This window comes from Cibotium barometz, chromosome 1, assembly GCF_041138505.1.
Source record: "Cibotium barometz isolate CiBa-2024 chromosome 1, ASM4113850v1, whole genome shotgun sequence".
Lineage (NCBI taxonomy): Eukaryota > Viridiplantae > Streptophyta > Polypodiopsida > Cyatheales > Cibotiaceae > Cibotium > Cibotium barometz.
Window position 1 is genome coordinate 29481855 of NC_141046.1, and position 72089 is coordinate 29553943.

At 40.2% G+C, this 72089-nt stretch overlaps 1 protein-coding gene across 3 annotated transcripts; it reads right to left on the reverse strand.

The window, feature by feature from the left end:
* Positions 1-4482: 4482 nt before the first annotated feature.
* LOC147641841 (glycolate oxidase 1-like) lies at positions 4483-39354 on the reverse strand. 3 transcript variants are annotated; one of them, XM_086800185.1, is made up of 12 exons: positions 39073-39354; positions 38537-38774; positions 38295-38419; positions 38168-38214; positions 14041-14118; positions 13825-13949; positions 13670-13736; positions 5656-5718; positions 5502-5571; positions 5322-5422; positions 5013-5117; positions 4483-4884 (listed from the first exon to the last, which is right to left on the reverse strand). In XM_086800185.1, exons 2-12 carry the CDS (start codon positions 38677-38679, stop codon positions 4699-4701), a joined length of 1110 nt encoding a protein of 369 aa, XP_086656311.1. In that variant the 5' UTR covers positions 38680-38774; positions 39073-39354; the 3' UTR covers positions 4483-4698. The 3 variants fall into 3 exon arrangements, with proteins under 3 accessions (XP_086656311.1, XP_086656320.1, XP_086656328.1); XM_086800194.1 differs by having other exon boundaries at positions 39100-39134; XM_086800202.1 differs by lacking the exon at positions 39073-39354 and having other exon boundaries at positions 38537-39039.
* Positions 39355-72089: the final 32735 nt, after the last annotated feature.

The following is a 72089-nucleotide window of genomic DNA, read 5'->3' on the forward strand; positions in this document are numbered from 1 at the left end:
AGGCTCTGATACCATAAAGAGAATGTGGGGGAGAGGGAGAGCTTCAAACCCTAGCAAGCCAACACACACACAAGATAGAGCAAGACACAAGAGAGAGATGAATGGTTGAATTTTCTTCTATCTTTCTTCTTCTCTACTCAACCAACATAACATAAAAAGATGAGAGTACACACTATATGGGTTAGTACTCAACTACTACAACATACAAGGGTCGATCCATAATGTGAACCCGACTAAATGAGCTGGCACTATAACTATGCCAGTCTCTAGTAATCCAAGATGGCTGTCACATAGCGTGTCATCCCACTGGCCGCATATCACCCATAATCTCACCAACCATGCCAGTGGTGTAGATGCGGAAGCTATCACCCAGGCGGGTCATCAATGTCTGCCGTAGCACTAGTTGAGCTCGATATCTTAACAAAGATGCTTCCAAGATGGATCATTCGAAGTAGTGTTGAACCCAAAGCAACATCCATCATTCAATTTTGTATATACTATCCATATATACATAGGTGCACTCAAAAAGATTGGAGAGAGATAGGCATATAACTGTCCATATATACATAGGTGCACTCTTGTGATTTCTTTGGTTGAAAAAGATGGGAGAAGAATCCAAAATGTGGTTTATGTAGGTCCTTCATATAATATCCTAATCTGTCTAAGACCCCTACACATTACTGAATGACGTTTATGAGACGTGCTAAAAGTAGACATAGGACACACGCAACAACTCACAAGAGCCTACAATGCTTGCATGCGAGAAACATAGACCACGAACAATATAGAAACAGAGCATTATCCATGCACTAATCAACACCAAAGTGTAGAATCAGGCAAGGTCACATGCACAACACACAGCTCCCTATTCAATAGCAGAGAATCACTCTCTCTCTCTCTCTCTCTCTCTCTCTCTCTCTCTTGGATGCATACATATAGGTTATAATTTCCATTAGTTGCATTTTGCATGTATGAAGCACGTCCTCTGCCTTCCTTACTTTTTCTCCTTATCCTACCCACTTTTATCCCTACCCTATCATGTCCTTATCCTACCCACTTTTATCCCTACCCTATCATGGTCCTTCATATTGTTCAAGCATCATTTTTCTTCCCTCCTCCTTCCATCCTTTTTCTCCTACCTCTTTAAAACCCTCCCCTACCATCCTCCTCCGTCCAACTTTATTTTCATCATGATTTACTTTGTGATAGCTAAATTTGCCTCTAATCAATACCTTCTAGAGTTGACCTTGCAAATATTGCATATATTTTCTTTTCAGCAAACATACTTCATTCCACCGTATTTGCACGTTTAAATTTCTCTTGAATGTTTAAATTTGCATGGTGAAAGGCTTGGTGTTGCAAGTGAAGGTTTTTTATTTTCAATTAGGAATTTCTGATTTTTGTTGTGAAGTATTAAAATCTTGCATGTATAGACTCCGTCAATTGGCAATCTCCATCAGCTGTCTAGTTGTGACTCGCTAATCTACGTCTCATATACCCTTTGGATGTGCATGCTGACTGGTCTTAACTATTGCTTCGGAACTTGCCACCATAACCCTTTCATGTATCTATTGGGAGTCCTAATTCCTAACACGTATTAATTAATGCCCAATAATGACAAGTATTAATTAATGCCCATAAAGGCACATGATTACTAAGGTTCAACCTTTGGAGCTCTCAACCAGCGCTCGCCGCTCACATAACCCCCGATTCGTAGTGTAATTTTCTTGACTAAAATTTAGAAATCCCAGTTGAAATTCAACATTGCGTTTAATTTTAAAGGTTAAAATTTACAGATTTCAGCCATATATTCCAACATTTGTACAATTTCTAATGATTTTCAAGTCCGAATTCCGGTTAAGCCTATGCATTGCCTTTAATTTTAAGGGTTGAAAAAAACTTTTTTTTCGAGCAACACTCTCGACTTGCAAAAAAAGTATCCTGCAAACCAAGAAGGAAACTCGAAGAGTTGTCTCAAAGCCATGCTCCTTGTACGAGCATGTTTGTACTAAACAAAAACGGAGAGAGAGAGATACAAGCCCTTGCTTGCCCATGGCAAGAGAGAGAGAGAGAGAGAGAGAGAGAGAGGCGCTCGAAATGCTCTGTAGCTGATCCTACATAGAGACCTCGAAGATGTCACGATCAAAAAGAGAGGCATAGAGGTGTCTTGGAGAGAGAGAGAGAGAGAGAGAGAGATGTCTACAGAATTACGAGAGAGGGTCTTTGCATGCAAAGCTCGCAACATCTGCCACAATCAAAAAACGACGTGCATAAAGGAAGGGCTCACAACTGCCATGATCAAAAGAATACACACATTTTCTATGAAAACAAGACAAAGGAGCTCTTCTACAATTGTTGCGTGTGCAGGGGCTCTATGGACGGCACCAAATAAAGCAAGGTCATTTTTGCTAGGGCATGTGCAGGAGGGATGGATGCATGGACACTTCTTGCACTACCAAAAAAGGAAGATACACTAGGGCATGTGTAGGAGGGATGGATGCATGGACACTTCTTGCACTACCAAAAAAGGAAGATACACTAGATTTGATACTAATTTTTTTTAATCAAAAACCGTATCAAATAAATATTTTACACGGAATATATATTCACCTCTAAATAATTTATTTGAGGCAAATCCAATTTCAACGTTGCAGGAGCATACTTTTGCTGATCATGTTTGCACACCTATTTCACAGAGAGGCCACTCAGTGGAAAGAAGTGCAGAGAATGTTCACGAAAATTCTTTCTATGAAATATACTAATATCTGTGATGATTACAATGGACCACCTCAAGTTGGTCGAAAGCTAGTATATAGAAAGCTACAGTAAACTCAAATATATACAGAAGGGCGCCCATGCATGGCCTTATAACCCACTAATAATTGTATTTCAGAGATTGCCTGATCGGAGGCACTACTACCCTCACAATGATGACCTCCACACAAAGCTCATAGCAAAAGAGACAGTGGGACAGTGGGCATGGTGGAGTGAGCTAAGTCATGCATCTTGATGAATATGCCTCACAAGCACCAACAGCACTAGACAAGAAAGATGTGAAGAACGACCATATGTAGTCACTGTGTACACCACCCTTGCCACCTTCCCTCAACACCTAAAACATGAACTTATGGACAACATACAATAATACTCAGATTAAATATAAAAAGGGATCTTGCCATTGCTGTCATGGAACAGTTGGATTTACACATTGGGCTTAATGGCCATTGTTCACTAATGCTGGTAGAGAGCATAAGAATGCATCTTGCCATTGTACTCCACCAAAATCACCTAGTGGAAGTGGTGAGCACCTTCAAATGTCTTGGGTGTGAAAATACCGATGCAGCAATTTGTGAGGTATATCATGCATTTGAGAGGTATATCATGCATTTGAGAGCACAAAAGCTGGCCTCATGCATTTGTGAGGTATATCATGCATTTGAGAGCACAAAAGCTGGCCTCTCAAGAGATACCTTTCTCATGCGTTGGTCATAACTGTAGTACTTTATGAAGTGGAAGGCTGGAGGGGAAAACCTCTCAGCATCTATTTTGAAAAGATTTTAGAAGAAATAGACCTCTTTAAAGACAAAACTCCCTATCAGTCCTGCCAATTGTTCCAGGAGACTATTCAGTCCTCCCCATTGAGCCGAGGAACCTAGCACAAACCTCACCTCACCATCAAATTCAAGATGACATATCAGAATCTCAGTATTACATTCTCTAATCGATACCAGTAGTCCCCTGGACCAACACATGTCAAGAAGGATCTGACAACAAACCTCAAGAATTACAGATTCCTTTGTTGAAAAAATACAGCCTCTCCTGCTATACATGGCAAACCATCTCGGCCAAAAAATAGCAGACCACATTTTTCTTGTTTCAGACACCAATAAGAATTTGTTGTCCAAGAGACAACTCCCCTATGCCCACATCAGGGTAATCCTAATTATTGTCATCAGCTATGAGTGGATAGTTCTCTCCTCCACCTTGAGACTTCATGACCAGCCCATACTGACCAAAGCATTGGGGACAGTAAGTACTCGTCATCTGTGGCCAAAGATGAGCCTAAGGAAAGGGAGGCACATTTAGGAAGGGCACAGATGATGTCCCATGGTTCCCCTGGCTAGTCTCTTTGTGGAGCCGTCAACTGCCAAGTCAAGATTTGAGTGTATCCCTTCCACCTCGTAACCAATGAGCACTTCCTTACAGGCATCACTGAATGAGCATGTGCCACTCTAGCATCTGAGATTCTGTATGAAGATGTGCGAGTTTGTAGGCTCAAATGTGTGAAGTGCAAGAAAGGGTCTTTACAGACAAATCCCCTGCACACAGAAATGGGAGAACTCGCCCACCTCTCTCTCACAGGCAAGTGATCTCCCCCGTCCCCTGGGTGGGGAACCTCTGTAAAGACTCTTACGATATGCTCACATGCTGTGAGATGCCATGTAAAAGATCTACTCATGGTTGTAACGAGACAATGGGAAATGACTAAGAAGTGTCAATATCATTATGAAGGCTTGGCCTTACTGTTATGACATTTTTATGAATTCCAATAAAACAACTTCAGAAGTTCAACATATCCTTACCTCAAACCCCACATAGATTCAGACTCTCCTCCCACTCTTAGCTACAATCAGCTGTCAAGACCTTGCTGAAAGTGATTAACCCACCTTGGTTCACAATATGAATCCACCTGCAGAATTACAGCCTTGATGCAGATCGTATTAAGTCGTATTCAGTTTTCACATGTGACCGGGTGATCTCCTTCACAGATGTGCACCCAGCCAATGCCATGGCTAGCTCCAATTCATCTCGAAGCATATCCAGCATCTTCTTTACACCTGCCTCCCCATCCACTGCTAATGAAAACACAACAGGCCTTCCAACCTGCAAGAGAAAAGTGCCATACAAAACGTTTATGATCCTGGGGAAAACAGCCTCAGGCCTTCCGTTTTTGAAGAATGAGAGCTAAAAGATAGAAAAGCTCAAGCTCCAACTGGAGAGAAGGTCCTTACAAAGACACCAGAAGCTCCCAAGGCTAAGGCCTTGAGCACATCTGTGCCTCTTCTTATGCCACCATCAAGAAATACAGGAACCCTGCCTTGAGCAGCTGCCACTACCTGAGACACATTCGGAAGCACAGGGTGTAAAAAGAAGCCTAAGAAGGGCAAAGTCAGGATCTTTACAGAAATCTCTCCTGCCCAAAGAGATGGGTGGGGGGAGGATGGAGGCGACCCTTTCATTGTTTGCTCGGGAGTCATGCCTGTAAAGACCCTTATCACACACAAACCCAAACAACATACTTCAGTTCATATGGATCATACCTCTTCCAGCGCATTTATGGTAGCTGGAACATAGTCCAACTGTCGTGCCCCATGGTTGGAAACTATGATCCCAGCAGCACCACATTGTAGAGCCAGTCTAGCTGCGACGTTTATACAGCATCAATCAAAACAGATGCTTTCAACAGATCTCTGAAAGCAGTATAAAGCCAATACACTTACTGTCTTCTGCCGTTAAGACACCCTTCACCAGAATAGGCAGCTTCGTGATTGTCTGCAACCACTTAACATCCTGCAAGGAACATAATACCATAAACTAATGTCTTCCAACTTTATAAGGCATCATCTTAAACCTTTGTTCAAAAAGCATTCCTACCTTCCAACTTAGGGACCTGTCAATTTGACCACCAACGTATGATGCGAGACCTGAATCAGAAGTCTGTTGGACATACAAGAATTCCAATTAGATACACCTTTATGACACATCATGAAGATCTCCATCTCCGATATTCAAGAACCATGGACTAAACTGCTTATTTTGGGGAAGAAAAAAATTATCCTATTAAAGGATGCACTCCCCATGTCACACACATCAGCTCCAGACGGACCCAGACACGTGTCATCACTACGGGGCTACCCAAGGTGGCAGAGAGAGTCGAGAAACCATTTGTGAGTGCTATTGACTTGAGTGATCTCACAAAGATATGGTCGTCTGCAAGTCTTCTGGTGTTGGGAACAGAGAGAAGTTCAGCGGAGATTCACAAACACAAGCACAAACTAATAATCCTAACACTAATCTTGTATTATGTGCAATGAATGAAGTACAACTGCATGTTTTGAGTACAAAGGGTGGTCAATTCCCAACTGATCTCAGATTCTCAGCTAAAGTTGTTGCTATCTTAAAGCAAATGCTAGCTGCCAAATCCATCCCTTACTCCCCAATAGCCTGTAAGTACTCACTCAAAAGCCTTGACTGCAGAAATATTTGAGAGTTAAAATGAGGGCTGTAATGCCTATTTATAGACAGATTCATATACCTAGATGAATCCAAGAACATGCCCAAATTCACCTTTTAGGAACGTGCATGTTATATACTCATGGTAGTCAACCCACAAGACTATATAACTATCAACTCCATTATGCATAGTATGGACTAGATATTACGACATCTCCACTAACGTCATCAGTGCCCAATAGTGGGTGTAGAACTTTGTATCAAGATATGCTCTCACACACACACACACACACACACATAAGAGCATATATTTTCACACAAAGCCCTTCGTACTGAGTTTCTGTCAAACCTCCGGAAATGCAGGGCAGACTTAGCCATAATGAAGCCTAGCACCAAGGGAAGTAGCAAATAGAAAGAATTAGTACAGCAAATAAGCAGTTGATAGGGCAAATGCACCGCTAAAGATAGAAAGAATAAGCACACTATCAACTAGCCGCAACTCGGATGAAAACTTCACAATGTGAAATCTTCGAGTCAGCCAGCCTTTTGCAAGCCCTACAAAAGAGTCATAAGTCACTACGCATCTTCACACTGGGCCAAAAATGTACCCAATCCTTGACCCCTAGGCCAGGCTGGTCTGCACATGTGTAGGCCAGGCTGGTCTGCACATGTGTAGGCTGCCCAAAACTGATCCAAAACAGCCTGTGCCCATAGCTGCTGCCCACACGAGTCTTGGCTGCTGTCCACCTTGTACTTGCACGTGAGTCACATTCTTCCGAACTAAAATTATAGCTGTCCTTGGCCATATGGTGGCCAAAAAAGTGCTAATTTCAGTCCAATCTTCCCCCAAAAAAAAACTAGAAGACCAGCTATCCTCGCCTCATTATCACCGATGAAAGTTTTGGCAAAGCCACTAGTCTCACACCTCCTCCTGAAGTGTGGCCCCTTGAGAGAATTTTCCTGCCAAGAACCCTCTTGTTTCTCCCTGAAAGCACTTAAGCACTTCCATCAGCTGCTCTGGATTACCAAAACTCGTTGTGCAGTGTCCAAATCAAGCTGGCCAATGAAAATATCTTTTAAGGTAATGCCTACTTTGCAAAACTGACAATTCCAACCTGTATCCAATGCTCAGATCAACATCTCCAAACTCCAAGCTGGGCTTTGCGACTCCGTCCTCACTATAGACACCTTCATATGAGCATACTCAAGAAAGGGGCTGAATATTGTAGATCCAAATATATAGTGCATAGCATTGCTTTGCAAGTTAGCGTCAGAGGATTCCTTCTAGGCACTGAGCCTGGGAAGAATTTCTTTATGTTTCACATTTTTGGTTGTACACCTCGTAGGGGTGGAGATTGGATGCTCAATTCACGTTTCATCTTTACTGAGGCAAAGTATAGGGCACCTTCCTCTTCACTTATAGCTGCCATTATCAGAGCTTGGAGTAGCGTGAGACCATTTTTGAGACGGAGGCTTCCTAGATCAGAGGATGAGGCTAATAGACAACCCTTTATGTAAGACCTCATTAGAGATGAGGTTGGGCGACCTTTGGGTGTGTATGGATACATGTTGTGGCCTAGCTAGGAGAGATGTGCATTGACAATTATTGTCACGTGCACACGTTAATCCAGTGCCATGTAGACGTGACTATTCCTTACAGCCGCCTTAAGGGCAAAGTTAGAGGTCGTATATGGGCAGTTTGGAGCCAATTTGCTGGCCCTATAGGTGCCCGGAGGTGCCCAGGACATGTACCAATGGTTGGGACATATTATGGACACAATATGAAGACATTTTTGATGACTTTTTATGGCTTGAAAAGTGAAAACCGACTTGATTATGACTTGCTATCACTTTCCTATATAAAGGCAAGTCATGGATCATTCATAATCATTCAGAGACAGAGATTACAGAGCCAAGACTAAGGACATGTAGTCTAACACTTTGGATCAGCCAAGTACATCTCCAAATCAGTGTTTTCCATTAACGCACAGTGGAGAACAATAAGCATAAGTTCATTCATAGCATTCATAGTCTAGATCTACATTGGATCTATGACAATCATTGTAATTACTCATTCATTCAGTAATATATAGTAGGAGTAGGTTAGGTAAAGAGTCTCTCTCTTCTCCTTCTCTCTACTCTATGCCATGAGCATGTGATTAGCGTTAATCTTTATTGCTTTGCATTAATTGTCATTTAAGCACGCTTCCGCATAGTAGTAATTATACATTGGTATCAGAGCATCTAAGTCTATCCTAGATAGGAGTTCTGTATGCTGAATTAGGGTTTCTAAAATTAGGGTTTGCATGCAAAATTAGGGTTTGCGTTTTTGCGGTAAATCAACGTTTTTGCATCAGTTTTTTGCCCAAATTCAGCATAGCATAGTGCTAGAAAGTCTAGATTTCAGCCTAGTATGATTCTAGGGAGTCTAGCATGCATATAGAAGCCTAGAATTAGGGTTTTGGACTAATTTCTGCATAAAAACAACAAGCAGCTCTTTATGGATTCCTATCAATACGACGACCTTAGCAAAGTGAGTATGGAGTATCTTCAGTCTGAGATGGAGTATTGCAAGAATGAAATTTCTTGTTTGCACGAAGTGGGAAAGAAGTACAGAATTGAATTCAAAGATCATTATTTGGAGAAACAGTGATAGAATGCCAACAGGAGATTCAAGCAAGAAAGGCAGCAAGTACCGTGGTGAGTCCACCCATGGAGAAAGCTCAAATAGAGGAAGCAAGTGTGGTGAAGTACAAGGACCAGAGACAAAGGGATACCATAGAGACACAAGACACAGTGTAGGATCCACAGGTCGAGGTCAACCAAGAACCACAATTGTCTAGTTATGCAGAGCCACCAACAGTCCCTGAGCCAATCTTCGAGGTCATCACAATCTCCAAAGTTCCAACATTTCTCTCTAAGTCAAAATCAATTTCCGCAAATCCAGTACCAGAAGTCATCACAGTTTCCCAGTCTCAAGCATGTCTCTCCAAATCCATTAAGGAGAAGGATGAGATTTCAGCAGTTCTCTCCGAATGCATTGAGAAAGAGGAGGAAGTTCCAGCAATTCTCTCCAAATCCATTGAAGTTAAGTGTTTCAGTAGTTCCAGAGGAGGTAAGTCTCTCCAAATCCTATTCGGAGGAGGATGAGGTCAACCCCACAGTTTCCATGGACTCTACTGTGCTAGCAGAGCATCCTAAATTGAGGGGCCAGTTCCAGCGCCAGCAATTTCCATGGAGTCTACCGTGCCAGCAGAGCATCCTAAGTTAGAGGGGCCGGTTCCAGTGCCTGCAATTTCCACGGAGGCAATGGCAAAGACATCCAAGAAGCAAGCAGATTCGGTAGCCGTGCTACGTAAGTCAGTTTCGAAGATTGTGTGGGTGCCTCCACAACAATAAAGTTCCCGCATTTTCGAGGACCCATATAGGAGTAGAGCAAAGGCGCATCATGTGCCCCAGTGCTGCAAGTTCAGCAGGAAGAAATGTCATGTGCACACGTCAATCCGGTGCCATGTAGACATGACTATTCCTTACAGCCGCCTTAAGGGCAAAGTTAGAGGTCGTATATGGGCAGTTTGGAGCCAATTTCGTGGTCCTATAGGTGCCCGGACGTGCCCAGGACATCACCAATGGTTAGGACATATTATGGACACAATATGAAGACATTTTTATGACATTTTTGATGACTTTTTATGGCCTGAAAAGTGAAAACCGACCTGATTACGACTTGCTATCACTTTCCTATATAAAGGCAAGTCATGGATCATTCATAATCATTCAAAGACAGAGATTGCAGAGCCAAGACCAAGGACATGCAATCTACCAGTTTGGATCAGCCAAGTACATCTCCAAATCAACGTTTTCCATTAACGCACAGTGGAGAACAGTAAGCATAAGTTCATTCATAGTATTCATAGTCTAGATCTACATTGGATCTATGACAATCATTGTAATTACTCATTCATTCAGTAATATATAGTAGGAGTAGGTTAGGTAAAGAGTCTCTCTCTTCTCCTTCTCTCTACTCTATGTCATGAGCATGTGATTAGCGTTAATCTTTATTGCTTTGCGTTAATCATCATTTAAGCACGCTTCCGCATAGTAGTAATTATACATTGGTATCAGAGCATCTAAGTCTATCCTAGGTAGGAGTTGTGTATGCTGAATTAGGGTTTCTAAGGTTAGGGTTTGCGTTTTTGTGGTAAATCAACGTTTTTGTATCAATTTTTTGCCCAATTTCAACATAGCATAGTGCTAGAAAGTCTAGATTTCAGCCTAGTATGATTCTAGGGAGTATAGCATGCATGTAGAAGCCTAGAATTAGGGTTTTTGGGCTGATTTCTACATAAAAACAACAAGCAGCTCTTCATGGATTCCTATCAATACGACGACCTTAGCAAAGTGAGTATAGAGTATCTTCAGTCTAAGGTGGAGTATTGCAAGAATGAAATTTCTTGTTTGCACGAAGTGGGAAAGAAGTACGGAATTGAATTCAAAGATCGTTATTTGGAGAAACAATTGATAGAATGCCAACAAGAGATTCAAGCAAGAAAGGCAGCAAGTACCACGGTGAGTCCACCCATAGAGGAAGCACGTGTGGTGACGTACAAGGACCGAAGACAAAGGGATACCATAGAGACACAAGACACAGTGTTGGATCCACAGGTCGAGGTCAACCAAGAACCACAATTATCTAGTTATGCAGAGCCACCAACAGTCCCTGAGCCAATCTTCGAGGTCATCACAATCTCCAAAGTTCCAACATTTCTCTCTAAGTCAAAATCAATTTCCGCAAATCCAGTACCAGAAGTCATCACAGTTTCCCAGTCTCAAGCATGTCTCTCCAAATCCATTAAGGAAAAGAATGAGATTTCAGCAGTTCTCTCCGAATGCATTGAGAAAGAGGAGGAAGTTCCAGCAATTCTCTCCAAATCCATTGAGGAGAAGGATGAGTTAAGTGTTTCAGTAGTTCCAGAGGAGGTAAGTCTCTCCAAATCCTATTCGGAGGAGAATGAGGTCAATCCCACAGTTTCCATGGAGTCTACCGTGCCAGCAGAGCATCCTAAGTTAGAGGGGCCAGTTCCAACGCCTGTAGTTTCCATGGAGTCTACCGTGCCAGCAGAGCATCCTAAGTTAGAGGGGCCAGTTCCAGCGCCTGCAGTTTCCACGGAGGCAATGGCAAAGACATCCAAGAAGCAAGCAGATTCGGTAGCTGTGCTGCCTAAGTCAGTTTCGAAGATTGTGTGGGTGCCTCCACAACAATAAAGTTCCCGCATTTTCGAGGACCCATACAAGAGTAGAGCAAAGGCGCATCATGTGCCCCAGTGCTGCAAGTTCAACAGGAAGAAATGTCATGTGCACACGTCAATCCGGTGCCATGTAGACATGACTATTCCTTACAGCCGCCTTAAGGGCAAAGTTAGAGGTCGTATATGGGCAGTTTGGAGCCAATTTGCTGGCCCTATAGGTGCCCGGAGGTGCCCAGGACATGTACCAATGGTTGGGACATATTATGGACACAATATGAAGACATTTTATGACATTTTTTATAACTTTTTATGGCCTGAAAAGTGAAAACCGACCTGATTATGACTGGCTATCACTTTCCTATATAAAGGCAAGTCATGGATCATTCATAATCATTCAAAGACAGAGATTGCAGAGCCAAGACCAAGGACATGCAGTCTAACAGTTTGGATCAGCCAAGTACATCTCCAAATCAGCGTTTTCCATTAACGCACAGTGGAGAACAGTAAGCATAAGTTCATTCATGGCATTCATAGTCTAGATCTACATTGGATCTATGACAATCATTGTAATTACTCATTCATTCAGTAATATATAGTAGGAGTAGGTTAGGTAAAGAGTCTCTCTCTTCTCCTTCTCTCTACTCTATGTCATGAACATGTGATTAGCATTAATCTTTATTGCTTTTTGTTAATCATCATTTAAGCACGCTTCCGCATAGTAGTCATATTACAATTATTGCTTGGATAACTTTTAAAAGTCTCCCAATGGATCAGAGACTAGCATCTACCTCAGAGGGAGTCTTCAACAGATCGATCAAATTGATGCAACTATACCTCATGAGTCACATTTCACAATCAACATCATCCTAGGTGGTTGGGAGTGCAAGAATGCTATTCCACGTGCTGTTAGCCTTGCTGGATCAGGATTTTTTTATTCTATCCAGCCACGATGGAGATAGTTGAAATGCGACAAGCACGTGATTATTCCTGGCATTGCCTTTCATCCAGTGAGATTAGTTAGTTGCTCAGGAAAGCACTTGCATGTTGACCCTCCGCCTAATATTGTGACCCATCGGTCTTGGTGCTTATAGTTGTATGGTGGATGTCCTATCAGATATCTTCATCAGGATCCTGGTGAGTGGGAGTCGATTGATGCAGCCAATCCTTCGAGGTGTCAGCCTTTTTTCAGCTCCACTGTCCGTAATGCCGAGTCCTTAAACTTGGGCAGGGACAGATTCAAACGACTCCTACACTCACGCCGCAATTGGAGAGCTATGACATCACCCCACTAATTCAAAAGAGATTTTGGCATAGACTTTGGCACTTGTACAGTAGGAGCTAGATCTCCCAACTTTTTTTTGGTTATTCTTACATGGTGGGCAATAAATCAGAGAAGGGCTATTTTGGAGTAGACTCCACGTGCCCCGGATGCCCGGTAGCTTATGTGACAGTGCGACATTGCATATGGGGGTGTAGAGCTGCTCAGGGGATTTAGGGCTCTATAGCTCAGCTTATGTGCAGATTGAGGAGAGATACCATTTATGTTACTTGGGGTGCTATTGCTTGGCTCACTCAATCTAGTCCACAAATATTTTTTGAGGGTAGGGATCTGGACACCGCCATAATGATATGCAGAGGTGTGGGCCAACGTTGCATGCTACAGGATATTCCTCATACACAATATAGACCACATCTGCAGAGGATTGATACCACTTGGAAGCTCATTGCCAGTATCACAGCTAGGCAGATTTGGAGGGCCAGATGCACACAGGCTATTGAAGGCACTCAGATATACAACACTCACTGCATTTGTACTATATGGGAAGGGGAGTTATCTTATTCACTCTTATGACCACATGGGCTGCGCGTATACAGGGACCATCCAGATCTGCGCAAGCAAAGTGAACTTTTTTCATGAGGGAGTGGGATCAAGGGATCTTTTTCTCAACGACCCCCACAGGACTCTCGTGGCACCTTTGTGCCCCATATTGGTTGAGATCACCTTACATTTTGGGATGAGATCTTGTTTGTTCCAGCACTGCTATGCACATGGAGCCGTGATTTTATGGTCTATACATACTTAATAGAAGTCTCTTTTTTGCAAAAAAAAAACGAAAGACCAGGCTATCAGGAAACAGATTCTGTGCAATTGATTGACGACAAGCTGCCTCATAAAATGTTCTTACCTTTTCCATCTTTCCCAAGTCCAACCCTTCAAAATTCTTAAGTGTCAGATGTGGTGGTAGAACAAACCTGTGGAAATCAAAGTGTCAAAAATGGTAGAAACTGAGATGAACATCGACATATGTTAGCACAACTAGTGCTCTACAGGCATGTCTACCTATTTTTGATATCAGCTTCTCGGCGTCCAAGGCGAGGTGTGTCCACTGTGAGGGCTATGGCCTTAAAACCTGCCCTTTCAGCTCTGCGAACAAGCTGTGCCACTACATTTCTGTCCCTGTAGACCTAATTTTAAAAATAAACATGCAAACAAATATCAAAATGATGCTGTAACGCTATAATAAATATTGTCAATATGGTGATGATCGAAACTCACGTAAAGCTGGAAAAACCGAATCCCTAGTCCAGTGGAAGCAACCTCTTCAACACTACTAGTTGCCCAGGAAGAAAGCGTCTGTTTTCACAACATAAGAGTGAACTTGTAAAACTTTTCCAGACAAAGCTACTAATATGGTCATATTCCACCAGGTACAAGGTGATTGGCAAGTGTGAAAAAAAATATTTATCACTTAAAGATGATTCTAAATCATTTCAACACTCTAAAGGAAATGGTCATTACATGTTCATGCTATTCTCAATTGACACAAGATTGTAGCCAAGTAAAATGCAAAGCAGCCCTCCATGTTTCTAGGCTAATCCCTCATGAGTCAAAGCACGTTGACACCTAACTTTTAATAAGATGTGAAACTGCTCACCTCCAACAGTTTGGAGCAACATCTGCAGCAGACAGACAGGATGGATGAGGAAAGCCTCTACCAAGTCAGCACCAAGGCCAGCAGCATACCCACATCTGGGAATAGAGGGTCCCTTCAGACAGGATGATCTCTACTTCATCTTGCACAGTGTGCACGCATGCACACGCACCACACACACACACACACACGGGGGGGGGGGGGGGGGAGAGAGAGAGAGAGAGAGAGAGAGAGAGAGAGAGAGAGAATTTGACACGAAAACTGAATGTTCTAGTTTGTGGACAGGTGGACAGGTTTGTGGCATATCTAGTTAACTAGAAATGCCTTCATATTTGATGCAAAAATTGGTATTACAGCACACATAGGTCATATAAAAGGGCTATTGTGGCAAGTCTCTTCCTTGCGGTCAACTCATTTGGTGGAGAATGACACGGCTATATATTGGATGAGGGTACTCCGAGTTACACCTATGGTTCGGAGTAATTAGTGAGGGAAAGCTAGTAGTACTCACATGGCGGCCATGTGGGCATTTGTAAAGTAATTTTTGGTAATATATCTTCTATTACGAAAAAAGAGAGAGAGAGAGAGAGAGAGAATTTGATATCCAAGGGAAGCCAAATGTGGCCTATATGATCATTAAAATTCTAGATCATGAGTCGTCTTTCAAGCTAGTGTAAAAACTAAAGAAAAACATAGCCTATAGAATCAATAAAATGCTAGATCACGAGGAACCTTTAAAGCCAATGTAAAAAATAAAGAAAGAAAAGAGGATCCTACTTCAAAGATATGCTCTCTTCATGTTCATCCGCACATATGCAATAAGATTGAGGATTTGGCTGCTTCCTTGGCGTTCTGGACTTACGGATGAGAGGTCATCCCTGCCTCAGGCCTGCCAGCATCCCCTGTTCTTATTGGTCGAATTGATGCACTAGTAATTTAAGGATGTAGAGTATAAGTCTTGGGTCCTTTCTCAAAGGTTAAAATCTCACAATAGTTGTAAATTATTAAATTGTGCCAGTTAAGGTGAAACAATCCATGAGGTGTACTAGGAGTCAAAATCATTAAAGGTAACCTCCTTTTGACTTTGGAAGCTAGAATCTAGAGCATGTGGAAGATAGAATCATGGAGAGATAAGTGAACAGCATCGTTGACTTTGTTAAGCTACTAAGCATGATTCGTATTTGCTAATCCATCTTGTACTCGACCTATTTAAGAGGCACACATCTAATGGAAATGAACACTCTCATTCTACTCATTATACCTTGTTTATGTTAATCTTTTATCATTAAATTAATCTCTCATCATTAGCTTGTCATTAGCATCTAAACTATGAGCTTCATTGTGCACTTTGAGCCACCATGAAACCAACAATTGGTATCAGAGCTTAGATCCATACCCATTATGCTTGCATTAATCACCATTAAGCACTATTAAGCTATCTATTATCATTTAATCAAATTTGGCCATTCTAGTCATTTTTCCCTCTTTACCCACCACTGATTTTTTACTCATTGCTCTCATCACACTCAAACCATTTCAAGAAATTCAACTTGGGACCTCTTCCTAACATCTAGGTGCTCCAACACGTAGGAGGATTCAGCCTAAATTGTCGCCAAGAAGCAGATTTTGTCGACAATCGTTTTCTGCAAAAACATCAATTTCGCCATGTACACTTCAAATTGGTGTAATTCCTTTTAGAACATATTGGAGAAGGTAACAAGCAATGCACTCATGAATTTTGAGGTCATTTGGTCAAGTGGTCTAGCTGCAGTCATCATTTCATGAGTCTAGTAGAAGGCAGTTTGCTGTTTTGGGGATTCGGTGATTAATCTCTGATCAAGTCACCTAATCTCTTGTTTATGTGTTCAAATCACAAGTAGAGACATTGATCTAACCTGTCCTTGATGTTTTTTTGCAAAGGCTTAGTAAAGTGCTTCGATTGCAAGCTCCATTGGAGCTCTGTTTTCTACTCACAAAACAAGGAGTTAATCACTTCAATTAGTGATTAATTAGCACAAATCTCAAATCATTTGATGCAAAGGGTGGTTCAAGCTTGACATTGGAGACTTCCTACAACAAGCCATCAAACCCCATTGCATTTGTCCTTTGATTTGGTGCAGTCTATTCTCCATTTTTATGCTCTTGGGAGTGTGTTTGGCATTCATTAATTAATCCTTCCTTAGCACTAATAAAAATTAATTGTAAAGGGATTAGATACTGCCTCTAGTTAGAAACTAGCTTGGTAAGACCTTTCCTCTCTCTTGCCATGGCTACCTCCGCAAAATTGATAAATTTGAGGGCTACTCATTTCATACTTGGCAAACTAAGATCAAGTTCACTCTTATGAGAAAGGGTTTGTGGAACATAGCATGTGGCAAGCAGGGTTAGTTCCATACGTCGTACGACTGAAACCGTACGTACCTGCCGTACCGTACGGTACCGTACGGATTCGTACGATACCGTGCGATTTTTTTTATTTTTATTTTTTTTAATTTTTTTTTGTGTGTTGTTGTTGTTGTTGTTGTTGTTGTTGTTGTTGTTGCGTGGAGCAATTTCAGTCTTCTAGAGAGCCATTCATCGCCCTTTGCAGCCTATAGGGAGCTGTTTGTCAAGAGCGTGTGCACTTGCCATTGCCATATTAGGCAAGCGATAATATTGCCCGATGAGGAGGAGGAGGCAATCTTCATGGAGCTCTATAGTGAGCTTATGGCAGCAGATACTCGCAACACCAGGAGTCAGCATGGACGGGGCCGAGCAGTTGGAGTTCATAGGCCTCCGCCTTCGGCATCGGCAAAGGGTGGCCTTCGCACATATGTGAGGCGGGGATCCTCGAGCTCCAATCCCCGCCTTCATGATGATATTCCATTGCCCCCTCATGATGATACCCCACTGCCTAGAGAGCCCTTGTTTGATGATGATGGCAACCTACTTAGCGAGAATGATCCCCAGAGTGTCTCGTCCACCTTCGAAGAGTCCTCTTCAGAGAACTCTCTTGATGGACACTCTAGTAGTGATCATGTTGATGATCATGCGGATGTTGGTGATGATGTAGACTTTTAATATGTTATAGCTCTCTAGGCATTGGGCATCTATCTCCTTCTAGCCCATCAATGATGTATTGTAGTATGTAGTATCATGTATGTACGCATGTTGGCGGTCGTCCATGCCATGAGTTTTTGGCCTATCCTTTTGTAGCAATTTTGTACTCTAATGGCATGATGACATTATGGTCATGGTTCTACTATTTTGTAACTTCTTGTCTACAATTTTTAAGTTTAGGAAGTATTTTTTTTTTTTAACGTACTAATATCGTACCGTACCTCAAAAAATTTTAAGGTACCAATTAGTACCGTATTTTATCGTACCGTACCGTATCGTACCTTTCGTACTAACTAACCATGGTGGCAAGGAAAAGAAGCCCACCACAAGGGAAGCTAAAACTACATGGATATCCAAAGACGAGAAAGATCTTGCCATAATAGCTTTGGGTCTCAGTGATCAATTCATTCATCATATCGATGGAATGGATACATCCTTTGAAGCTTGGAAAGAGTTGGAAAAACTCTTTGGAGTGCAAGCCAAGAGCTCCAAAATTAGCTTGCTAATTCAACTGTTTAAGCTCAACATGATAAAAGAAGACTCTCTTGTTGCTCATCTTCACCATATGAAGAGTCTCATAACTTGCAAGTATTAAAATGAACATAGATAAAGATATTTGCATTGCTTTGTTGCTTAAAAGTCTACCACAGGGAGATTATGGAAACATAGTCACTACACTCACCAATCTACCATCTACAAAGTTGGTTGACATCACTACATCCTTAATGAAGGAAGAGAAGAAAATAAAGCAAAAACATGGAAGAAGCCATCTCTTCTCCCATAGTGGGCCTACTACACAAAGAATATATCCAAAGGGTTTACATCAAAAAGTACCTTTAAAAACAAAGCAAATGGTTAATGTAACGTTTGTGGCAAGCCAAGACACTTCGAGAAGGATTGCTACATTAAGCAGAAGATCTCCGCCAACCTCGTGGAAGAAGACAGTCCCAAGAAGAAGGTGAAGACAATACTATCGAGGCCTCACATGAGGCCAACCTTGTTGATAATGAATGAGTCTTCTAGGCGAACTCACTCGCATCCTAATTCATTGTACTCATTATGTGCCTTTTGAATTCCACTTACTTTGTAAACCGACAAACTAGAGTGAGTTCCAGGTTGGAGTCATGTACGTTGTCACAAGAGTGAACAAGTCATGAAGCATCCCATGGACTACTACTAGGGGTTGGGGTCATCAATTTGAAGGGGGGATTATTGGTCAAATTGATGTACTAGGGATTTATGGATGTAGAGTATAAGCCTTAGGTCATTTGTCACAAGTTAGAATCTCGTAGTAGTTGTAAATTGTGCCAGATAAGGTGAAAGAATCCATGAGGTGTACTTGGAGCCAGGAGCATTAAAGGTAACCTCCTTTGTTGACTTTGGAAACTAGAATCTAGGATAGAATCATGGATAGATTTGTGGAGAGCATCATTGACTTTGTTAAGCTACTAAGCATGATTAGTATTTGCTAATCCATCTTGTACTCAGCCTATTTAAGAGGCACACATCTAATGGAAATGATCACTCTCATTCTACTCATTATGCCTTGTTTATGTTAATCTTTTATCATTAAATTAATCTCTCATCATTAGCATGGCATCATCACCTAAACTATGAGCTTCATTGTGCACTTTGAGCCAACATGAAACCACCAGTTCTCACATTGGCTATCTCGCTCCTTTTTGCTTTAGTTGAGAGGGTGTAAGCTCCTCAACTATCCACAGGTGGTTAACCTTAAATGCTTTTGATTGAAAAAAAAAATCAATTCTCTCATTGAAAGGTTGTAATGCCATGGTTATTTCCTTGCAGCATCATGCTAACATAAATTTTGATTTCTTGAAATTACCAACAAAGTCTTGGAGGACCCTCCACTTGCTTCTCTTTTGCCAAGAGTGCCTACACCTTTGGTGCCTCCATTTGTCTCTCAGCGTCTCCACCACCACTACAGGGCTCTCAAATTCATGAAGCTTTTACTTCAACTGTGATTCCTATTCCACAGCTCCAGTTTTTTCTCTTGTACGCAACATTAAACAACTTTCTTAGAGATGCAAGGGCTCTCATAAGGACCCTTTCTCTATGTGATACGCTGCCAAATCTGACCACCTGCATAAATGTTGGGTGCACAAGTATGAAACTAGTGATGCTCAAGAGCAAGAAAAGCCCAAGGTTTAGATAAGAGTTTCTACCTGATGATGGCAGCAGCGACAAGCTTAAAGCCCACCAGACAAGCCGCACTTTGAAGGGTTTCTGTGGGCTGCTGCTGCCTAGTGGGAGCTTGGATGTGCTGCTGTCGAGATGATGCTTGCATTGACTAGAGATGCAAGTGATAGGATAGCTGTCTTGAGCGATGTGATGCACACCTTCATAGAAGAGTCAGGAGCCCCAGGCTGCCCCCATAATATTAGCTTTTGGGCCACATCTGGGTGCTAGAGAGCGGTGGCTGAGCACCAAATGAGTGCGGACAGGCAGCAGACAAGTCAGGCAGCTGCACGGCCAGGTGAGGCAGGCCATGCAGCAGGTCGGTGGGCAACAGGCCAGGTAGCAGTTTATGGCCCTGGCCCTCCCTTCCCACTTCAGTCTTCAACCATCTGCCTTCCTCAACTAGCCGTCAAGCAGCCTCACAAGCTGATAAGCATGTGTTTGGAACCTTTGCCCACATATTATATAGCAAGTGCCATGTGCAAGATCGTCGTCTAGGATGGACGATATCTCACCTAGCTACAGCCGAAGGCTAGCGATAACCTTCTCTACCCTCTTCCCAAGTCTTTCTCTTGCCGGATGGTCCCTCAAAATGACTTGTAGGTCATTAAGGTCAACCTCTAAGAGCACGCTAGGCCCCTAAAAGTCAGAGTCGCTTTTGCCGTCATCCCAATTGGTGCTTGAGCACGCATCCGGCATTTGTGCCTCACGCCAGAAAGGACCGGTTTCCGACGGCCTGACAGTTAGAGATTACGCAGTAGGTTGTTGGAATTCTTGTGTTTGTGCATTTCCAATCTCCCGCACCCAGTAGTTCTCTGTTAAGCATTCACATCTAGTTACATATGGTATCAGAGCTTAGGTCTCCTAGAGATCCAAGAACCATTGTATATATGATCACCTTTTTTGCAATATACAACATATTAGGTCTACATCTCTTGTCTCTTCTCCTATGTGTTTGCTAAATCATCTGGTTTAGCGTCAATCTAGTTTGCTTAGCTTTAATCGTGTGTTTAATTCTTCCACTGTCAGCATTTACGTGACACTGTCATCCAATGCCGGCCAAAGAAATCAATGAAAGTTTTTATGTCTGAAAGGCCTAGGGTTAGGACTGGGACGTGGACTAACCCAGGTTAGAGTTAGGGCTTAGCTAAGAAGAATGGAGAGGAGAGAGTGAGCTTGAGCTCCTTGCAAACATTCTTCACACACACACCCCCGCACACACAAGAGAGAGAGAGAGAGAGAGAGAGAGAGAGAGAGGGCTGAATTTTCTTCTTTCCATAACATAAAAATAAGAGTACATACAACATACAAGGTATACCTAGATGAATCCAAGAACATGCCCAAATTCACCTCATGAGAAAGTGCAATTTATAACCTCACGGTAGTCATCCACAAGACAATAAACCATCAACTCCATCATGCATAGTATGAACTAGATACTATGACATCCCCACTAACACCATCAGTGCCCAATAGTAGGTGTAGAACTTGCTCTCAATATATGCTGCCACACCCACGCACCCCCCCTCCCCACACACACACAAGAGCATACATTCATACAAAGGTCTGTGTACTAAGTTTCTATCAAAGCTCCGGAGATACAAGGCAAACTCAGCCATAATGAAGCCTAGCACTAAGGATCATAACAATTAGAAAGAATTATTACAACAAAAAGGTAGTTGATAGAGCATATGCACCACTAAACATAGAAAGAATGAACACAATATCAACTGGCTGCAACTTGGACAAAAACTCTACAATGTGACATTCGCGTGTCTGTTAATACAGCATAAAGATATACCTAGATAAGTCCAAGAACATGCCCAAATTCACCTCATAACAAAGTGCAATTTATAACCTCATGGTAGTCATCCACAAGACAATAAACCATCAACTCCATCATGCATAGTATGGACTAGATACTACAACATCCCCACTAACATCATCAATGCCCAATATTGGGTGTAGAACTTGGTGTCAATAAATGCTCCCACACACACATACAACATACAAGGTCCATAGTGTGAACCCAACTATATAAGCTGGCACTATAACCATGCCATAACTCTAGTAACCAAAGTGGTTGTCATAAATCTTGTAAACCACTGGCAACAAATCGACCATATATCTCACCAACCATGCCAGTGGCATAAGTGTGTGTCATCCATATCTGCACTAATTGAGCTCGATATCTCAACACTCCCCCTCAAGGTCAACTCCATAACCTGCACTCTAAGATGTTAGCCACCTGATCCTCTATGCTGACAAATCCACATCACTTGCTAGAACCTTCTTCCTCATTAAATGATAATGCACTTCAATGTGCTTCGTCCTAGCAAGATACATTCGGTTACTATGACCAATCATATGGTGCTCATGTTGTCACAATAAATGACAGCTTCCCTATCCATGGACTCACTCATATCTACAAGTAACTTCTGTAACCAAGCTACCTCACATATCGCAATAGCAACGCCCTTGTACGCTAATCAGTCGGAAACCGTCAGCTCCTTCTTGTTGCTCTAGCTAACAACACTCCCAAAACAAAACATAAAGCCACTACTAGTAGATCTCCTATGTTGTGAGGCATTACCATCCCATGTATCTATACCTATATCCCAGCCTCATAGGAAAGCCCATAATGTACTGTGGACTTTATGTATCTGAGTATCATCCTAACAACATATAAATGTGGCTTCCTCAAGACCTGCATAAACTGACTCTCCAAACCAACCGAATAGCTCAAATCTTCCCTGGTGATGTTCATGTAAATCAAACAACCTATACATAGTAGGGTCCTCCAACAGATCACTTATTTCTACAAACAACCTCGTATTCTGCTTCAACGACACTATGATTGGCTTACATCCTGCCATCTCATACTTGGATAGCATGTCCAAAGCATCCTACCTCTGCAAAAGCCAAATCCCATCATGCGATCTAATCACCTCTATACCAAGAAGCATTGCAATTTACTCAAATCTTTTATTTCAACTTTCTTCTTAAGAAGCATCTTCACCTCATGAATGTTATCCAGTGACAATCAAGTCATCAATATAGATTACCACTAGAACAATCCCCCTATCAGTCTTTCTTACATAAAATGAGAAATTAACACTGGATATCTGAAATCCAATAATGACAAGATATTCCCCTATCTTGACTCACCATACTCAAGGTGCCTACTTCAAGCCACACAAGGCTTTGCACAATCAGCAAACAAAATCTGGGTGTTGCATTATCCTCATATCTTAGTGGCTCCACCATGTAAACTTCTTCCTGTAAGTCAAGAAATGGCTCCACCATGTAAACTTTTTTTTCGTACACACCCGGGGCCCACTCAAGTGGGTGGAGCCGATTTCCCCTTCCAACATGTAAACTTCTTCCTGTAAGTCACCATGTACAAATGCATTTTTAACATCCATCTAATATTGCAGCCATAGCAATGATTGCTCTCACGTTTGGCATCCTAGCAATCGGGTTAAATATCTCCTCACAGCCAATGTTATATGTCTAACCAATCTTGGTAAAAAAAGCAAGAAAAAGCAAAAAGTCAAACTATATTGACCGAGAACGAAGGGCACCGTTGGAAAGACGACATTGAGCTGGACCAAAAAGCTAAAAGCCACTTTTCCAAAAAGCAGCTCCAAGGCCAAAAAGCAAGGCCCTGAAGCTACAAAAGCACAAATCAAGAACTTTGGCTATTTTTTAACTATTATTTTTAAATTATTTTTTTTTAGAAGAAGAGAAAAAAGCAAAGCAAAAGCAAGAACCACCCCCCCACACCTTCAAGTATATCAGAACCTTGTACCCTCTTGGAAACTCATAAAATTTTTGGAAAGAACCACCTTGGGAGATTTATCCTTGGAGAGCTACATCATCATCATTATTATCTCCTTCTCTACCCTCAGCCTCTACCATGCCTGCAGCGCCACCGCCACCGCCGTTGCAGAGCCACCATTATTGGAAGCACCACTGCTGCCGCCGCCGGTGTCACCACCACTTCTGCCAGCACCTCCGCCACGCAGAGCCACTTCAATCAACGTCTCCACCGCCCAAAGCCCCCCATCTCCGCCGGCATTTCTGCCGCCCAGCTCCGCCGCGCCTTTCCCCTCGCCGCCTATCAGCACCTATTTTTGCCTCTCTGTGAGCCGTGTGCGCCCCGTGCCGCACCTTGTCCACCTGTTTGCACCACCTCAACAGCACCACTTGTATAGACTCCACAGTACCCGAAGTCGCCACCAACAGTAGATGCTGCTTACACAGTCGCCGCCTAACTTTTGGAGGTGACGACTACTCCAAAAAGTCGAAACTTTGCATGGATCGTATATATTTGAAGAATGCCGCCTTGAATTGTGGCTAAAAGTAGTACAAGAAGGGACCGAGCTGAAGACGTGGACTGACTTCAAGACCTTGTTCAACAAGAAGTTTCTACCCAGAAACTTTGAATCTCATGTGTAGAAGGAACTGGATGAGGTAAAGCACAAAGTTGGTGAGAACGTGGCATCATATCTTAATAACTTTTCAACAGTTTCTTTGCAGTTTACGTCTTATACCCCCATTCCATCACTAATATTATCAATGGATTGCAACCTAAGCTTATGCAAGCAATTTACATGGCGGGACCGAAAACATTCGGAGAAGCTCAAGACAAAGCTTTACACGCCGAGGCCTTGTACATGCCTTGGATGGACGGCAAGACAAAGAACAACAATTGGGATCCATCTCAACGGCAGAAGTTTAAAGACCGATCCCCATCAAGAGCCGAGTCTCAAGAGAAGAAGGATGGGAGTGGGGACAAACCCCCACTCTTTTGAAGAAGATTGTCCCTCAAGCAACTTGAGGAATATGCCAAAGAAGGGAAGTGTTTCCAATGTGGAGAAAAGGGATACTTGGCTGCAAATTGTCCCAACCTACCAGAGCAAGAAGCTAAAGAGACCAGAAGATCATCAAATTGACATTCTACCAGGAAGTTTGCCAAAAGGGAGTAGTCTTGTACCATGAGGGCCATGATGTGACCTATAAAAGTCTTAGATGAGGATCTCTAGGATTGTATTGGAACAGATTTTAGAATGGAAATTTTGTGACTTTTTTTGTCATCAAGAAAGATTCTTTTATGAAGAAAACCCGTTTATGTGTAACAAACAACTTGAAGACCAAAAGTGTCTACAACTCAAGCTTGGTAGAAGCTATTACTATTGGTCGGGCAGAAAGAACATTAAGTTTTATGTTCAAGAATGTTTGGAGATCAAGTTTGATCGTCAAAAGCCAGCAAGAATATTTCAAGACTCCAGGCTACCTGGCCAGTAATAACTGGAATACCCAATAGACGCAAATGATGCATACTTGTTTGTTAACTAGCTTGTGTCTAGTTTTTGCAGAAGGTGAGTATGCATTTATTATATCTAACACATGTGACAGGCTATGAAGAACATGTACCATCAAGAACAAGGACATCGGTCAAAGAAAAGCATAAAGATGTTGCCAGATGAACAGAAGGCACCACATATATAAGGAAAGACAAGATGACCAAGAGCACCAAATGGGGCTAGTACCACGATCATATGAAATATTTATACCCCATAGTTGACGACAACTGTCACGATTGTGACTAACTCTCTTAATCTCTCCTTAATTACTCCTTAATTCCTTATTAACTGAAAGGACACCTGTGAAGGGTCACACCCTTACACATGGGTCACTATCAAAGGACATGTCTATTCATTAAAAGACACACCCCTAAGTCCAAAGGACATAACCGTTGATTCAAGAGCCACACCCCTTCCCAGGGATGTGTCTCTTCACTTGTACCCTTTCGGCCTCTATTTAAGAAAGGCCTTTGTCTCAATGCAAACAACTCAGTTTTCCGCTCTCTAATTATCTTTATTTCTTGTATTCAATTTTAATCATGTCTTAATAATAAACTAGGAAGTCCTCACAATGGTATCAGAGCAAACAAGCTCCAACCTGTAGGATGCCCACATCCAAAAAAAACCTAACCCTATTCCTAAAAATCAAAAACCCTAAATCAGCAAATAAACTTTAGAATTAGGGATAGCAAGAGTTGTATGGAAGAACAGGAGAGAATGCCCCATTTAATTTTGCCCAATTTTGCTTGATTAAGCATTTTTCCCCCAATTTTCTCAAACACAAAAAAAATGGTGGGAAGCAAAGACTCACATCAGGGTTCCATCCAAATGCTTGAAGGCTGCCCTGTACTCTATTGGAGGTCTTGATAGCACTTTCTTGGGGCTGAATCGTTTCCACGCACGGGGCGCCACCCAATCGTTTCCTGAAAGCCACAACCTTTCACGTTTTTTTTTATGTGACCTTTCACATAATACATTAAGCTTTAATTAGCCTTATAAGTTAGGCTAAACCCAACGACCCAAGCAGCCGGCAGCCAGCACGTTAACGGCAGCCCGACCTGTGCATAAAGACGCCCACGGTAGCAACCAACGCAACGCACAAGGGAAAAAAAAAGGGGGGGGGGAACCCACCACGACAGCGACCAGCGCTAACACCCAAAAAAAAACAGGGAGAACCGACGGCCAGCGGACCAACGCCATACACCAAAAAAAAAAAAAAAGAGGGAGAGCCCACGGCCGTTTTCAGCCAGCGCCCGCCGCCACCCTGCACACACCGTCAACGTACCGGCTTGCTGCCGCCTCTCTTCATCATATTCAGCCTCTGAAGTTGGTCTTCATCGTTTGTGCAACAACATTCATTATGGCAACCTCATTGAGGTGTGATTTTTCCATTTTCTTGGGCATAAAAATATCACATAATGTGGAGTATTAGAATATCAGAAACCCGCCATTTCATTCTTTTGCGGGCTCTCCACTCATCCAGGGCCAATATCACTTTTTACAGGTTCAAAAGCACCTCTCAAATCACATGGACACACATTACCCTCTTCTCCGACGGCTTATGGCAGAGAGAACCTATGATTTCAGTTATTTACAAGATACACCCTCTCAATCCACAGTGCCCTCTCCTACCCGTGTTTCTCCACCGGTCTCAACCCCTGTTCCAGTGAGTGTGCCCCCCTTTTTCCAGCCCACTGGTTACCGCATTCAGATAGCCACACCGACTTCTCACCTCCAAGAATTCGAGGTGTGGGTGATCCGTGTTCATACTTCTGCATAGGATCTGGATCATTATTGTTTTATACTCAGGCGTCATCCTTATCTGGGCGCTATCCTCCCCGAGTGTAGCATCATTTTTCATGAATATTGCACCTATTCTGAGGACGTTAATCCGTCTTCATTCACGGTGCGCCCCTCTACACCAGAGTATACACCCTTGACACCTGTAGCTGCCCCTACCCTTGTACCTTCTTCTCCAGTAGTAGCAGACTCTCGTGCGAGCCCAGTCCCAGAGGATCACCCTTACTATACTGGATGGTCTATAGCCGCTTCACCGAAACGTAGCCTCCCCTCTCGAGATTTCCAGATGCCGCACCCTCCAGCAAATGGTTCTTACTAGAGCCCAGCAATGTCATCAACAGCAAAAACCCCCAGAGCCTCATCACCCTGAAGCCTCTACATCAACATCTTCTCTCATAGTGGCAAAACCTGTTGATATCCCAGCCCCTCTGGAATGGCAGCCAACTTTGCAGCAACTTCAACAGCAGTTCCAACAGCAACTCCAGGAGTCTATGGCATCCTTGGCTTCTCAAATCCAGCAACTCCACACGGATCGCCACTCCTACACAAGTTCCGTACCAGCAGCAGATGTTTCAGCAACAGTACCAACAGACGCAGACGACATTCCTTCCGAGGTAGAAGGCGACGACCTTAAAACTCTTTATTGTCTCGTACAAGCCAGTAAAACAAAGAAATTGGAAATTAACCCCCTGACTCTTATGGGGGTCAGCGCAATACGCGCACCTTAGACCAATGGCTCTACAAACTGCGGTTATACTTTGAAACCATGACCCTTTCTGATTTCAAAAAGGTGATTTTTGCGGTATCCCTCCTCCAAGACACTGCTTTATTGTGGTGGCAACGACGACAGCACACCGGAAAATCGGTTACAACGTGGGAAAAATTCGAGTGGGTCCTCCGTAAGCAGTTCATACCTGCCAATGCAGATTTCCAAGCCCGTACTCGCTTACGCCATTTGGACCAAACTGGTTCCTTGGCCTCTTATATCTTGAGTTCACCAACTTGATACTGGAGATTGACTCTTTGTCCCCAACGGACGAACTTCATGCCTTCATTGAAGGTCTTAACACCACACTGCGTGCCGATGTTTAGAAATATAACCCTGTCGATCTTGCCAATGCCATACGATACGCCGAGCGCGTTGCAGACATTAATTCTCGAAATTCGGACTCTTCCGGTCGAGCTAATGACTTTCAGAAAGCCAATGGATCTCCTATGAGCCGAGATAGTCGGAGAGAGTCATTTGGCACTTCTGCCTCCCGGCCTAATCCCCAATGGAATAATTCTCAACACCCTAGCCGGTCAGAAGGATCGTCCTCTTTTCGGTTCCAACGTTCTCAATCCTTCCAACCACGTAGTTCGGATCGTGGACGGGACCAAAGACGTAACCAATCTCGCAATCCTCGTCCTTCTACTGTTCCTTCTGGACGGGATCAACAAAAGACAGGATTGTGCACAATCTGTAATGGATCTCATCGTTGGTTTGAGTGCCCCAAAAGACCAACCCATCGACAGAATTCTAATGCTAAACCCTCCACTTCCGGGGGAGAAACCCCTAGTTGCTGACAAAGGAAAGCGTGCAATTAATCACCATGCTATTGCACATGCTTCAGTGATTACCGCTACTCCCACAGCACAAGCTGCCTCTTCACCGTTGCCTCAGCGGTCTACTCAGGTTTTGGTTCTTCAAGGCTCTATTTCCAGTCATCCTATTCAGGTGCTCATTGATAGTGGGTGTTTTCATAACTTTGTGGGAACCACCTTGACTCACAGATTGAAGATTCGGACTTCTCCAAGTGCTGTTGTTTATGAAGTAGAGCTTGCCGATAGTTCCACATCCTTGTGTAACACCGTTGCCAAACACCTCTCCTTTCGAATTCAGCACTATCATCACAAATTGGATTTCCAAGTCATGAATTTGGCACATTATGATATGATCCTTGGTCATGAATGGTTGTATCAATATGATCCCCTGATCAGTTTCCGGAACCATTATATACAATTTGCTTAAAATGATATGCTTGTGGCACTCGAAGGAATCAGAGACCACTTTCAGCTCTTCAAGTGAAACGGTGGGTCTGCAAGAGTGGTCTATTCAGCCAACGATCCTCTCGAGGACATAGATACAAAGGTGATGTATCTCAGGCAACCTTTCTTTGCTCCATACTTAGATCTTTTTCCTCAGGAGCTTCCTGCGGTTCTCCCACCTCGGCGACCAGTCAACCATGCTATTGAAATCCTTCCTGGCAGTGCTCCAACTACTCGTGCTCCATATCGAGTTTCTTTTACGGAATCTCATGAGATACAGCGACAACTTACTGAACTTTTGGAGAAAGGACATATTCGACCAAGTAAAAGCCCTTTTGGAGCTCCAGTACTTTTGGTGAAAAAGAAGGATAAGTCTATGCGCCTTTGCATCCACTATCGTGCCCTTAATAAGTTGACTATCAAGATTAAGTATCCTCTTCCGCGCATTGATGAATTGTTTGATCAATTGCTCCATGCAAAGGTCTTCTCCAAAATTGATCTTAAGTCTGGATATCATCAAATTCGCATTCGCGAAGGTGATGAATATAAGACAGCTTTTCACACAAAATATGGTCATTACGAGTACTTGGTCATGCCATTCGGGTTAGCCAATGTCCCTGCAACATTTATGAGTCTGATGAATGATCTTTTTCGTCCTGTTTTTTGGACAAGTTCATCATTATCTATCTTGACGACATCCTGGTGTTCAGTCGTAATATGGAAGAACACAAGGCACATCTTAAGATCGTTTTCGAGGTGCTTCGTGACAATGCTCTTTATGTTAATCCAGGCAAAAGTGAATTCTTCAAGACATCCTTGGAGTACCTTGGACATGTTGTTTCAGCAGACGGTATTTCCGTGGATCCAAAGAAAATACAGGTTATTGTCAATTGGCCAACTCCCACAAACATCCATGATGTTCGTTCTTTTTTGGGATTGCCAACTTCTATCACACAAAGGTTCATTGATTTTCCGAAATAGCGGCTCCTCTCACAGAACTTCTAAAGTCCGCTCCTGCATTCAAATGACTGAAGCCGCAACACAAGCTTTTGGAAATTTAAAGACAGCTTTGACAACAACTCCTGTCATGGCTATTCGTGACCCTACTCTCCCCTTTGATGTTTACACGGATGCTTCTGATATTGCCACTGGTGCCGTCTTAATGCAACAAGGACGTGCTATTGCGTTTTACAGTCATAAGCACTCTGCAATTCAAGGAAGATACCCGGTATATGACATGGAATTTTTGGCTATTGTTCATGCCTATCGTGCATGGAAACATTATCTCTTTTTTGGTGCGGATTTAGTGGTGAAAACAGATCATTATTCTTTGAAATATATATTCACGCAGCCAGTTATGAATGCTAGGCAAGCGCGTTGGGTCGAATTCCTAGCCAATTTTCATATGACAATTGAGTATGTTCCTCATCTTACCAATGTGGTTGTGGATGCCCTCAGTCGTATGCCGCTAGCTTCGGTCCTTGCTATTTCTACAGTTGAAATGAATATACCTCAAAGTTTCAAGGACCGTTATTCAAAAGATCGTGATTTTGGAAATGCATTTCCAATTCTCAATTCTCAGAATGCAACTCCTTCCAACTTGAAGATTTATGGAGCATATACAATAGTGGATGGTTTATTATATTATCAGGACCGTATTTGTGTACCTCATGATACTCATGTTCGAAGAGTATTGGTGAAAGAACATCACGAGGTTACTTATGCTGCACACCCAAGCATCAACAAGACATATCGTCTTTTGACAGCTACATACTATTGGCCTCAAATGAAGAGAAATGAAGCAAGATGTTATTAAGTTTGTTACAGCATGTCTCTCGTGCCAACGTATGAAAGCTAGCAGACAAGATTCCAGCTGGTCTTCTTCAACCACTTCCAGTTCCCAATGAACGCTGGGAAAGTAGTAGTTTGAATTTTATCACTTCATTGCCACATTCTTCTAAAGGCAATACACAGATTCTTGTGGTGGTTGACAGATTTTCTAAAATGGCACATTTCATTCCGTGCAAGAAAGCAACCCAGGCTTCAGTTATTGCAGTCATACTTCATGGATTGCCAAAATCTATAGTTTATGATCGAGATCCAAAGTTTACAAGAAATGTTGTGTCATTATGTTCAGTCTCAATTAGCTTCATGGAAAGAATATTTACCTTTGATGGAATTTGCTTATAATAATTCTTATCATTTAGCTATTGGAATGACACCTTTTCACGCAGCTTATGGCCATACTCCCCTTATTCTTGCCAACTTTGTTCTTCAACATAAAGTGGCTTTAGCAGACCAACTCATTCAAGAAATGCAAGATATTCTATTACAGATTAAGAATAAGATGGTCAGCGTCCAAGAGCAATATCAACGCACAGCTAATAAGCGTCGTCGTCACATTGAATTTCAAGAAGGAGACTTGGTATTATTATATATTGCCCCTCATCGATACAAGACAGTGAAATCAGTCTTTTCAAAGCTTCACCCAAGATATTATGGACCCTTTCGTATTATTAAGAAGAACTCATCTCTAAGTTATAAGTTGGAGTTACCACCTTCTTGGGGTAGAATTCATTCAACTTTCCATATTTCTTGGCTCAAAAAGTTTGTGGACGGTGATTTTCCAGTTTTAGATATTTTGGATTATGTTCCAGAAATTGAAGATGACCACATACTCTTAATTCCAGAGACAATTCTTGATGTCAAAAAGAAAGAAACACAACATAAACTCACTACAGAATTTTTGGTTAAATGGGGAGATCATCCTTGAAGAGCTACATCATCATCATCATTATTATCTCCTTCTCCACCCTCAACCTTTGCCCTTCTTGTAGCGCCGCCACCGCCGCCATTGCAGAGCCATCACTGTTGGAAGCGCCGGCACCGCCGTTACAGAACCTCTGCCGCTGGCATCGCCGCCACCTTCGCTAGCGCCTCCATCACCCAAAGCAACTTCCGCCGGCGTCTCCACAGCCTAGAGCCCATCTCCGCCGACGTTTCCGCCGCCCAGAGTCCTATATTCATTTGTTGTATTGACCTTGGCTTGGAAGAGCCCGTGGATGTTCCTGAAATAAATTCTTGAAAAGGGGGCGGAGCCTATTCCCCACCAACGTGGTGTACTGTGTGAAACGCCTATATCCATCTCTCTTTCCCCCTTCTCTCTCTCTATCTATATCTCTTGGACATGTGGTTGAATTTGTCACTGCACGCTCCGTTGGGCTTACAACCTACATACACCTGGATCACTACCAACTACTCTCAACACTGCTTTGGCTCTTTGTACACCAGGCGTAATAAATAGCCTTGATCGCGAACTCCTCATCAAGGCATTGCTCTGAGCCACTATCTCCATCAACAAAGGAGTGACCAGCTCAAACATAAGGCATTGTGAAAGGCTAATCTACCTTTCCTTTTCCCTTGCCTAATACAAGTGAACTTGCTGAATTTTCAGCACCTGTAGTACCACCACATGACACATCATAATGCCTAGCATTCTACCTCAACGTCCCTGACCAAGATCTCACAATAGACCTACTACTAAAGGACTCTTTTGGTCCACTATCCTATGATTGATGCTCAGCATATAAGGCATACATCCCATTCTTTGCATCACCCTCACTGATGTATACCAACTACTCATCTCATCAAACGCAACACCCTTGCTCACTCGTATCTCACATGTAGTGGAGTTATAGCATCTATAACCTTTCCACTAAAGGGAATAACCAATGTAAAGGGATCAAACTTGCTTCTCACCTCATCTCGTAGATGTACATAAGCAATGTACCGAAACACTTTCATCTGGTTTCCTACCAAAAATCTTTTGTTCAGGCATCATGTAATGAATTGTTGTAGTGGGCGTCATGTTCATGATATAAATTGCAATTGGTACTGGTTCAGCTCAAAAATAATGAGACATTCCTTCCTCATTTATCAATGCACGGGCAACTTCTCCAACATGCCTGTTTTTCCTTTCTGCAACCCTATTTTGTTAGGGGTTATATTTGCATGTAAATTGCCTCTTTATCCCATGCTCTCTCAAATAGTCACTAAATTCATTGGAGAAATAAGTAGATTTATGTTGGGCCTGCATATTATTGAGCTGGTGCGCTAAATACTGACATGTCCAATGTGTGTATGCCAAATATCAATGTCTGCAATCAAACATGTACCATGTACAAACATTGGAGCCTTCACTTCAACATGGGTTTCTTGTCTAGGAGACTATTTTGGTAACTGTGAGGAGGAACACTAGTCTAAATGACAACAAGATAAGGAACCTTCTTAGTTGTCTGAGAATTGGCATGTCATAGCGTAGGAAGTTTTATGATTCATCACACACTTTCTCGTGATGGCCAAATAATATTGATGCAAGAGACAGACTTAGAATTGTACATAAGAGAGATGAGAAGTTTGGAACTTCTCGATCTTAGGCTGAATGTTTAGACCAGTTGACAATTGGACCATTTGATATACCAACTTTGTATATGTGGTTCATGGTCACCATGAAACTCGTTTCGGTGGCTTTGAAACTTTATTCACGTTTTAGTGTTGAAACGTTTCATGTGCACATTGCAACCATATCATTTCATGTGGGAAAAAAGGTTGTGATTTTGTGTGCTTTTTAGCTTTTATAATTCTTTATGTTTCCTTCTTTCATCCTATTTGTTCTTTTCTCTTCTCTTTTGTGTGTCTTCTTTGTTTACCGATGATAAATATGCTAATATTATCTTATAACCAATACCTTCACATTTTATGTATATGATCGTTTCGGTCCAACGTTTCACTGTCCAGACTCCACCTACCTGGTGATGAAACGTTTTGTTCCAAAATAAATCGTTTCAACATCGTTTCATTTCAATAGTGAAATGTTTCGCGGTGACCTTGATGTGGTTGGATCCCACAATGGTGAGAGATACTTCAGGTGATGGTAGTTCCACAGGGTTATTTTGATTCCACGACTTTGGAGAGTCATATGGGCTTCCCACCTATTCGATGGGGTGTAATCCATGGACATGTCAAAGGTGCAATATATTATAAAATTTCTCCTTTAGGATCTCTATTAATGGGATTGCATGGACCTTTGGTAACCTTAACTTCACTCCAATTTGGTGAGGAGTAAAGTAGCTGATGTTGTTTTCAAGTTGTTTGATGACATGGGTATATAAAGAAATTAAGGGGAGTTTTATGCTTGTGTAACATGCAGAAGAACTACATGTCTTAAGAATTGTGCAAAACACAAAGATGAACAGAGAGAAGAGAGAGAGATGTTGCTAAAACAATGTTTTTTGTATATATATATATCAAGATGTACATAGATCCTAGCCAACATGACCTCCAAAAGGAAAAACATGTATGCCTAAGACCTATCCCACCTATCAAGGATCAAATGAATACAAAAGAAACTAAACTTGAATATATAGGCTCCATTTTACCCCTATGCTACAGTTGGCCAGATGCATTACTGTCAGCCAAGTACTTAGACAAATAAATGACAAAATACCCGTAAAATGCCAAATTGCCAAGTATGCCCTCCAACACCTTTTGATTAATCCTTAGTTGTTTAATGTCCCAAAAGGTGCTCAAGTACAGCCTAAAACTAGGGATTAGCATGTCCACATGTTGACATCCCCTCTTGCTAACGAGAATCTAACTGATCGTAGATCACTAACTTCATCCCTTTACTGCATGTGGACTCCATCCTGGGCATCCTGCTTCCATGACGAGGCAATCTTGACCACCTAGATCTTGCTTGAAAACCTTCTACTGCAATCTTGGATTGCTCCAATCTGTAAAGCTATGTTCTGCACTAAGAAATGTGCACCTGCTCTTCTTGTCCCCTCCTTGGGCTGAATCCTTATACCATTCTTGGCTGAGAGTTAGATTCCTTCTTTGAAACCTACAACCCCTTGTTCCTCCCCTCACCCTTCTACCCTAGTGGTCGGGCTGAGCATCTGGGCGAACCCGGGGGCTCTAATATCTATACCCCATGATTGCCGTCATTCTGGCACTACCGAGATACTTGATGTTGAAGAACCACTTGGCCGAGTTTTTCTATTTAAACCAAAAACAACCACCTTTGTACTGTACGTTTTTCAAATATGAACCAATTCAGCACCTCCTAACAGGCTCTGATACCAATGTAACATGTGGAAGAACTATCTATCTTAAGAACTGTGCAAAACGCAAAGATGAACAGAGAGAAGAGAGAGAGAGATTGCTAAAACAATCTTTTTTGTATATATGTATCAAGATGTACATAGATCCTAGCCAACATGGCCTCCAAAAGGAAAAACACCTAAGCCTAAGACCTATCCCACCTAATTGAACTTGCATATTTATAGGCTCCATTTTACCCCTATGCTAGGGTCGGCTAGATGGACTGTTGACGGCCAGGTCCTTGGACAAATAAGTGCCAAACTACCACAACTTCTTCTAACTATCTTGGGTATTAATCCTAGCTGTTTACTGCCCCAAAAGGTGCTTAAACACAACCTAAAATGTGACAACTTGCCCTAACGTAGACGTGACCTATTGGTTACATGTGAAAATATAATCTCCATTCAGTGTTAGATATGAGGATTGAACAAGGGAGATCTTGTGGTTGGAATATTGTATTGGAAGTGCAATATTCCAACCATGTACTGGAAGTCCTAGTGCCATGCCAACAACTAATACACGATGCCATTTGGTATGATAGTTGAGTTTTTTTTTTTTTGCAAAAAAAAAGACTTTTAATAAGTATGAATAAACCTTACAAAATCATGGCTGGAAGTCGGAACAAAACTAAAATCTCATCCCAAAATGTAGGGTGATGTCAACCACTATGGAACACAAAGATGCCAAGAGAGTGTTGTGGGAGTCATTAAGAAAATAAATCTCTTGATCCACTCCCTCACGAAAACAATGTGCTTTGCATGTATAGATCCGGATGGTCCCTATATACAAGCCCATGTGGTCAAGAGAGTGTGAATAATATCTCCCCATATAGTACAAATGCACTAAGTTGTGCTATGGGTCGGTGCTAGGGCTGTTGCGCAATTGAGTTATGTTGTGGACTAGGATTGTTATGGTAGAGCTTTGTTGTCCTTTAAGGCCACATGTTCTATTGGGATTCAACACTTTGATGAGAGTTGGATTGACAATGAGCAATTGGATCTTTATAGCAAGGTCTACAAGAGGAGTCTTACACTAGCCTAGATAAGAGACAATGGACTTGAGTAGATACTATGGTTGGATGTCCGGATCTAGGGATTCGTTTCCATAAGCTTGTCTCGTTATGCATTCACAAGGACATTAATTGAACAGGAGGAAAGTATGTTACGTCCCGACATGCCTATGAAGGCTTAAAGATAAACATGGCTATGGCATTTGTTGAACAAAGAAGTAAGGAGGAGAGAGAGAGCTAGAGAGAGAGAGAGAGAGACAATGCTTCAAAGAGTGATAAATTGCACAACTCAATGATGTCACATGTCTTACTTCAATCAAGTACAATGCTTTTATAGGTAGGCTTAGAGCTTCTCTTGTATGACATCATTGCTTAGGTCATTACAAGTATAATATTTAGATATTTAAGTGAACCACTCTAAGCGTGGATTCACACACACATACACGTGTAGCCCTTTTAGAGGTTTTAGAGGCTATTCACACACCCTTATCTTTTTGTACTTAGATAAGACTTGTTCTCCAACACTCCCCTGAAGCGTTATCCTAGTACACACTTCAGTTGGATAAATCTATGCCTATGACATAGTTTCACTAGAAGTTGCGTCTCGTTCTATCCTTGGAGTAGAGTACAATGGTAGTCGAGCCACTTCTATGTAGGAGACCTTTAAAAAGGCCCATGAGTCTTCAATGTTCATATCGTGCAAAGTTTGCATCTTCTTTGCAGGTTTCTTCTTCTTCTTGTGTGACGTTAGCCTCTACTTTCTTGTGAAAGAGATTCTTATCATTGTGGTTGTTTTTCCCACAATTTTGAAGGCTTCATGGACTTTATGAGTGCTACAAGGACCACATCATCTTGTACCTTTAAGGACTTCATCATGTTCACATGAGCATCAAAGCTCTCATTGGTTGCATCGTAAGACCATAGAAGTCTATCTGCAAAGAAACTTTGGAGTTCTTTACCTGAACCCCACAAAGCTTCTCCAACTTCTCATAGGCTTCTTTGGAGGTTGGGTTCGTGTATAAAATTATCAGAGAGGCCAAAAGGCTCTTTGATCTCTAAGCTTCCATGCTTTTTGAGTAACTCGAGAGAAGAGAGAAATGGGAGAGATTAAATTGAGCAATGTACAATTCAGATCTTGACCTTGACCTTTTGATATGTACAAGTCAAATCCTTGACCTTGATTTTTTTGACCTTGACCTTTTGATGTCTCCTTTCATTCCTTGACGACTCTGGCCTGTGATATTCAAACTAACCAATAGCCAATCATTGCTCTGAAGATTTCCTTGCCAAAACAACCTATCTACCACAATCACAAGAATACCCTTTGTCGCCAATGAGGTGATAGCTCAACTAATGAAGGTGTTTGCCTAGGACCAAAAGGTCCTAGGTTCAAAACCCCCCTTGGTGCTTCCTCGGCAGCATCGCCTACGGGCGGATAATTAAGCACTCACGGGCGGGCGCCTATCGACAGTGAAAAATCGGTAACTATGGGAGGATCTTGGGCATAAGGCGAGTCGGGAAAAAAAAAAAAGATACCCTTTGTCTTGCAATTGCCTATATCAAGAACATTGCTTTAGTCCTCTCGTGAGGTGAAGTCATGTTGTCTTGGTCTTTGATGCTCTTGGATACTCTTGCTGATGTCTACTATGACCTGCCCCTGAGTTGAGAGTCAAATGCCCAAATAAGGGAGGCAATGGGCCTGTTTATGGACAAATTCTTCTTCAACGAACACACCTCAGCCAGCCTTCTACAAGCGCTACAAAATTCTCATAAACTTCACTTAATATGTACACTGGGCTAAAACAGTGCCAGGCTGCTAATCGACCATCCACACCCCTTCATGGACAAGAAATCTGCTCCCCGACTTATCTGCCTTGATGTTCAGGCTTCAGTGCCCAGTGTTTGGCGGCCTAATAAGCTACTGGGACATCTCCGATCTGATAACACGAGGAGACCAACAAAAGAAGTTGAGGAGAAGTTGAGCTCACCCATAAATTTCTGGAAGAAGTTGAGCTAGAGACAGACACACAATTTGCATACATATCAAATGAATGGCCTATAACCATGACAGCTATGCACACATACCATGATTGTTCCAGCAGACGATACAGCTCTTGCAGTTGCCAGTTCACCTGAAATGATTTACATATGTAACTAAATTGAATGAAGCCAACTACAAGGATAAACACACATGTTTAAGGTCAAGTAATACCTTCCGGATGTGCCATCTTTTGCATTGCAGTAGGGGCCACCATGATCGGCATGGAGATCTTAAATCCCAAAACTGCTGTGGTCAGATCAACCTTGGACACATCAATGAGTATCCGAGGGCGAAACCTGTTACCATGGTGACAAGTTCATGTCAAACTCGGACAAAGAAATTCAGCCTAAAGAGGCGAAATCCAGCAGTACCAAATTGCCCAAGGCCTCCATACACAGTGATTGGCACATTACCATATTCTTTCAAAGGCACTCCTGTTGTCCCTCAAGGTATATTGATCCTCGGCCCCAGATGCGTAGTAATCAAAGATCATCTTTGGCAGCTTCTCCTTGGCCAATGCCTCATATTCCGACACATTGACCACCATGGTAGACATGGCTAAACTCGTTGATGAACAACTTATGCTAACTGGGGCAACACTCGACCAACTTCAAGCGTGTGTCACTGCTTCATTCATTACGCTCTCTTTGGCTGGAAAGAGGGCTTTACTAGTGAGATGGAAGAAGAGCTTAAGCTACTTAATGAATGGTGAGCCCACTTATAGTAACTTAATCGACTAGTGAGCCAACTCGAATAATGGAAGATTAAGTTAAAGCTACAGGGCACGCAGAGATTAATTAAGACGGATGCAACAGGGCACACACAAAGAGCCACACACAAAACGACACACACACACACACACACACACACACAGATTTTGGCGGTGTGCCCAAGACGAAACGAGCGGGCTGCGAGAAAAGAGACCTGGACTAGAAAAAGCATAACATACAATTTGGCGTAAATTCAGATGCACCGCCTTTTCGCGTGCTGGTGGCACGGGCGGTGCTTTTTAGTAGAGATGCTATATATTCTTTTGCGCTTTCGTCATCATCCTTGAGCCTCGTGTGGTAGTGCGAGCGTTATCGGTGCGACGCTCCACTCTGCCTGCGCCGCGTGTACTGTGCGACTGCGTTTTCCCGCGGCCACAGGGAGCACAGTAGCCAAGTTCGCCAAAAGAAAGGGTTTAACATGTGCTAAACCTACACAGTCTATATTCTAAGGCAGTTCTACTAAGGAGATTTATGGGTTGTTAACTTAAAAAAGAAAATCACAACCCCTTTTTTCGTTGTAGTAGCAAGCAAATTGGACCTTTGGCAATGTATGTTTGTCATGCCACGAGTTAGTGGAGTGGTTAAGGTGGTTCCCAAGGCCATGGGTTCAAGCCCCCCCTCTCCAAGCAGTGGCATGTAGGGTGTATGGGTTGTTCTATCTAATTCCAACCAAACTTTTATAAAAAAAAGAAATTTGTGTCGCAAATTATAAACTTCATGATTGATGAGGCTTCTCACCACGTAGGTGAGTTGATGGAGAGCTAAAAGTCTCATGGCAAAGGTGTCAGATTCGAGTCTCGCTCCCCATAGTCAAGAATGTCATCGTAAGGGAGCAAGGGGAGAGCATGCTCATGGTTGGTGGACCAAAGCCTATAGTTTTGGTTGTTATATCATTAGCCGGTATCAATAAAGTCACCTACCTTCAAAATTAAGGGATGTTGACCTATCTTCATAGTCAAGGGATGTCGACCTACCTTCAGATTCAAGTGATGTCGTGGATTAAGGTATGGAGGGAGGTTTAGTTAGGGTTCTAAGGTGAGATTAAAAAGCATGCCTAGTTGGTTCATTGATCAACGACGTAATGCTAAATGGGGTTCCCTTCATTGGCATGGAATTTTTTACGATGTGTGTGGCGATTGGCATTAAGTCCTAAGGGCAAAGCATTTATATATTTAATAGTTGAGTGAAACACAAATAATACTTAGCTCACAAAGCACGACTCCAAGATTGGGTGCAATCATCCCCCCTTATGTGTGTGGCCTCTCCCCACACATGAGTATTTACAAGATACTTTATTCCAAATTAGGCCATAGCCTCCAAAAATACAAAAAGGTGTTTTTCTTGCACGACACTCTCTTATGCTCAAAATAGAGTGCCCATAAATTGAGGCTAGGGTTTAAAGCATATCATGCTTTACAAGAATATTAAAGTTCAATTTTTTGCTTGATAAACTAAGACTTTCCAAATAAATCAAAATGTGCACAAGCTAGCACATATATATACAAAGCTTGTTTACAAAAACAGTGTGCCAAGTAATGAATATGTGTGAATTCTTCTCAATCTTTGGAATCCTCTTCACCTATAAAATAACCAACAATAAATTGGTGAAACAAATATTTTCATAAGTATACAAACCATAACCACACACATGTTTGCTAGACGTAAGTAACCCAAGAATCACCCTTCCATACAAACCAACTGAAACAAACATTGGAGGCCCCAAACATACGTCAATATCCACCAAACGTATTAATATTTATAATGACATCACCCATGATATTAACATGATTTGGCTTGACACAAAGATAATCCAAGTGTCTCCGAATTACCTATGAGGGTAGAATAATATTTTTAAGAAGGCTTAAAATATATTCCCATAACAATAGTTTTTTGTGAAGGTGCAAACATTAACGAGTTTGCTCCCTAAGTCTTTATGGGAGCTTTTCAAGAAGATATCATTGTTTTAAACGGTCAAAATTGGGAGCTTTTCAAGAAGATATCATTGTTTTAAAGGGTCAAAATTGGGATGCACTTGTGTCTTTTTTAAGTGCTTTAAGGAATTTAACTATTCATAATGTGAAATGCACACATTAGGAATCTAACTATTCCTAATGTGTGATGCACATATTTTACTGATGTTGAAGTGGTCATTTCAATAGCTCTTAAGGCTAGAGGCCTTTTGTCATATGTTGCCAACTCGTAATGCGAAATGACGTGAGATAGGTGGGAATATATAAGAGCCGCAACTAAAGACATTTTGTGGATGCTCGACATATTGATGGGCTGTTGTATGCAAATATAGGAGTCACCTGGTGAGGATCAAGATTCCATGAACTAACACATCTACGAGGTGGTGTAAGACATGTGATGGTGACATGTGGGCTATCTCATGCACCTTCTTCTATCCTCTCTCTTCAGTTGCTTGAAATTAAGGAGTGGCTTGCATTGAGAACGAAGACATGTAAACTTGAAGGATTGGGTGTCAAACTTGCCACCGTGGTCAAGTGACTTTAGAGGTACCATTAGTTATGCATCTCACTACATTGTTAGGGACATGATCCACACACTCTTAAGCAATGTGATGGATGTGGTCCACTATTCCTTCAGGAATAGGTTTCAGCCTTAGACTTATGTACATTCTCTTATGTTCTTGAAGCAATATAGTGCTTTGTAACAATTTCTCTTTGATGTACTTGGCCTCAATATTTGGTGAGAGATTTATAAAAAAGATTTGTTGTGCTTTGTGAGATCATTACCCTGGTTAAGCTTTCAGTGATTTAGTGTTATTCTTCTTCATTATTCAAATCCATACACATCTTCAATGCTTCAGTTTCTCATACATCTTGGCATTAGGGTTTCTTTTGGAAATTAGGGTTTTATGAGTGATTTCTTCCTTAGTGAAGTTTCTTGCCTTGCTTAATAAGATCTTTTACCATACTAAGTCTTGATTGATACATCTACTCACAAATTTCCACCAATTTTGTCTTGAATCATTTTCTCTTGCATTAATTTTGGGGATTTCCATGAGGGACAAGCTCTCTAATCACCTTAATCTTAAATGATAATGTTAATGATCCATCAAACAAAGGATTACATGCATAATGATCATAGCCATTTCATCTTGCAAATTTTGGGGATTTACATGAAAAAAATTAGGGTTTCTTGGCTTGTTTTATGCTTGAATAAGTTCTTTCATATGGATTTTCTTCCAATGTAAACTTATTGAGCTTCACATATGATAAGATTTCTCCATTGAGGTGAGCTTTGGCTATAGCATGGATTGGATGGTTTCATTGGTTCCATACATGCCATTGGAGATGCTACATGCATGATTGCAAGTTAATGGGATGCGTTGTTGTCATCATTAGCTACTATCACATGCTATGCAAGGATTGGATGGTTTCAATGGTTCCATACATGCCATTGGAGAAGCTACATGCATGATTGCAAGCTAATGGGATGTGTTGTTGCCATCATTATCTACTATCACATGCTATGCATTGACACATGGGGTTCTTAGATGCATTGATGGGCTATGCTTTGTGGTTGTTGGTTGTGATTCAAATCATAAGCATTGGTGAAATCCATGCTTGGTTAGTTAAAGCATCGATCACTTCCTTGTTACTTTGATGGGAAATGGGGGATTATTTCATGGGTAATTTTTCCATTGTCAATGTTTCATGATGGAGTTTATGCATAAGGGAATAGTTAATACCTTGATTTGAGATTCTCTTGCAAGATTTACACCATATCTAGCAAGAATTGAATTGATTGGTATATCCAATCAAGGGGCTTTTGAAAGAATCTTCATCATACACATGCATTGATGGAATCTATGCTTAAATGATGCTTTGTTGGATTGCCTATGCCTATCGTATGCCATGGTAAGGACATACTATGGACACTTGATGTATAATTGAGATCATTGAAAGATTCATAGATGAGCATGATGGACACTTGATGTATTGAGATCATTGGAAGATTCATGGATGAGCATGAGTACATACTTGCATGTATGAACATTTGTAAGAGCATGAGTCATGCTTAAAATCAAATTGTAAGTGATCTCAACCATCTATTTGAGATTCAATCACTCTCCACATCACATTGTACTACACTTTTCATTTCTAGTTACTAGTGATGTGTGAGGGTACCCTGGTATATGGAGAAGAGACCACGGGAGCATGGCTTGAACTCAACGTACTATGAATGTCGTGGGTAAAGCGGTACGGTGAGGGATGAGGTACATCGAAGTGAAGACTTGACCCCAACTCTTGCCTTGGATACCAAACTTCATAAGAGGATGGAAAGTGCATGGCCGGGAGATTGGCAAGCATCAATGTGCTTCATCGACAACAATCATCTTGTTGTTTGGTAATTGCATTTGGGAAAATCAATGGTACATGACATAAGTTGGTAATTACATTTGGGGAAAATCAATGGCATAAACAATGTGAAAAGGATTACAATTGTTTGTATATATACATATTGCCCATTCTTGGGCATTTTTTGTGGTCACATTTTAGGATTGAGATCCAGTAGGGATTGCTCAAAGGTCATGCCAAAATTTCTTCAAAATGCAATGCAAAATTCTTATCTTGAGTCAATACATGTTATTTGACATTGGTAAGATCATTTGTGGGATAACTTTTTGACTATGTGCAGGCAGTGTAGAAAAACTTTAGTCACACAAATAGTGTGGTATGTTTTGAAGGGGTTTGGAGTGTTAGATAGGAATACTAAAGAGCTTTCTAACAAGCATTAGAACTCCTAATTTGGAATTTGCAAAGGCGGTGAACTTTGGCATTTTCCACCGCATTGTTTTTTAGGGTAGATTGTACAAAACCTTGGCCCAGTCATCATAAATGCCTCCAGCTGATGGAAAAGTGATCATATAACATGAAAGTACACATAAAGAGCTTTCCAATAAGCCCAAGCACGCCTGGTTCGGACCAGTCCACTCAAAGCGATTGACTTTTGCATTAGTTAACTTTGGTCAACATGGGCATTTGATTTTTCAAATCTATTTTCACACATCCTTGATCTATTCATCAAGAGCATTCCAATGACCCAAAGATCACACAAATCAGGGTTCATTTGAGTGGTGTAGTAGAAAATGGGCATGCGGCACAAATCTCAAAACATAGAGGTATAACGCACATCCATAGTGGAATCTAGGGTGGCATACACGTTCTTCTCTCCATTGCGGATGTGGCAAACTAAAGCTCATCAATTTTGGAGTCCGTTTGAGCAAAATACGGCCTATTTGATGTTTTGGCAGTTTTTGACCACATAGAATAGAGTGCTAAACCCTAATTTAATCAAGAGGGTTTAGGACTATTTGGAAAGCAATCATTGGGCTTCAATCCTCACCCCATAAGCTGAAGACAAGATTTCAACCTTGTCTATCGGATTCTGGAGTCACTAGTTGGATTAAATCTTGTACCGCGAGCATAGTTGGATAATTTTGGGTCCGGTATACTATTTGGGAGTATGGGTGACTATGATAGTGAGAATGATGAAAGCTATTATGGGGATGAAGATGATTATAATACCGATGATAGTACTTGCAATGGAATTTATACCATGGATGAGGAATATTGCATTGAAGAGGATATTTTCGATGGGAATAGTGACAATCATGAAGATTCAACATGCATGGATGATGATCAATGTGATGAAGATTATTACAAGCCTCTCCAATTTCATTGCACTCTAATCATTTCAAATCACTTGCATTATTTTAACTAGACTAGTTGATGAGATTATGTGGATCTTGGCGGGGTTTGGAGACAAGCCGATGAGAGATGACAAAGCCAAGATAATCCACCTCATCAGCAAAGAATGTGCACTTGTTTTTTCTAGGATATAGCCTGTGCTTGCAGAGTGTGTCAAGAACTTGACTTACATGCTCTCATGCTCTTACTCATCCTTAGAATACATAAGAATGCCATCAAAGAACGCAATTAATAAGTTATTCTCTAAGAACATCTGACATGAATCTATTGACAGTGGAAGGAGTAGTTGTTAAACCAAAGGGCATCACCTTGAATTAATAATGCTCGTAGTAAGAGTTGAAGGTAGTCTTTAGGATATCTTCTTCCTGAATGTGGATTTTTGATAGTAGCCAAAATTTAGATCAATCTTTGTGAAGTATTTGGCACCATAGAGCCTATCAAAGATCTCGTTATGAAACATGACCTTATCTCCAAGTAATTACGTGAGTTTGCAACAATGACCGCCGCAAGCTAAGGGCACCATTGGAAAGAGGAGACTAAGACGAACCAAAAAGCTAAGGAAGATATGAAATTTGCTTATTTCTATGGGAATCAAGTTGGCTATGATTCTTCCTATGAGTTCACTCATAGTAATGATGATTGGATCCATGAAAGAGAAGTTGAATCTTAACTCAATCAAGGTAGCTATGATTCTTCCTATGAGGTCACTCATAGCAATGGTGGTTGGAACCAAGAAAGTGGAGTCATTATGAATTTTTTGGACCCAAAAAGGATTCCTAATTTTAAGGGATTAGAGCTTAAAAAGTTGGGCTTAAGGGAGACAAAGGCTATGATGACCCCTATTTTTTACCTTGCCACATCAGCCATACCCCTCTAGTTTCACTTTTTAAAGGGAATATTCTCACTCTCTTTTTCTCTCTTACTTTTTGAATTTTTTATCTTCACTCTCTACAAATTGAATCTTTCTTGTCAGCTTGAAATCTCCTTTCTCATTAACTCCAACCATATCTCCCTTCCACATCAGCAAAACATTCTTGTATTTAGGTGGACCCCAAAAAGTGAAATTTTTAAATTTTTAAATTTTTTACATTTTGAGGTGGAAAAAACACCACCCAACCATTATGTATAATGAAAATAAAAAATTTCCTCCAAAAAGCTTGTAATTCAAGGGTCATGTCAGAAGTCTGTCAGGAGAGCCAGTACATCCATAACTACTGTCAAGTCCCCACACAACCCCATAAACATAACTAACTGTCAAGAACCACTACATCCATGAGATCCCGAAATTGTGGGGATCCCAAAAATTATTATTTTTTAATTTTTCTCATAAATGCAATTTATTGAGATGAAAAACTCCATGTTAGTATATTTGTATGTCAAAAATATCATTTTCTACTTAGAAAAACGGATTTGTGTTAAACCTCCAACAACAAACCTCCAACAGGAAAGTTTTAACAGTCTCACTCACTCACTCTCTCTCTCCCCCCCCTCTAAGGATCTCTCTGCTTTAGCTTCTTCCTTTGCTTAGTTAGCTATGGAGCCTTTGCAAGCTGTGTGTGTAGCCCCTTGTGAAGCTGGAAAACGGAAGGTTGATTTACACATTTGTATTCCTGAAGAGTATGGCAGCTCTAAAAAAACCCATCCTACTGATGCACAATCTGTCCAAGCTCGTACAATAGCTAAGGAGAAAAATGTAGATCTTTGGGTTGATGGGCGTCTCTATCTAATTGACCCTCCATTAAGAGCAAACCCTCCTTTCCGTGATTTATCATTTTTTATGCAATTTGTTGGTGAAGGAGAGCTTGGCTTGTTAGGATACTACGGAAGATTGACTACAAGTGGAGCTTGGTAAACCCATATTCTCCAATCTCAATTGCAAGCATCACAATTCACCCTTTTACAATGTCAAGAAGGACTTAAAACTTGGTTTGGTAGTCTTTTCCCATGCACATATCATGGCCTCATTTATGAGCGTAATGCTCATACGTTCCAGCTTCCGACCTTTCACAATTTGGCATTGACATTGTGAAAGGCATTGTGGAGAAGGATGCAAAGATTCAAAGGCTAGAGGAACTTATCAAATGACTCAAAGCAATGCCAAATGGTGCTCGTGAACACAAAAAGACATTGGCTAGTATAGAATCTCTTACATTTAAAGGTGGAGCATTCATACAACAAAGTAAGTAACATAAACTTTCATTATGCACTCAGTGATTTAAATAAAATAGTCATGATTTGTGTTCTGCCAGGAATTTTCTGAAGAGGTGTGTGGTTCTAAACGAAGAGGGATGGAAGGATTTGGTCAAAGCCATTTTGAATACTAAGGATATTCTTTCAATTATTAGTGACCCTCATCGTCCTAAAATACGCCAAGCTATTGTTAGCAATGTGGTGAGCAAGATTACCACCTCCATTGATTCTTCATTAATTCAACATGCTTGTGATGTGGCTGGAATCAGCATGAAAGGGTACCAAGCAATCCGTCAGGTTGTAAAAGATGCATTTCTAAGACAAGGAATCACTGGCACTTTATTTCCTATACTCAAGGTGATTCACAATGTCAAGCGTATCAATAATGATGATGTGCAGTGAGCTATAGGACAATTTTATCACGTTGAGGGCACACTAACATTAGACACAGGGTCGAGCAGAAAGGAAATCAAAATAACAAGTACAAAATTTCACTATGATGTTTACAATAACATCTTTGTTCATATTGAGAGACTACAATAAGCTATGGTGAAGTTCTATGGTCTTTCACCAGAAGGTGAGAACTTGCAATTGCTACTATTCATGTTTTTCAGTAGAAAATGAAGACGATTATTTTGTTTTGAATATTGTAAATTACCGTTTATTTACAGTTTTGGGGAGCACACTTTCATTTGTGCTCAAGTTAGATGAGTGCCAAATTGTGAAAGGTCGGAAGTTGGAACGTATGAGCATTACGCTCATAAATGAGGCCATGATATGTGCATGGGAAAAGACTACCAAACCAAGTTTTAGTGTGCAATCTGAGGAAAGAGGTTTGGTGGCTTGGTGCATTCGAGGTACCAAATTCGAGGTACCGAAGGAGACACATGAGGTATTGACATGGATGTTTGAAAGGACTCCCTGGATAACAGATGTAATCAAAAATCAAATTGATGGTCAACTTTTAGATGAAAACATAGGAAAGTTCAAGGTGGATTGGCATCTTGGGAGGGGGAGATTTGAAGACAATTAAATGCATGATGGGTTATGCTCAAGGCGCGACATCAAGATGGCCTTGTCCATTCTGCAATGCTCAGATTAATATTCCTAGGCAGAAAAAGACAAATGGAAAAGGTATGTAGAAGGTTGGTTTTGTTGGGAAGGATACCTCAAAAGGTCCCAAGAAAGGGAAGAAGCAACAGGAAGATGCAGTAGATCCAACCGAGTCAACTGATGATGAAGATGAGGAACAACCAAATGCAAGATGGGTGGAAGGTGTCATGTCTCCTGATATGCTAGGAGAACCAAATAGGAATTCAAATTGGAGCCCTATCATTAATTTTCCACTAAAGAATATTCACTTTTGCACACTTCATGCATTCATGGTCGATTGCTTAAGTGCCATATCGATTATGCATTCACAATGCCTATACAAGAGAGGAAAGTTGCAGCCCTTGGTAAACTAGAGCATCTTTTGAATTCTCTGGGTTGCCATGGCGAAAACGTGAAAATTGAAGAGAATAAGCAGGCCTCTGGTATGTCATACGAGGTTGCTCCATGAGACTGGAGCAAAGCCAAGGAGATTTTTGGAGAAGCTAGCAAACATAGAGAATTCAAAGAAGATTCCTTTTTTGTCCCCCTGACATCAAAGAGTAGGGACGCTTCATTTGCTCCTTGTTTAACATGCCTTTCTTAGCATCACGAGATATTAATGGCATAGACAAGCTCTTATGGGACAACATATGGATGCAAAAGAATGAGCAATTTAAGGAAACAATACGCACAGAAGACAAGCTCTTGTGGGATGCAAAAGAACTAGCAATTCAAGTAAGCAATGCACAACATGGAATGGGAGATCCTTAGCAATAAGATTTCTTTTGTGTAGGATGGTAAACCGACCATGTTCGGGCATAATTAAAGGAGATTAAACGAGATATGTCTTCAAAGAATCTAGATAAAGGAGATTAAACAAGATATGTCTGCAAAGAATATGGGAATATATAATTATATGATTGCCTAGATTTTAATCTTTAAAACAAGTTCATTCCTAGTAGCTTTTTCTCATGACATGGGATGCTACTCATGCACATTGAGGCCTCTCTCCTTGATGTGTTTGTGGAGAATGATACTATCGGTGGTAGTAGAAAAACTCAACAGGGTACAACTATAAACCACCACATCGCTGCCTTGAATGTTCTAAAATATTTCTAATGTTGTTAACCTCCATTAACCTTTGCCTTGTTTGTGTTTGTGAAACATGAACGAACACGGATACATTGCATCTCATGTCATAGATAAGATTTGCATGATCTGTGCATTGGGGTTTTCTCAAAAAGAGACCTTATTATGCCATGTATCAGAGGAAAATAGAAGGTGGATGGCCAAGCACCTAGAGAAAGAAGCTAGGGGAGGACAACATCCTTGGTATCAATGTCCACTACTTGTATTCTCCAGATGGTCTTCCATGTTTCAATTTTGTTTAATGTATTGCACAAATGAAATGGATTTGAAATTAAATACAATGATGATACAATGCTTTCAGGGTGAATACCAAGCTAGGCAATGTGACATTCTAGCACAGAAGGATAAGATATTCCCACATACTTTTAAGGAAAAATGGCAAACAACCTTTTATACGAGGTTGATCATAGGTGTAAAAAAACAACATGCCAACGTAACAAAAATGGTTGATACAAAGAATGGTAAGGAGTTTTCCAAGTGAGCACAATGTATTGCATTATAGTTTGTATAAATAGATATATTAGGCCTGCTAGACAAAAGAGTTTATTCTATTGTATGCTCATCCCTACTACCTAATGAAAAGAGTAACTTGCTTTGTTTTCTCAAAGAAGAAGACATTAGATAAGAAAAGCAAATAATATTCCTAATGGTAAGTTAGCCTAGACACAAGTGAGACTCACAATAGGTTAAGTTTTGTTCTATTTCTCCTCATCAGCATTTACTCTTGGTGAAACACAAATATGAAGACTTTAGAAATTTCTTGAAGGAGGAGGTACTATGGTCTCAGGATATTGAGCATGGTACCACACTCACCAAGTTCCTCGAGTGAACTTACAAATTGAGGTTGCCTGCAATGTTTTTATTCGTGTGACTTTTGAGGTGAAACGGAAACACTTTGCAAGTTTCTTTGAGGAGCTACTTGGCACGGCCAAGTCCGCCTTTCTTTTGGACAAATAACCTATTGTAAAAAGCAAGTAGCAAAGCTTTGACTTGGCAGGGACAAGTCCGCCTTTCCTTTGGACAAATAACCTACTATAAAAAGCAAGCAGCAAAGCTTTGCATTTATAGGTGGGTTACAAGCACTAACAATTTATTTTACATATTATTTTTCAATAGATGGTTGATCTCATGTATGGAGAGAAACAAACTAGACGTAATAACACTACTGATCAAGCAATGGATAGACCAAAACTTCGAGGAGACAATATACACAAAGTTGTAAGCAGGGTTTTTGGGACCCTGAAGTGTTTAGAATGTGCCCTTCATGGTTGGATTTCTAATGCCATAAATATCCATTAGAGGAGAAGAGGAGTTTATAGAGCATGCAAAGAAATTGGAGGCAAACAATGCGAGAAAGGTATTTCGAATACTTTGGTGCATCTCCACTTCATAACTTAACACGTTAACATATAAACTTTTATAACAACTTCCTTAGGGTAAGAAGCTTAACACATTAACATATAAACTTTCATAACTTCCTTATAAGAAGCTTCGAAGTCAAAAGTCATCCCGTTCACCTTCCATGACCGCAAAAAGGAGAAGAGCTTGAAAATATCAATTATGACAAGGATTTGACGATAGGCTTCATAGTGATGGAGCATCCATGTCAAGCATGATGAGCCCCCTATATCAATCCAGTCACCATGATCTATGGTTGGCAGTGTGTTATTGGTAGCAATATTTAGTTGTAATATTTTATAAGAAAACTCTAAATTTGTATGTAACTAGGTAAACAAGTAGCACCTTAAATAAACTCACATTTCGAGGAAAAACTCAGGCTACAAATAAGCACCAAGTAGAATCTGAAGGTCATTCAACAAAACAAAGAGAAACTCAAGCTCCACCTAAGAAGCCAAGCGGAACCCAAGACAAGCCCATAACAAAAGGTAAAAACACAAGAATCTACCCACTACACAAAGTAGTGAATTTGTTTCTTAGCTTATTTAGTTTTCTATGTGTGTAGTAGATAGTTGTAGTTTGGAAAAGATTGAGGTTATGGTTGATGATACTTCAGATATTAGCTTGGTGCTAAGGGGAGGGGACATACCCTAAGCTTTTGTTCACTTACACAATGCTTTAGGGAGGTAGGCTCCTCCAGGGCATAGATTTGGTCTAAACAATGAAGTTGTACTAGGTTGATTTCTCTCTAATGGTTTGTAGAGTCCCAACAGTAGGATGCAAGGTGCATGTGGTTGGTAAAATTGTGCTTTCGTGGAACAATTACAACACTGGAGAATAGAAACATATATGAGAGATTGCTAATAGGCTATTTTGTAACAATGGTTGTGCCTTTTTTGAGCAGGTTTAGGAAGATGGAAGCTTGCCTATGGAGGATGGAATGGATCCATGGTGTGTGGTTGAGGGAGATAGAGAGTGACAAAGAAATATAGATAATGCTACTTAAGTTTGCATGACTCAATGATTGAGTATATTCTTGATTATCAAACCTCCACCAGCATAAAGCCTTTTCTTTTGACTTAATCAAACTTGGACTAGTTCTTCCCAAGAAAACATCCTACACACTTGCACACTTACATACTATCTAATCCAATCCTACACACTTGCATACACACTTGCACACTTGCATACTATCTAATCCAATCCTAAAAGGTTGTTCACACCCAAACACACACAAATATGCTACTACACTCATAAGGAGTGTTCACACATAGTTACACACTACGGCTACATATTTTCCCTTGACATTGGAGCCCATATAATGATAAATAGTAGGAGAACATCCCCCATGCAATAGATGTTCTAATGCCTAGGGATTGATACAATGCTAGATACACAGATGTTCTATTAAGTGATACATATGAGAGATCTAATAGCCATAGGTTTGATATAAATGCTAGTTGGAGGTTGCTTGCCAAATGTTAGGCCAAGAGTTCGTTGCAAGAGTATTCTTAAAAACCCAATTTGAATCAACCATAAGATTGGCCTCTTCTGGTGAGGCCTCCACTTCATCATCTTCTTCTTGATTATCTTCAACAATCAAAGCTTTGGTCTTTTTCTTCAAAAAATAAATTTCTTCCTTATGATTCTTCTTACCATAGAATGGGCTACATCTATTATTGGTTTTGTTGGTGAAGCCCTTGGAGAAATTCCTGATGTTGGTGTAGCCTTTTTGCTTCTGCTTTGTGCTTCTGCTTTGTGAAATAAAGCCCCCCTTCATTGTAGTTAGACTTGGAACTTATTTTGATCTTTCTTTCCTCCTCTAAGAGAGAAGCTTCAATATCTACTACCAATTTTGATGTTGGTAGATTTGTAAGAGTGGTAATAATTTACCATACTCTTCATCTAGAAGACTTTTGAGTAAGTCTACAATTGTGATATCTTCACCTATGGTAGCTTTGATACTTGCCAATTGTGTTCTTAAGCATGCTTTTCATTGAGTTCAAATGCAAAGAGAGAGAGTCCCCTGGTTTCATATTTAGCTCAAAAAACTTTATTAGCAAGCTAAACTTGGAGAATTTTCCTTGTGTACCAAACATAGTTTCAAGATGTACCCAAGCCTTATGTGATGTATCACACCTATCAATATGATGGATGAATGAGTCAATTAATCCCAAGGCTATGATAGTAAGGGCCTTCTCATTTTTGACTAGCCAAGCAACTTCTCCTTCCTGAGTTGTTGACTTTTTATCTTTTCTGTTTGCTACATTCCATATATCTTTTCTCATAAGGGTAAATTTGATCTTCGTATGCCAAGCGTGGAAACCTTCTCCTTCAAATTTATCGTTTTTTGCTTGAGAAGCCATGATTTATGATAAGGATAGGTCTTACTTTTGGCTTAAAGCTCAAAAGCAGTGTCTGAATACTTTACACAGTTTGAGATCACTAAACACTTAATGCACTTTCTCCCTTTGATTGAAAACTTTGTAAAGGGTGCTTAAAAGATAATTTATGGGGGTCTTAGCCAGCAATAGCCAATGTCTATCCCGTTCACATGAAAGAGCAACTTAAAATATTAAATATAAAAATTAATGCGTGAAATTTCCCTCAAAAGGAATGAAAGAAAAATCTCAAATCAAGGCATATTCCCCAATAATATTGGTTGCCCCATAGTGAGCATTGTTTTTTTATTGGGGGGTTGTTTTTTAAAAAAAAATTGTCCTCTTTTTTAACTCATTTTCCTTAAAAAAAAAACAAATAGAACCTTATCTTTCTCTTGCTTGCAGGGAGCACGAACGAACTAGGCCACACACGCTTCGACAGCGCTCTGGTTTTGCATTGAGGTTTGTGGGTGATGAGGTTCTTGAGGCTGTGGCGCGGGCAACGCCGGGTAGACCTGCAATGGTGGGTACAACGGGTTGGAGCTCAATAGGCAATATTTAGACTCTTAATTAAGGCTTATAGTAAGGCTTATTAAAGCCTTTGATGATTAAGGCTTATCATCAAAACCTTGATGAGTCCCGTCTGGCAGACAAGTGCTACTGCTAGTCTTTTGAGTTGCCCGTCAAGTATGCGGCATGTACCCTCAGCGGGGGCAGAGAGATATTGCAGCCGTTTGTTGGCAACCGGCATAGGATGAAGACAACCAGCAGACGTTGGCGGCGACTCTTAACAGGCACAATGGGAGCGTGAGGCCTACAGCGGGCGCTGTAAAGGCGGATTACGAGCATTATAAAGGCAGATTTGCATTTTAATAAGGCTTTAGATAATCATAATAAAATGACTGCTGGCTACAGCTTCAGCGACACCAAAAAAAGCGCAAAGCTCTGATACCATTTGTCGAGCAGGTTTAGGAAGATGTAAGCTTGCCTATGGAAGATGGAGTGGATCCATGGTGTGTGGTTGAGGGAGATAGAGAAAGAGAAAAGAAAGATAGATAATGCTACTGTGACTTAATGTGGATATTATTGATTATCAAACCTCCACCAAATACATGTTTTTATAGGCAAAAAGCCTTTTTCTTTTGACTCAAATCAAACTTGGACTAGTTCTTCCCAAGGAAGCATCCTACACTCTTACACACTTGCGTTATATCTAATCCAATACTAAAAGGTTGTTCACACCCAAAAACACACAAATATGCTACTACACTCATAAGGAGTGTTCACACATAGTTACACACTACGACTACATATTTGCCCTTTGACATTGGAGCCCATACAATGATAAATAGTAGGAGAACATGTGTTGTCTCCAACACTCATTATAAGCAGCTTGTACTTTGCCACTTCTTCCGCCCGAGTAATAGCCATTTATGTGGATGGGATTGTAATGATGTACACATTGAGGTGCAAAATAGAGATTGGCATAATCCGTGGAAACCATGTAAGCTGATTTTCCAATGTGTAGTCTCTCGAATTCCAAAATTACTGCGCAAGAATAGTTTTGGTTTAAACCATCTTTATGTTTTTGGGATTTTCTAGGCTTACTTGTACTTCTTTTATGAGGGTGTTCTCAGTATCATCTTATGTATACCCAGAGCTCAACTATTGGAAGGATAAAGGTGGAGTAATCCTAGTGGGAAATAGGAGAAGCATATGTGCCACCATTGTAATCCACCCTGCAACCCTACGTGCATGGTCAAAGTAAACCCAAGCATGTCTCAGATCTCCATTCCTAGAGCGATGCATCTGACTCACCAGGTCAACACCCGAATTTGGTCTGGTATACACTACACTGCACATCGGGGGTATAGCAGTGTTTTAACAGCGTTTATTTTGTCGAGATGTCGAGGATTCCATTCTCTACTCATCAACAGCACTTCTAGCAGCAAAAATTTTATTGCTGGGTAGCATATGTAGCAACAAAATTTTACTAATATACTGTAATTTAGTTGCTGTACAACAAAAATAAAAGCAAAATTACGCTGCTATTTTCACTACATGAAATTCCAGAGAGTTGTTGGATGCTAAATTTTAAAAATACATGTTATAGACACATAGAAAATGATGTATAGTTAAAAAAACATCCATTAGAACCCTTGGAGCCATGTTTCAAGAAAAAAAAAAGATACTTTTGACAAGCGAAACAATGTCAAGATTATGAATCTATCCCATCTTGTAATAAATTGAGAAGTGAAACATTGTCAAGATTATGAATCTATCCCATCTTGTAATAAATCCATATGTGTTGCGTTATCAATGTCTATATCTAATGCAAGCTCAATGAAAAGATGGGGTTCCATATCAATATCAATATCGCTATCATGATCCAATGAAGCATTGTCATGATTGATAGGTATTTTGCGATGCCATTGATATTGCCATACAAAGCCATTCTATATTGATCACATTTGGTAGAGGTTCTGAGCTAGGCAGGAATGGCAAGCATCTATTTTCTCTTCTGAAAGCTCTTCTCTCATCCTTTCGTCTATTGAGTGCATCCTTGTATCTTCCAGTCCACTTCTCCATGATGGGGCTATTTAGAATGTAGAATGTATTCACCTTGTGGCGTAATGCTTCATCTAGTCTTTGTTGCCTTCCTTTTTCTTGAGACACATTAGTGATTAGTCGGTCATTCTCCTCATTGCTCCACAATCATGGCATGGAAGGATCTATGCGAGAGATGTTTTAAGATAATCATAAGAGAATCTTACATCAACCATCCCTTTGCCATGTTTGCTTCTGGCCTTGCTTTTTGTCTCACATATTCCTTTAAGATTTCAATGAACCTTTCAAGGAAAAACATCCATCAAACATGAACAACACCACACAACACCACTTTATCAACCAAATACACCACAACTTGCAATTGGCTAGTGAGAATTGTTCTAGCAAAGTTGTCCTCGATCATACACACTGCCTCAATAGCATTGACAACACGAGCCATCTCAATGGATGTAGTATTTATCTCCTTTAAGGATATGTACCTACATACATAGTAATCATGTGTACTATTTACCAATAAATAACTTGTGAGCGCATGAGAATACCAATAAGTAATATAACTTAGTGAATTGAAGAGAAGATTCATATCTCACCAAGCTTCCCATTTTGTAAATAGCCTCTCTCACCTTCTTGTCTCCATAACCAACTATATCAATTGGAAGAATAAACTATGCATAGAAAAAAATGGAAGTTAGTATATGACCTTACAAATTATGTACCACAAAGAGAAAATGAATAAGCGAATATTTATATGCCTGTATAATTGTTATGGAGACAAACATATTTTTTTATGCATAGTTTATTCTTGTCTCCATGTGTTTTGAGGCTATATAATTGTTCCTCTCCTTTCTTTTTGGTCTTTGTGAAGGCACCCTTCAATGAATGCATTACTCCCGTTGGTGTACGAAAAGAGGCATAGGACTATGTTACCACTCTCACTTTAAATTGGCCATGTACTTTGAAGGTATCCAATGTTTTGTAAGTCATCCCTTGCACCCTTTGTATCTCTTTTACCAATTAAATGGTTCCAAATATTTGTTGCCACATTCTTGAAGATATGCATGGGATCTAAGAGATGATTGATCTTAATGTCACACCAATATGGAAGTTAAAAGAAGATTGAGTTTCTAGACATTCCATTTGGTGGTGGATTGGGAGTGCTTATCCATGGCTCAAACCAATCTATATCTCTAATCTCACAAAAGTGGTGAAACATCATGTGGCACATACTTGGGATGTACAAGAGGGAGAAATCGATGATGTTTGTCATATACCACCTTCTTAATTGTAGAGGGTCTTTCCGAAACAAGTGATGGTCCACAAATCGGACATGCATTATGTATGGAGGTTGCCAAACCTATTTTAAAATTGAGATGATTGAGATACAAATATAAACTTAAAGTTTATAGGTTAAAGCCTTATGCATATATGGTTCAAGTAGGTAGCTAAGCACTCTGAGAACTTGGGATAGTCATGCATCGTCCAAAGCAAAACTTCTTTCACCTCCACCTCATGCCTATTTATTGGCCTCGAAACGTCATGTACTTTGATACCTCACCATAGTGTCTCAAGCTCCTTAATCAAAGGCTCAAGGTACACATCCATGTTTTCCAAATTATACTTGCCTGGTACAAGGAGAGGAAGCATGATATGACCTTTCTTGATTGCCACCCATGGAGGGAGGTTGTAATTCACCAATACAATAGGCCAACAAGTAGACCATAATGTGGACTTGAAGCCAAATGGGTTAACACCATCCATGCCCAAGCCAAGATGTAAGTGACGAGGCTCATATTTAAACTTTAGCCATTGATGCTCCACATGTTGCCATGCCGGTGAATTAGCTACAATCACTATCATCTATGACCTCTCATCCAAAGAAGTCATTCACCATGTTGTCCATGATGAGATTCTCTTCCTCCTCATGTGGCAATGGTGGAGGCACCTCATTCATTGGTTGGGGAAGATGAATCTCAACCATGCTTTCCATATGGCCGAGATTAGGGTTAGGTCAATAGGCCTCTTGCAATAGGCTAATGCATAACCCTTATGTAATAGGTCATAGGCCTTATGCATAGCCCTTACACAATAGGTTTACGCATAGCCTATGCATATAGTTTATGCATAAGCCTTATGCAATAGGTTTATGCATAGGGATTATGTAATAGGGCTTATGCATAAGCCCTATGCAATAGGTTTATGCATAGCCTTATGCAATAGGGCTTATGCCCCTATGCAATAGGTTTATGCATAAGGCTTATGGAATACATAAGCCCTATGCATAGCCTATTGCATAAGCCTTATGTAATAGGGCTTATTGCATAAGCCTTATGCAATAGCAATAGGTTTATGCATAAGACCTATGCAATAGGTTTATTCATAGCCTTATGCATAAGGCTTATGCAACAACCTTATGCATAAGCCCTATGCATAGCCTATTGCATAAGCCCTATGCATAGCCTATTGCATAAGCCTTATGAAATAGGGCGCCTACTGCATAAGCCTTATGCATAGGCTATGCAGTAGGCCTTATGTAATAGTCCTATTGCATAATATGTTAAAATGAACTAATTTTATGATAATCTTTTGTAGGTCTATTCAAGCGAACAACCACCAAGGGTTTAAGCTACGGGCAGCTCATATGAATTCGGCTATAAGAGGTAAGCTCTCTTTTTCCATTCTTTTTTTATGCTTATTCTCTTTATGTTTTTTCAACCTTGGGTGCCAGGGATTAGGGTTAGGTCAATAGGCTTATGCATACCCTATGCATAGTGCTTATGCGCATAGGGTATGCATAGTGCTTATGTATAGCCTATGCATACCCTATGTATAGTGCTTATGAATAGCCTATGCATAGTGCTTATGCGCATAGGGTATGCATAGTGCTTATGTATAGCCTATGCATACCCTATGTATAGTGCTTATGAATAGCCTATGCATAGTGCTTATGCATAGCCTAATGAACTAATGTTTTGATTTATTATGATAATTTTTTGTAGGTCTATTCAAGGCGAACAACCACCAAGGGTTCTAGCCATGTAGCAGTTCATACGGATTCGGCTAGAAGAGGTAAGCCCTCTTTTTTCATTCTTTGTTTATTTTTCTTCTCTTTGTGTTTTTGTACCGTTGGGTGCTAGGGATTAGGTTCAGGTCAACAGCTTATAGCCTCTATGCATAGGCTATGCATAGGGTATGTATAAGGGGTATGCATAGGCTATGCATAAGATATGCATAGGTATGCATAGGCTTATGCATAGAGATATGGGGCATTGTAGAGGCACAAGGATACTGTAAAGGGAATAGAAAGATATGGGTCCCTAAACAATATAGTAATGCAATAAAGCCATCAATGCAAGAACCTCACCCCATCGACCACCAATTAACCAAGCTACTATATCAAAGCCTAGTAGCACAACTTAGAAGAGGCAAGGTAGACAAGAATGGGTTCCTTCTGTTAGTAAGTTAGCCCTCCCTAGCCGAGTATCAAAGAAAGTGTGGGTTCCCAGAAAGAAACCAAGTCAAAAACCTAACCTCACTAATTCAGACCATGAGGTAGGGATTAGAAGGGAATGGCGATGAAAAAATAGGTGCCCACTAAAGAAATGACTGGGAAGCCATAAGAACCTAAACAGAAGCCACAAGAACCTTCCCAACTCAATGTCACACAAGATGCCATCAAAGTGGGATAAAGCATGTGAATTGCATAATTACTTGCCCCAAGGGTAAAGCTGTCATAGAGTAGACACACAAGAATTGCATAATTCCCTGCCCCAAGGGTAAAGTTGTCATAGAGTAGACACACAAGAAAACATGTCCAAAAAAGACTTGTACACATAAGAATCTACTACAAATTCTGTGGACTAGGGGTGACTCAATGGATGGAGAAAGAGTTGTTGTGTTCCATAGAAGAACTATAAGTGTTATATCAACCCACCCCTTCTACATTAAGAGCTTCATCCAGATATACTTGGGCCTAACCAATGGATGATCAGGCCAGTATATGTAATAACAAACTTGTAGAACAAGTTTTAGAGAGGACTAACTTACTAACTAAACTCTAATACTACTAACAACTTTTGGAAATCACTTCACTTACAACTTACAACCTAATCACATTCACTTACAACTTAATTACATTCACTTACAACTTAATTACATTCACTTACAACTTAGTTACATTCAGCACCATGATTTTGCAGTATCATCGGTCATCATGATTTTTTATCCCCAAAATTGCATCACACCATATTTGCCCAAATTCCTTATGGAAGCCATAAATGATTCCTACAATACATCATGATCCACTCTGGACCCTCCCATGCCTATAAACTCATAGTCCTGTCATGATTATGAATGAATCATGACCATGATTCTAAACTTTGCTAAATCATGTCACCACCAAGACTGAAATATATTGAGCCCTCAAGATGTGTTATGATTGTTGATGCTCGAATTACATTATTTTGATGCCTCTCACTTGATGTGATTGTTGAAATTGTAATTCAGTAACATGATGACATGGACTACATTCCAAGGCGACCAATGAGATATTACCACGTGTTACATGTAGAATTGATCTCCACCGTGATCCCACTGGCTATAAATAGGCAATTTCTTCTTATTTTTTCATTATCTTTTCCATTTTTAAGTTTTTTGGCTTTCATCTTTAATTGCCTATGCCTACATGCCTACTACTCTACATGCCTACTACTCTACACACCTTCATCACCACCAAGCACACCATAATATCTCTAGAGAGGTAGGACATCATGCTTCTTCCCATGCATCCTTCTTAAGTGTTTTTCATGTATATCTTAACATATATTCTTGATTGGTCATCGCTAGGTAGGTATGGGTGAATGTTCATCGCTAGGTAGGTATTGGTCATCGCTAGGTAGGTATTGGTCATCGCTAGGTAGGTATGGGTGAATGTTCTCTTCTCTAACCATTCTTTCCCACGCCCATCCCTGTATTTGATACATAATCACTTAATGAAGAAGACCTGCCAACACTCCTTCCAAACCTTAATCTCAATATCTCTTAGGCAAAACCATGATTATGTAGCCTACAAAATCACGATCCTTGATTGCATAATCACACGGTGGCCCCCACCAAAACCATAACATTATCAGAATTACTCCTTTAATATTTCCATTCGAGGTGCTAATGGCCCTCATTGACAATTGCATTTCTCACCATGATTCTACAATCTGCAGAATCATGTCCATGATTGCCATGTCACCAATCACAAATGTGAATCATGACTGATTACCAATCATGGTGCCAAGTCACAATCATCGATCGTGAATCATAATTGTGATACCACATCATCAGGCATGCCTACATAACCACATCAATAAAATCTAGGGTAACAACCTTTAATAATGCCTCCAATGCCTAAAAATTATAGAATCCCACATCTTTTACACTGTGAATTTTGTCCACGCAATTGTGAAAGAGATGATTTACCACATCATCACCAATCATGGAGGTAGAGTTTCTCTCCACCTTATCATCTAACAACTTCCACTGTATTGCCTCTAGGAGTCTTTTTTAAGAAGAATATCCACTATGCTCTCACCATGATTGTACAGTCTCTAGAATCATGGCTGTTATGATTGCCACATCACTAATCATGGTGCACAATTATATAACATACTATGATTGCCATGTCATCTCTGTAAAATCATGACACCAATTGTGATTGCACAATCACAAAAAAATATTCATCATGCATAGATCTAATTCTTAATCCTTGATCCTAATCTAGTGTTTTGGTTGAAAAACATTAGGTTTTTCCATGGTTGCCCATGTGACTGTCTTTCCAAAAAGCTATAATTCATCCTCCAGTAACTTGATAGTTTTGTGCTAACATAAAATTCTAACAAATAAACTCTAACAAGGGAAAATGGTGCTCCTACCAACAATCAGTGGATTGATAAAGATTTTTATGTTTCAATCTCATAGGTAAGGACATGAATCTTGACCCTTTGTATGAAGACTTGGGGTCACCATTATCCTCAGAGGGAGTGTGGGCGGTGGTCAATCTGACAAGCAAGGCGAGAGAGCAATTTGTAAATGATTCAGGGAAAGTGAGAGGAGTGGAGTTTGGCCATGGTAGTGTAAGATTCCTCCTCAGCCTGAATATCAAATAAGCCTCTACTTAAATCCCTTGTAATCATTCTATGTTTTTGAATACAAGAAAATATCATTTTTCCTTGTTTTGCCTAGTGAGATAAAAATTTCTAGAGAGTGGTAAATCAATATTGGGATATTTTTAGATAAATAAATTCTACGAATATCAAAAAAATGTTTCCTTGAAACAAAAAATCAAAATAGATTTTCCAAGGTGCAATTGGAATTAATTAAAATTGATTTAGAAGACCTTAGCTTAAGGGTCTAGATTTTTAATTTTTTTTTGATTATGGTCCAATTAAGGTTCCTATGGACCAATAATATTAATCCAAGTGTTGGGATAAGATAAATCCAAAGAATAAAAGAAAATACCCAAAAATGAGTAAATGCCCACATAAGACGAAGAGTTGACTAAGTACTAGGTTTATTAGTTAAAATTATGAAGTATTAATAAAAAAATGAGATATTTTGGAGTAATCATTCATTTTTGACACGTGTAAGGAAAAGGGAGACCTTCAAGGAGGCACATACTTCACATGCTTTGATGAGTTTAAAACTCAAAAATAATAGGATATTTTTATCTCTCCTCTCTTCTAGATCAAACCAAATAAAAAAGGGAGCCAAACTGGTCCAAAACTTGTCCAAATTCAGCCAAACTGAAGCTGGAAAATTCTAGAGCTCAATTAGTGGCCTCCCTCTCCTATAAATAGACCCTCATTCCTTTGTATTATTATCTGTGAACTAAACTATGATGGTATTACTCTAAACTAAGCTTAATTTCTATTATCCTCTAAAAACCTCTACAAAATTGAAGATATTGGAGCTTCTCTCTCTCTTCAATCTTACTTGGTGACTCCTACAACATACCAAACCAATTGATTGGTTGGGGGCCTCTACTGTGATCAAAGAATCAAGTGAATTAGAAGGTAAAGTGTCTATTATTATCTTTTTCTTATTAAAACTCCAAATGCTTCTCTTCTCAATCCCTCTCAAGCTTGAGAAGCTTTAATTTGAATGGCTTTTGATTACTATTGAAGTTCTTTTATGAATTGTAATAAAGAAACACATAAATTTCTATTTATGCTTAATTTTAATGCTTTTTAAGCATTTCTCTCTCTCCCCCCAAATAAAGGTCATTCCTATGACCTATTCTCAATCCAAATGAAGCTTCTCATGAAGCATTTCTCTAAAGTAATTTCTATGCTTGTCTAATTGGAGGCCAAAACAATGGCTTTTTAATGCTTTTATGATATTTATTTCATAGAGAAATTATGAATCAATCCATAATTGGACAATGATCCAATTAGTGGTCATTCTAATCATATCAATAATATTAAACTTCATTCTTTCAATTAAATTGAGAATTATCAATAGTAGCAAACAGCGGAGCTATTGTAAAATTTTTGTAAAATAAACACATAAAACATTTTCATTCATAATATGAAGAGAGGACTTCCTACCATATTCTAGGAATTATCATCCTAGATTAATTGAATGATTCTCATTGTAATCATAAAGAAATTGATTTTTATGTTTATGCATAATTAGTAAATTAGAAAAAAGAGAAATTTCTAGTAATGTATTTTTATGTTAAAAAAGTAATCCCCATGACATTGGAAATCCATGTATTCCAATGATTTAGAGAAAAAAATTGGAATGCTAAAATAATGTATATTTTATGAAAGATTTTAATTAAATTTATCTTTTTGTATAGATAAATTTTTATGATGAAAGAGGAATTCCCACCATATTGAAATTCAAATATTTAAATAAGAAAAGTATAATTTCTAGTGCAAAGGAATTAATGAAGATTTTTATTTAATTTTTAAGAGAAAATACAGTTAAATTTATCTTTTTATATAGATAAATTTTTATGATGAAAGAGGAATTCCCACCATATTGGAATCCAATTAATTAAATGAAGAAAGTGTAATTTCTAGTGCAAAGGAATTAATGGAGAATTTTATTCCATGATATTTGAGAAAAGATGGATTTAAATTAAATTCTAATGCCAAAAGATGAATTTCCATCATAATTCTACCTAATGAATTAAGGTTGAGAATTTATGTGGGAAAAAGAATATCTTGGATATTTGAATTGGTAAAATCACTAAATGGATATTTACCCAAAAACTAGATGTTTAGTTGAAAGGAATCTTGGTAGAACTAAACTGAATGAATTTAGTTAGACTATGTGAGGTCGGACAGTAATTGTCCTTCTCTCGAACTGAATCATCAGACAAAAACTTCGTGTGACCAATTCGAGTTACTAAATCCAAAAAATAGACTGCCGAAACTAATCTAGTTTTTCCCTGACCAATCTCACCAAGAATCTAGTTGGACAAATGGATAAAATGATGGGTAGATTACCCTCATGAGAGATCAAGGATCCTCATTATGAAACTGGGAATTATTGGAAAAAGGGTCTTTGGAACCGATCTCAAACTGGAATCTCACTTGCATTGAAAACTCTGTTTTTCATTCAAAGGACTATTTTATGATGTCAGAATGCTAGAGGAAGCATTTGGCTTATGTTTTATGATGTCAGAATGCTGGAGGAAGCATTTGGCTTATGTTTTTCTAAGAGGAGGTTCGTTGGAACAGTTGGCGGGGAGTCGTCAAGGGACGTCGCCCGCGACAAAACCTGCCGAGGTCTTGACTAGCCTCGGTACGGTTAAAATGGTGTGCTTCCCCGATGGTACGATGGGTGAGGACCAACAAAGCAGTCCCTGTGAGTGAAGTGCTAGGACACCTGAGGAGGATCCTAGAGGGTTCTGACCAGGCGATGCACGGACTCGCGGTTGCTAGGACACCCAGGCGTACATCGAGGAAGATATCTGATGGACAAAAAGGAAAGGTTTTGGGAACAAAAATTTGATACTGGATCTTGTTGGTTGGCCAGCTGGTCTTCAACAACAACGGAGAGAGTTCAGAGGATGCATTTTTGTAATACAATGGACTTGGAATTTTGAAAAATGATGATCGAAAATATTATGAATTTATTCAAGGATTGTCTTAAAGCAACTCGAATCTATTATAGATGGCAATTTCATATTCGGTGTGTACATGGTATGCCTATTTCATTTTTGCATGAATCATCGGCTAGGGGGCCTGGGAACTCTTTTCCTCGGTACACCCGGGAAAAAACCCAATCAAATCTTTATAAAGGAATCCCACCAATTCAGTGGTCGGGTGGTTGGCTAACCCATGGGCCGGATGGGGTTAGGCTGGATCGGAGGATTCCTGAGAAACAACTAGATACGATTAGTTATGTTAATCAGTTTAAATCCTGATGAGAAGACCTTGTTCTGTGGGAGGGGATCATCGGTTGTGCCTCGAAAATGAGGAAAAAAGCGGTGATTCCATGGACCAAGGGCAAGTCTCTTCTTGATCTAACCATGTGACTTCAGGTTCGGTTAGATCAGTTTAACTTAGTCAAGACTTGACTCGTTAGAGTAATCTCCTAGTAAAAAGATTTTTCCCCTTCTTGGTGGAATCGCCCATGCCTTCCAGGTGAGGGGAGTCTTCCGGGCCCAGTCTCGGAGACCACCCCCCTCGGGCTAGCCTCTCGTCTCCCGGACATCCGCGAGCGAGGCCCCGAGTGTGCAGGACCCCCGCCCCACGCGGGAAACCGACGTCGCTTCCGTCACCGACGGCGATGGTAGGAGCCCTGGAGCATGTAGGCGGGGATCTCACAGGTAGGGTTTCTTAATTGGGACTGTATTTTTGAGGCATTTTCTCCTTTCCATGATGATTTCCCCTAAAGTGAGATAGCCACCCCCACGAATGTCATGATTCCCATGTGTGTGTTTTGCTCCACGTTTCCATTCCTTTTCTTTTCATCATGCATTTTCTCTTCGTTGTTCGATGCCGCCCATCGGAGTATTGAGTACGTGTCTTCATCATCTGGTTACACAAACATCTGGTTACACAGTATAGATGGGGATCAACAACATCATGCACTGGTCCATTGTGTCTATTTCTGTATCCTCCTGGGCTGGTTGGTTTTACTGCCCTTTATCATTTCTTTCTCTGTAGGGTGAGAGTCGGAATCCATTTACAGGGTTGGGTAGTGTTTCACCACTTAGTGATTTCACCTTGAATGTGCATGAGCTTGTTCTGCTATTTGATAGGGACCCATCCAATGTATTTTGAGCTTGCTTTGTTGTAGGAGCTTTGAATTAAATAATAGTACCTTGTCAGCATCCTAAAATATCTTATGCTTGCTGTTTTCGTCCACCCACTTCTTTCTTCTTTTTTGAGTGATGTCTGCCACCCATGCGCTATGTAGCCTGCTTTCCTCCATCTTCATGAAGTGCTGCATCTACTGGTTGACTAATTCCTCTAGGCTGAGCCTTTTGGCTAGGGCTATTCTGAGGCTTGGGACAACATACGGTCAAATTCCCCCAACTCTACTCTTAAGGATACCCTTGAATCTGTGTGTGTGCCAGGATTTATGTAAGAAGTTGGGCAGCGAATGAGCCCATCGACTCAAGAGATCTATATGTGTGGAACATGAAAATGGGAGCCACCATCAGTATTTGGTATAGAGTTACGACTACATTGGTGAAGATAAGAAGGAGCCCCTATGTGAGGAGTGAAGAATAGAGTAACCCTTAAAAAAAGCACTTAGGTTTAGGCACCCTTAGAACCCTCCCTTGCCAACCAGCTTGTATGTAGTTATGCCGTTATTTTTTGGAAACAGCCTACAAGGTAGATGCAATAATTTTTTGGAATAAAATTAACTTTTATCTATAATTGTGTATGTTGCATCTTATCAATTTTACATTGTTTATTGCTTTTAAGAAACAGTATGCACAAGACTGATCTTATTTAGTATAAAATTATATTTTACCTAATTGTCTATGTTATTAACTTTATCAATTTTACATTGTTCATTGTGTTTAGGAAACAATATGCAAGGTTGATGTAATATCTTTTCTAAAATAAAATTTTACCTATAATTGTGTATATTATTCACCTTGTCAATTATACATTGTTTATTGTTTTTAAGAAAGTGAAATCTTTAATTTTAAGTTTCATGAATCTTTAAAGACATGCAAGCATGTGCAAAGAGTAAGAAGGGTATGCAATCACATGAAAAGATATGCAATCACTAGCAAGGGTATGTAATCACATGAAAAAGCATGAACCCACTAGTAAGGATATGTAATCACATGAAAAAGCATGAACCCACTAGTAAGGATATGTAATCACATGAAAAGGGCTTGAATCACCAGCAACAACGGGCATGCAATCACATGAAAAGGCATGGAATCACTTGCAAAGGGCATGCAATGACATGCAACACTATGCAAACATTACAAAGAGTATAAAGAGCATGTAATCATATGCAAAAGGCATATAATGACATGATGCATGCAAAGAGTACTAAAGGACATGCAAAAGCATGTAATGATATGCTTTATCTCTTCATTTCCAAGCTCTCCATAGCCATACCCAACTTGCTAGGGTGTTTTCCAAGCTTCCAAGAGTGTGCAAGTATATACAAAGAGTATTAGAGGACATGTAATCACATGATGCAAAGGCATTAAATGACATGTAAGGCTATGCAGGCACATGTAAAGATAAATAAAGGATAGAAATAGTCATACAAGCCCATCCAAGGGATAATAAAGGGGCAAGCAATGCCATGCAATGATATAAAAATGTAATGTCGTGCCATAAAATGACATGTCAGAGCTGCCAAAGCTTAAGGCCCCTATCAAACTTATATGTGAGGGGTGAATTTCGGGTAGATGCAATGAGAATCATGTTCTAAAAGATGAATCAGTTAGGGATGTCCAAAAATTACAGTTTATATATAGTGATGTATGTAGTCCCATGAGGATACCATCAATTAGGGGATATCTCTAATTTGTGACATCTATTGATGATTACTCCAAGCACACCTAGGTGTATCTGAAGGTAGAGTCAAAGGTTTTTACATGATTTAGACACTTTGTTTCTATGGCTAAAAATGTGTCTACATGTAAAGTTGGCACCCTTCGTATAGATTGAGAGGAGGAAAATATATGTCAAAGGAGTTTCATGTATATATGCCTGAAAGAGGTATAAAACATCAATGCACATTGCCTTATACACCTCAAAAAAATGGTGTGGCTGAGAGAGAACAAATCTCTCATGGAGATGGCATGTTCTATGGTTAAAGGCCACGATTTACCTCATGGTTTTTGGTTGGAGGCAATTATGTGTACCACTTATGTGTTAACCAAATGCTCCACTAAGGAATGGTAAGAGAACCTCTGTGGCTTATTTGTGTGTTTTTAGCTATCTTGCTTATGCTCTTATGCCTGGGAAACAACACAATAAGCTAGATGATAAGGCGATAAAATGCATTTTTGTGGGATACAGCTGAGAAAGCAAAGGATATAGACTCTACCATCTAGCTAAAGCAGATTTTGGTGAGTAGAGATGTTATCTTTGCTGAGAACTTAGTTCAATTCATGCTTTTATGTAAAAAATAGCAAAATGTATGCTCACAGGACATCTTTTATACCTCCTATCCTTGTACAATGTTGGGCAGCCATATGTGAAGCAAATGAATGCTCAAAATGGTGCTACAAATCATCCCATATTTGTTGAAACTTAGCTTGAATTTCAGCCCACACATCAGCCTATTAATGAGGTAACTATGGATGATGTAGTGTAAGGAAAGGTTAGCCATACAAGCATCTAAGAGTATGTCAAAATGGCTAGTGTAGACATTATGGGACAACAAATTATCTACTCTTTACTTAGTAGGGCGCGTGCAAGTTCTCATCATGCATCTTATTCTTTTGTTGTAGATCATGTTCTCGTTGCCAGTATATGCAATGAAGAGGAACTTATTTCCTTTGAGGAAGCAAAATGATCATTAGATATGTAAGCCATGCAAGATGAGTACGACCCAATCCTCAAAAAATGACACTTGATATTTAGCAGATTTGCCTTATGGTAAAAAGGCCATTTGGTATGAAGAAGTGGGTTTATAAACTAAAGTATAAAGTTGATGGTAGTGTTGTTGATCACACTAATAAGGCAAGTCTTGTCAAAGGGTTATACTCAAGAGAAGGTTATGATGAGAACTTGGTACCCAAATCTTGTATAACTACGATCAAGTGTATTATTACATGGCAAGGCATCATGGTTAGAATGTACATTAGTTAGATATATCAAGACTACCTTCTTAAATGGTGACTTATATGAGTAGGTTTATGTATCTCACCCTCACGGTTTTGTTGGGAAGGGGCAAAGATCTAAAGTATGTAAGTTAAGAAAAGCTTTATATATCTCAACCTCATGGTTTTGTTGAGAAGGGGGAATCTAAAGTATGGCCTTAAGAAAGCTCCCACAGCATGCAATGAGAAGATAAATGCATACTTGGTTTGCAAATGGTTTTTCTAAAATTTCAATTGAGAATACCCTCTCTATGTAAAGAGAAGTAAAGATTGTTTCTTGGTCATTATTTTATATATCGATGACATGTTGCTTATAGGGTCTAATGATGAAAAGATTTCACCTTTCAAGGCTGAATTACATGTTTCATTTGAGATGATAAATTTGGTCTCGCTACATTATTATTTAGGCATGTGTCATTTGAGATGATAAATTTGGGCTCATTGCATATAAAGAGAGGGTACTCTCTTTACATGCCCTCTCTATGTAAAGAGTGAAAAGAGAATAAAGGGTAGCACATGAGACACACCTAATGATTCATTACTCTCATTTCATCAACACACACCAAGTAGAGAGCTCTATAGCTTTCCTTCATTGTCATTCATAAAACACAGCACACTACATAATGATAAGTTCACACTGAAATAAACCTAATGCTAATGTCCATCCACACACTTGGCTAGTTGGACACGACCATTATTGTCCACACACACACACACATTGATAGACTAGTCTCCACACACTAATGCTATCTACCAGTTCCCAATGAGCTTACATTCTCAACACTCCCCCTCAAGCTCACCACATGTCCATCTCATGTACTTTAAATCTATCTCTAAAGTACTCATACTTCTCTTTACCAAGTGGTTTGGTAAAGATATCTGAAACCTACTCTTTAGTCTTCACATATCTTAAATCTATCTGACCATTCAACACTTTTTCCCTGATGAAGTGATAGTTGACCTTTATGTGTTTGGTCCTCACATGATAAACCAGATTACTAGCCAATTGAATCCTACTCATGTTATCACAGTGTATGATAACAGCTCCATAATGATGCTATCCCAAATAACCAAATAACTTTTTCAGCCACACCACCTCACATGCAACCATATCTACTCCTTTATACTTTGCCTGCTTCTTTTACAATAGCCTCATCAAAACAAGAAGGCTCTATATGCTTAACCATAGATGTCATACATGCATAATTTATCGCATGACCACTGTATGTGAATCTCTATACCTAGATATCTTACCCTTTGTGACATGGGTCACCTACTATGAGCTCCCTAAGCTTTAGCATGTGGTGGTACATACACCTGGAGTTCTTATAATTGGGATTCCTAACTCATAATCAAGACTCTCTGAACTAGATGAGTCATAACCTGCATTCCCAAATGCCAATTCCTTTAATTTTCTTTTTATCCTTGTCCAATGCACTATTCTTAGTGCTTACCTCATGTCTCAATCTTCTTGACCATGGATCACATTGTTACTAGATGTCTCATATGTTTGTGGGCCAGACATACTAGTGGACTCCTCTATAGGTAAGTGTACATCCTCATTTGCATCAATGTCATCAATCATGATACTCTCACTTTCCTTATACCAGCTAGTCATCTCATCAAATATCACATCTCTACTAATGAGAACCTGCTTTGTCAATGGGTTGTAGCATTTGTATGCTTTCCTATCTTGTGTATACCCAATGAACACACAATTTTCAGCTTTTGGATCTAACGTCATCCTCTTCTCATAGCACATGCACATAAGAAATGCATCCAAAAACTTTCAAATGTACAATGTCAAGAGTAAATCCTGTCATCCTCATCTCAAGAGTATATAGGTTTCTTATTCAAGATGTACACCACTATATAGGATATACTTTTGCCCAATTGTACAATGGCACACTCTTCTCATTCATCAATTCTCTTGCCACAACTTCACCTTATCACTCTATTCTTTCTCTCAACAACCCCATTTTTGAGGAGTATACCTGCATATGAGTTATCATCTGATACCATGTTGTTTCAAGAACCCACCAAATGCATGTGAGGTAACCACCATCTATCCTCAAACATTTGATGTAGTGACTATATTTCTTTTCCACAAGTGCTTTGAACTCTTTAAGCTTGCCCAATGATTCACTCTTCTCTTTCAAGAAGTAAATCCATGTCGTCATGCTGAAATCATCAAAATGTAATGTATTACTTGCTCTCATTTATTGATTGGGACCCCAAAGATCACTATGCACAAATGTAATGTAGTCTCTGCTCCCATTTATTGATTGGGACCCCAAATTATCACTATTCCCAATGCTTCACTCTTCTCTTTCAAGAAGTAAATCCATGTCATCCTACTAAAATCAACAATAAATGTAATTTAGTACCTGCTCCCATTTATTAATTGGGTTTGAGTGGGAACCCAAATATAACTATGCACAACCTCAAGTGGTATCCTACTCATTTGACTCTCTTGGAAATGGAAACCTTGCTTGTTTCCCAAAAATTGATATGCATCACAAGAATGTGTGCTCCCATCATACTTGAATCTTGATATACCACCCATAGTGCCCTTTGTTTACATAGATTTTAGCTTTTGTATGTTCACATGTCCAATACTCTTGTGCCAAATAGCAATGTCTGGCACTATTCTCTGCATGACTATGAGAAAACATGGATGATGTTAATTTTGGTATGCTTTCATCTAGCTTGAACAATCTTCCTTCTCTTTGACTTTTGGCAATAAATTTATAGCCATGCGTAAGGTCCTCAACAAAGCATTTATGCTCATTGAATCTCATCTATAATCCTTGTTCTACCATTTTTCCAACAGAGGCCAAACTCTTTGTAAATAGATGGCACATACAACACCTCAGACATGGTTTTCACTTTGCCATCATGCATCCTCAATAGTACACTACTGACATGTATAATAGGATGTTGTGTATCATCACCTATAGCAACATATCCTTGATTTATGTAGGCATCATGTTATTAGACCACTCTCCGTATGGCATGTTATGTGGTTTAATGCACCTGAATCCATATACCATGTTTCATCAGTTGCTTTATGTGACATCATAGTGCCCATTATGTGCTTCATAGCAAACAAATGATCTATATGTCCCTCATTGCTAGATGATGCATAGTTACCATGTTGCACTCTAATATCACAAAGATCATTCTACTTTTTGTAGCAATCTCTAGCCATATGTCTAAGTTTATCACAATAATACTCAATGCCATGCATATTCTGTTGTTATGGTTGCCAATGACCTCTACCACAAGATCTAGATCTCCCTCAAGCATGAGGGTAAAAACCTCTACCACCACATGCACCAAATGATGGATGTGAATCTTTTTGTTGT

Bases quoted from the DNA above. Each gene is read 5' to 3' on its own strand.
- LOC147641841 (XM_086800185.1), bottom strand. From the start codon at position 38,679: ATGTCTACCATGGTGGTCAATGTGTCGGAATATGAGGCATTGGCCAAG. The intron at 38,215-38,294 runs GTATTACTTGAC...AAATCATTTCAG, and splicing joins AAAGATGGCACATCCGGAAG to GTGAACTGGCAACTGCAAGA. The intron at 5,423-5,501 runs GTAAGTGTATTG...TAAACGTCGCAG, and splicing joins TGTCTTAACGGCAGAAGACA to CTAGACTGGCTCTACAATGT.